Source organism: Solanum lycopersicum, chromosome 7 (genome assembly GCF_036512215.1).
Source record: "Solanum lycopersicum chromosome 7, SLM_r2.1".
Taxonomy (NCBI): Eukaryota; Viridiplantae; Streptophyta; class Magnoliopsida; order Solanales; family Solanaceae; genus Solanum; species Solanum lycopersicum.
In genome coordinates this window covers 67,001,473-67,073,561 of record NC_090806.1, presented here as the reverse complement: position 1 = coordinate 67,073,561, position 72,089 = coordinate 67,001,473, and the positions used below count along the sequence as shown (strand labels likewise).

Below are 72,089 nucleotides of genomic sequence, written 5' to 3'. Positions count from 1 at the left end.
TTATTATACTTCTAAGTCGCAAAAGACATTTTATTTGATAATATCACTTTTGTATTTGAGAAAACATTCATTTGTCACATTATTCTCGGGAATTGAGAACATTCCCTTTAATTCCTTCTTTCAACGTAAACTTTTGTTGTAGTTGAAGATTGAGCAGGTTAGTCTGTTTCGATTTGTTTGTTTTACTTTTTCTTTTAATTTGATTTGAGAAAAATATTTTTTTCCATTTTTTCAAACTATTTGATTCTATTTTTTCACATAACATGTTTAAACCACAAGATTTGAGAGCACTTTAATATATTATATATATATATTTATTTTAATATCACAAGATTCAAAACAAAATTACCTTTTAAAACTTCATGTCAAATCCAATCAAACAAATGAACTAAAATGGATTAAGCACAATTTTTGCATATGATCTTGCAAATTGGAGTCAAGGGAATAACAATGGCTTAGGACACATCTATCGAAATATTTTTCATTAACATATAACGGCATGGATGAACATTTTCTCAACGAAAGTAGCATAAATGAATAAATACGAATGAATGACCTAGATTAGTCTTTTCTCAAAAAAAAAAAGAAGCAAAGTAGTAGTATTACCATTTACTAAGAATTGCTCTCGTGAGTATGTTTTGTGTTTAAATGGTACATCTTGTTCTAACTTAGGCTACTTGTTTTATTAATTTTAATTGTTTACAGACTAAATATGGAGATACATACGACTGCGTAGATTTCTACAAACAACGTGCATTTGATAACCCATTATTGAAGGATCATAATTTTCATCCTAAGGCATATCTCTACTCTCTTTTCATTTCGTTGTCATTTTGTTCCTATTGGATATGATATTATTGACATACAGTTGAACATTTGATTGAGCAGATGAAACCTACTTTATCTACAATCAAGAAAGATTCAACCTTCTCATCAACAACTAATAGGTCATGGACAATATGGTCAAAAGATGGAGGATGCCCTTTTGGAACTATTCCTGTTAAGAGAATGACAAAAGATGATCTTGTAAGATTAACTCATATGCCTCCTCCAGAGGATGTCACATTCACCGATGAATATGATGTTGTAAGATGATTTATGTCAATTTACTTCTATATATATTGCATATTTATTTCAAACGTAAAAATAAGTTCATTTTCTAATGCAGAGCAACAATAATAGTAGGCCAAATGGAAGATATGTATCTTCACAAGGATATAAGGTGGTATATGGCTATAAAAATTATTTTTTAATGTCCATGTTTTATTTAATGGGATTTGAAGTAATAAAGGAACAAGTTATTCTTAGTTTAATTTGGGCACTCTGTAAGATTTACTAAAAACAATTTTTTAAAAAAATTAGGTTGCAATAGCTCAAATTTCATATAATCCACATAACAAGTTTGCGGGAGCCGGAATGAGTTCTGCTTTGTACAATCCTCAAGTTAATGGACAGCAACACAGTGGATCTCGACTAAAAATACATAAAGGATCAGATATCTTACAAGCTGGTTGGAGAGTAAGTTTATATCAATTTTTTATTTCATTATTCTATTGTTTTGTGGAAGAAGGATGTATGTTAACTATTGAATTTGGTTTTTTTAAGATGTACATAAGAAACTTTCTTAGCAAATGCTGAATATCTAATAACTATAATATAATATACCTGTTTCGTGTTTTAGGTGGACCCAACGTTATACGGGGATACTAAAACTAGATTTTTTATACATTTCCAGGTAACTATCTTTTGTACTGTGGTGATTTCTCTTTTGAGTTTATTAAAGTAGTATATCTTTTAGGGTGTGTTTAATGTGAATTTATAATTTTCTCTGTTTATTGACTTAAATGTTTTGAAAATATTTTTCAAATCAACTGAAATTCCTTAAATTTAAGATAATTTTTTTTCTTTATAAATAAAGAAAAATATTTTTCAAAAGCCTACTTCATTCTAATAGTACCATATTTTTTTACCCTACCCAATACTCCATACCCGACCCTCCACATCAAAAAATAAAAACTTATTTTTTTAATTTCAATTAATTTTTTACCCTTTTCCAAATACCTAAACTAGCCCCCCCCCCCCTTCCACTAAACAAAAATAGTTAAAAAATTCAAAAAAATATATTTTTCAAAAATATTTCAAGCTTACAAATTTTTTACCTCACCCAATCATTATCACGCCTAACCCCATTCCCCAACCCCCAACTCCCAAAAATTAAATTTTTAAAATTTCAATTTTACATCATCCCATACCCTAACTACGCAACCTCCTCCTCCCCCCTCCACCCACACAAAACCCTCGTCAAATTTTCTTTTTATAAAAATTATACTTGAAAAATATTTTAAATGTTAAAAGATTCATTTTTTTCGCCATTACCCGCCCCTGATCCCTAAACTCCCACTCCAATCATTTTTCAAAAAATCTTTTTTATGTCACCCCTACCCATCTGATCAACCCCAGCCACAACCCTGATCAATTTTAAAAAAGAATTATTTTTTGAAAATTATCTCTGATTAATAATTTTGATTTTTTACGCCATTCAACCCCTAACAACCCCCCCCCCCCCTTTAATTTCTTTTTCAAAAATAATTTTGTTAAAAAATATTTCAAATATATAAAATTTCATTTTTTATGTCAAACCTACACCTACCCCTCCCCCCATCTCCCCACATCAATTTTTTTCAAAAAATTAAAATACATTTCAAAATTATAAAATATCTTTTTTAAACACCATCCCTGCACTCAATCCCCCCCGCCCTCCGCCACCTTATTTTAAACACACCTTTAGTTTAACTATCTACCTTTATTTTTAAGCATGTATGAGATATATCTATTTTTGTAGGCTGGTAAAATTCATTGTTTCAATACACTATGTCCCGGCTTTGTACAAGTAAAACATGACTTCCCTCTTGGTTATTCATTCATTAATATTTCACAACGTGGAGGAGAAATTTGGAGTGTGGAAGTACACATTGATCGGGTACATTTTATATTGTCTTTATTTTTCTTATTTAGAGTCTTTGAATATTTTATACAGATATAGAAATTATACTTAAGAGATAACATAAATATTGTTATTGACAAGTTATTATTTATTTTTTTTGAAAAAAGGACTTATCCGGTAATTGGTGGCTATTAATGGGACAAGATACGCGAATAGGTTTCTGGCCACAAAGTCTCTTCACTGACTTGAAAAGTTTTGCTACGAATGTTGATTGGGGAGGAGTTGTATATAGTCCACCAGGTGTACCAAAACCTCCAATGGGCTCAAGCTATTTTCCTATTGAAAACAGTTCCTATGATGCTTATTGCGTTGAGCTTACAGTTATCAACGAGAAAGGAAAAACAATTGAAGTAGATACAACAGTCACACATACCGATAATCCGTACAAGGTTGAATTTATACAACTTTCACGTGGTGCAAAACACATATATTTTGTTCTTTACGGGGGACCGGGTGAAAGTACACATGTTTAATAGTAAAGAAAATCGTCCAAATCCTGAAAAAAGTTGAAGAAAATTGTTCCTATTTGTTCTTTATACACCTTTAATTTGAATGATATATTGTCTTCCAAAGAAATGCAAAGGAAAATGGTGCAAAATAGCTCTCAATTTTCATTTATTTGTTGATCTTGTCATTACCATTAAAAATGAATTATTTATACTCTTGTTATCTATAAACTTGTCACTTGTATTCTCAATTGGATGAAAAATTTCAAATCAACCAAAAAAAAAATAATTCTAATAAAATTTTATCACGACACATTTGAATTATTAGGTGTGAAATATAACATTTTTGATAAATCAAAAATAGCGAAATGAAATCAGCAAATTTAGGACTTCGCCAAGCCAACTAGCATATCATTGGTTATTTTGAGTATATAACAATGTTCCATTGAACACTATGTGATTATACGTTAAAATAAAGTCTGTGTTTGGAAGCATTTTTATATTCATTTATCTAAGCATATGAGTGTTTTTATACTAAATTCAGAGCATTTTAACTACTTCACACAATAAATAAAGAGGAATACTATTTGATAAACACATAAATAGAGTAATGCCTTGAAGTACTTAGGATAAATACAAATTCCAAAAGGCAATAACCATCAAATATTATGACCGAAATAATATATACTTAGCATTATTGAATACGAATTTTTCAGTCCAACTTATCAATATTAGTGCCATTTACATGTTACTTGCACCTGAAAATTAGCAATTCTGGATTTATCCATACTTTGAGCACCAAGTCAAATTAGAGTGACGAGAAATATTAGGCCAATATACTTTTTGTTAATATTTGTGTTTTTCCTATATATAACGGAGATCGTTGCTTACAAAATTTTTCATTACTACACAGCTGAGTTCATACAGTTGTAATGCCAAACAACAAATTCTACCAAAGATATGATCTTGTAACATACTTTAAGCAGCCAACTAAAATAATAAAAATAAACAATCAAAGACAACAATACTTTATTCATTTTATTCCATTACAACATTTTTCATAATAAAATAGTACTATATATGAAATTCATTTCATTTCCATTACCAACATTTTTCATAATAAAGTAATTATATTTCGGGCCTTTTAACTGTGATCTTCCTCCAAACCTTGACTAATATAAACATCATAATCAAGAAGCATATCATCACAGCGATTGCAATGGCAACTTGCGCTATGGGGCTAATGTTGTACCCTGAGAATGCTGATTTTTCCTCTTCAAAGTCCATTTCCTGCAAAAAAAAAAAAGGATTAAAAAAAAGTTTGCGGGAGCCGGAATGAGTTCTGCTTTGTACAATCCTCAAGTTAATGGACAGCAACACAGTGGATCTCGACTAAAAATTCATAAAGGATCAGATATCTTACAAGCTGGTTGGAGAGTAAGTTTATATCAATTTTTTACTTTATTAATCTATCGTTTACTTGAAGAAGGATGTATGTTAACTATTCAATTTTGTGTTTTTAAGATGTGCATAAGAAAATTTCTTAGCAAATGCTGAATATCTAATAACTATAATATAATATACCTGTTTCGTGTTTTAGGTGGACCCAACGTTATACGGGGATACTAAAACTAGATTTTTTATACATTTCCAGGTAACTATATTTTGTACAGTGGTGATTTCTCTTTTGAGTTTATTAAACTAGTACATCTTTTAGGGTGAGTTTAATGTGAATTTATAATTTTCTCTGTTAATTGGATTAAATGTTTTGAAAATATTTTTCAAATCAACTTAATTTCCTTAAATTTAAGATAATTTTTTTCTTTATAAATAAAGAAAAATATTTTTCAAAAGCATACTTCATTCTAATATTATCATATTTTTTTACCCTACCCAATACTCCATACCCGACCCTCCACATCAAAAAATAAAAACTTATTTTTTTAATTTCAAATAATTTTTTACCCTTTTCCCAATCCCTAAACCCCCCCCCCCCCTCTACTAAACAAAAATAGTTAAAAAATTCGGAAAAAAAAAATATTTTTTGATAATATTTCAAGCTTACAGATTTTTTACCTCACCCAACTAATTTTAAAGTTAAATTAGATTCCATTAATTCGATATTTTAAATAAAAAATTTAAATATTCAAAAACTATATGAATAGTACTATAATCTGTAACTTTTTGCATATCAATATAATAAAAAAATACATTTTTAAATATTAATTAAAATTCTTAACTTCTTATAATTTAACTCTAAAAATAGAAATCATGACAAATAATAGTAGATAGAGAAAATATTATTTTTACCTAAACAAATTAAAATAGTAATTAAATTGATTTCCGAATATAGCTTTTTTTTAAAAATCTAGAAAAACGCGGAAAGAGAGTGAGAAAAAAAAATAAGAAAAATAAAAAAAAAGTCAAAGAAGACAATAAAGCATGAATCCACAAATTAAAATATAATAAAATAACCCCTCATAAATAAAAATATAATAAAATAACCCCTCATACAACTAATACTAGTCGTACTTTATACTTTATACGTAATAACAGTTTTCATCTACTTTAGTGTAACTCCGAAATTCTTAAATTCTAGATCATCAGAAGCACCAAACTACACACATGGATTACAAAAACAAGCCCTCAACAAAACAATTGTAATAAGAATACGTCCTTTATTACAAATGTAAAAGTAGAATTGACTGCTTATACTATATGAACAAATTTACTTTTCAAATACAAAACTACAATTCTAGAAAGCACAATAAAGTATTGGTGTGCAAAAATCATACCGACTAATAAATTAAATAAAAAAATGATATTTAGTTATTGAATTATTGGATTTTTAATAGGTTTATAAATATATCAAATTATTAATATTCTATCCACTTCATAATAGGTTTGCAATTGTAGCTATGTGATTTTAGTTTTAATTTTAGTTTTGTTGGACTATTTCATATTAGTTTTAGTTTATAATTGTAGGTTGTAACTTTTGCAAGTTTATAAAAGTTTGTACTTTGATTAACATAAGAAATTTCGTTATATATTTTGGTGGTCATGACATATAATTATAGCTTTTGAACAATGTTTTCTCTTATTGATGTAATTTTTCATTATTTTTCTTGTTTCACTATATCAAAAACATTTAGAGAAATGAGAAGTCATATTAAAATTTATGGATATTTTCTTATTGGTTAAATTGAAACTGAACTGATAATGATCAAAATGATAAATCGAAAACCAATAAAGAATATGTTCTTGATTTGTTATTGGGTTAACATATTTAAAAATCAAAAACTGATAATACATAAAATTGAATCGCACCAACCGATGCACACCCCTACAATGAAGTATCTTTTTTTAAAATACATTATGCATATTGTTATTCATTTAAATAATGAAACTTATTTCAATTGAGCACCTTAATATATAGATAAAATATTTTCACCCACCCCATCTCCGAAAAGCCAAAGAACAGGTCAATATACCTGTTGTATACATTAATATACAGTTGAAATATACGCATTATAAGTCTTAGAAAATTCAGGGGTGCATATTTTTGATGAAAATACATTCAAAAATCGATGTACAGGGATGATGCAGAAAAAAACGTTCGAAATTCTGCTCGTATATAACGATATACATAAAATGTATACGTTGGTTTCTCAAAGGGAAATAGGCCCAAAGCCTTAATAATTTCCAGCAGCCATTTGTTGAATTTGGGCCCGAATCCATTTTGGGTCACTTTAGATTTAGGACAGGTCATAAAATTTGGACTTTAAGGCCCCAATTCAATATTTTCCTCCTTTTACTTTTATTCGTATTATTTCGCCTAACTATGTTTATCCTATAGTTTTAACTTAATTAAATCCCAAAGTTGTCATTTCTCTTATACTATATATATATATATATATATATATATATATTTGATCTCATTAATCCCTTTATGTCCCTTCCCCCTCTTAACTGATATCCTTCTTTTGCTTTTTCTAAAAGAAAACTATATAAATAAAATACATATATGATTAATTAGAAAATAATAGTAATTAAGTAAGTAAATAAAATTTGAATTCACTTAATTTAGACAATATTTAGAAAATATTTGAAAGTCATTTAGTCAAATCGCTAGTCAACCGCGAGTTAGCGGACATTCCGAGGCCTAACACCTTCTCGGAATGTACATTTGAACTTCGAATCTTTTTTAACTAATTTTTATCTGTTTTAAATCTTTTGAAAAAATAATTTTAGATTTTCTTGATTTTACTAAAAAATCAAGTGGCGACTCTGTAATTTGAAAAGTCAATTTTTCTTAAATCATAAAATTAATTGATTTTTTAAAACTTAGTCATTTTTTACTATTATATATTTTTAAGTAAAACAATATAATGAGAAAGATTCCTACAACTTCAATAAAATGATAGACATATGTTGCAATAAAATACATTGGTTACTTTTCTTAAAAGTTTTTTCGATGGATAATAACTTTTAAATAATTCAATAAAAAGTTTTAACAAAAAAAATGTACATGACATCACATCAAAAGGTTCATGGTTACCATAGTGCCACGCTACCAAAGTTTGAAATATGTTAATTCTTCATTTTAATTTACGTGATGTTTAGTTTGATTAAATTTTTTTTAAAAAATTAAAATTTGTGATTTAAGACAAATTATAGATATTGGTGTGATTATATATCATCTCCTTACGAGTAAAATGAATATTTTAAAATCAAGTTATTACTAAGTATAGAAATGTATCAATATTTTAGAGGCTAACTAAAAATAAACGTGTCAGATAAATTAAGACGAAGAAAGTAGTGCATTGCTATTGTATCTCATCAAATCGACTTGTAAATTATCGGGAGCAGCGCAGAGTCGTCATAGTCCATACAAAAAATCAAAATTAATAGTTTATTAACTTGACTCAAACTCACTATTCTATATTTGTAATTTAAAAGCAGCTGAACTAAAAATTTCACCTCTGAAAGTTGATGTATCTCGGTACCATTAACTATACATTACTCCACGTCTCAAATCTATGCAATAATATCTAGATTTCGAGAATCGATAGTTAGAGTGTTGAATGATAACCACTAACCTAGAATGTAGGCTTAGATTGTGAAAGGCATATTTTACCAAACATGTGATACTTCCTTATCCAAACACTATAATTTTTCGTGCAAATTGTTGAATCAAAGTACATACAATCTTTGATATCTCTTGTCATAGTGGGATCAATCGATATTAGATTAGATTGGATAGGCAACATTTCACCAACTAGATTTGCCATTAATTTTCTTCCCATCTTTAGGGAACAATTTGGACCTCTCTTTACTTGCTCAACAACAAATATATCTCTTTGCCATAAGCTACTGATTTTTGACGAGACGTTCTTCTTATCCTCGAGAAAAGGAAGAGGTGAAATTTACTTATCTTCGTTATTTACGTTAAATTTTTATTGTGTGGTATGTATTGCTATATTTGAATTGAAAACAACTCTGTTTCTATTAGAGGAGTAATTTTTGCATACATTCTATAAAATATGGTAAAATTTACATATATTTTATCATTTTCAAAATTAATTTGTGCAATTAAATTTATTATTATTATTATTGTTATTGAAAAACAATTGATGATAAATTAAAGTGAAAGAGTAAAATAAAACTAAATGAAGCATTTTCAACAGATTTCATCTAAAAAGAGACTAAAATATTTTCTTCAAATTGAATTCTTAAATAAGGATCTATTTATTCATAGAATATGAGTAAAATATGGGTAAACTAGTATTTTACCCAACCTATTTTTACCCATATCAAATATGGGCGAATTGAATGATTACCCATTTTATGTTTACCCATTTTTAATCCGTCTATATTTAACCCAATCCGTCTATTTGCCACCTCTAGTGATGATATAATAACAATTAATAATTGGATAATGAAACTTACCAAAGTTATTCCAATATATACGTAATACAACGACCTATTAATTAAAGTTATGTTGTTGTATATATATGTAGATAAACTATGTTTGGTCATGCCAGAAGCAGCGGCGGAACAATGGTGATGTCAGGATGTCCAATTAGATATGCATCCTTCATTGAAAAATTACAATATATATCAAATATTACTTTATAATTATATATTTATTGTATTTCTGAAAATCCTTAGAACCAATGGAGACTTGTGGCGCAGTAACAAGGATATGCAATGTGCTCTACATATATGGTGCCCAAGTTTGAACTCATGTAGGATAATTTATTTTCGAATTTACTATCTAAAGTTTGAACATTGTCGGTGAAAATTTTTATTATGTCACTAGTTAGAAGTTAATGTTTTATTGACAACAAACTATACATTGACCTAGACTACCACCTATTTTTGGACCCCCCAATACAACCCATGGCCCATTTCATATTCCTTCACGATTACATAATTTGATCCTAAAGTAATAAATGTATAGTCAATTTTTTGGATTTTTTAAAATTGTTATAGCAAAAGTTTCAATGGAGAAAACATAATATAAGTAGATAACCTAATACCAAAAAAAAAAAGGGTTCTAAAATTTTTTTACATTGTATATGTAAATTATATAATATACTGTCAATTTCTTTTTCAGGTATAAATATAAGAGACAACGAATTCTCTTAATTAACTTTTTTTCTTTATATATATATTTTATTTTTTTAAATCATCAACAAAAATACTAATAAGTCATAAATACAATATCTACAAATGGGACGGAGTACCACAACAATAATTACTATTACGACAACTCTTTGTCATGATGTTCTAAATTTAGTGATAGATTTTGAATACATTGGATGTGAACATTAAAGATTGACAAAATCTTTCTACTTTTTATTATTTTCTTAAAATCATTCTTCGAGTTAGTTGAACTGAAACATTATTTTTTTTTATCTGCACAAAACATAAAATATAAATAATACAATATTTGAGAATAGTCAGTTACAAACGTGACAATTCGAAGGAGGTGCAGTGGGGGGTGGGGTATGTGAAACTTTCCTTTTTGACCAAAATTAGAAGATCATGAAAGGGACTAAGGGGGGTCTCAAAGATTTATCAACCACATTTTCATTCAATGTCCCTTGTAACTTTCTTTAATATAATCTACGAGTTTATATATTATTAAAGAGAAAAATTAATTATTAATTAAAAAATTTATTAGTTATATAAGCGATTCAACAATGGTTAAGCGATAAAAATCTTTTGATATTCTCTGTTGAGTGTTGATCATGTCTCTGATAAAATAGTCATAATTTTTTACTACAAATTCTTATTAATGTAAACTTGATGACATTATAAAAAAGACTTATAGGGCTTTAATTAGATGGAACATATGATACCTAGCGATTGTTTATATTCAAAAAGATATGATTGTTTAAAATTGTCCAATTGCATAAATTAATGAGAAAATTTTAATCAAAAGAAATGCTTGAACATAGTTCACTGTATATCTATAAATGCTTGAATGTTGTCAATATTTTTTGTCAAAAATTATTTATATAAATATTAAAACATTCATCATATATCTATAAATATTTATATGTTAATTTGATTATTGTTGTATATTAATTTTAAGAATAATGTATATATCAACAAACATTAAATCTTGAATCATCTTCTGCTGGTACTACTTTTTCTTTAGTAAGTATTTTTTTAATTTTTTTTTGAACATTTTGTGGAAATTAATTTGTCACATCATTTCCTTAATATCTTTTTTGGCTTGCCGTTTATGAAGAAAATGTGCCAAATAAATCTCACTTATTTAAGTAAGGTTTCCTAATAATTGCAATTAGTGTACGTTGCGGTATCAATCAATCCTAATATAATTCAATATGCACGCATTATAAGTTACACGTCCTTTTCTACATATTATTTAATCACATCTTTATATAACAAGACTTTGAACTAACAAATCATCACTTTTAATTAACTAACTAAGAATTATTCATGGATAGCAATGGTCAATGGTTTCACATTTATTAATAATCTTGATTTCGACATATAACAAGAGTTTTAGAAGTCATTTATTCCTAAAACTCGCCTTGGACTCAATACAGGATATTGTTAGGTGTGCGAATAAAGTTTTTCATATTAAAAGCTAGAAAAAAAGAAGAAGCTACGTTTATACAAGACTAGTCATGATATATATATGATATTTGGCTAAAAGTATATATTTATAGCACATTATCATAGCGTATATCTAATTCATAATTATGTTGATACATCGTTATTTTGGATGTCTTTACATTTGTTACAAGTTCTATGTGTAAAAGAGTACTCGCTCATGAGTTGTGAGCATTCAAGCCTGTCAAGGACGCAGCCAAGTCTTTTGGGTCAGCTGGAATTAAATTGGGCTGAGACTTTTGGTGACTTAAAAGTGGGCTGAAAGAAAATTATGTTGGGCTTGGGAATATGACGGGGTTGGGCTGGGAATTATAAAGTGGGAATTGGGCTGAGAATAAATAAATATTATAGGGATAGAATGTAATTTATCATTTACAGTATGTCATTTGCCTAATTTTTACAATAATAAAGTATGCTGGAAATTGGCCCAACTTTGGTCAAGTAGAGCAAAATACTGATTAAATTTTTTAAAAATAACCAAATAAATTGCAAATTCGGTCAAATTGGATAAGACGAATTAATATCAAATTGAAGGCTTGTGTAACTGATGTTGTAATTTTTGTAAAAGTTTATAATTTTGTTTGCTTAAAAAATATTGAATCTGTCCTAAATTAAATGGTTTTAAATAAATGAATTGATATTAGTTTTTTCTTCTCCATATTATCCAAGTTGAAGACATTTGAACAGGTATTTGTTATGCTTACATGTGCGTTATCAATGAATTCCCGAGCAATTCTCAACCAACATATGCGATTCATTCCCGTAAAGATTATAACACACAAGAAGACCCCTTACCGCTCCGTGGGGAGCGGGATGAGTGATACATCTGGCGAGCGCCGGTGAAGAACGCAAGCAAGGCTGGAGCTCGGGTATTGATATATTCCATCAAGAGAAAGGAGGCAGACTGGTAAGAAGGCCAACCACATAGGGGGGGCGAACCGAAAAACTCAGCTTTTCGGAGAAGCAAGCTCGCCTTCCTTTTTGATCATTTTGATAGAGGGGGATGAAGATGTGATAATAAGTTTTTTTTTATTTTCTTTTGCAGATGAAAGACTCCCAACCCAATTCAACACAGTATACTGAATGGATACTTATTGCTAAATATATAAGGTTGAAAATAATTATATATTATACATATGCATTTATATTAATAGCAAGAGAATGGGAGAGGAAGGAGAGATGTGAGCGGAAGAGAGGTGAACTATATATGTATATAGGTTAAATAATTGTATAATATACATATGTATCTGTATATTCTGGCGAATTATACATATACAAACGTGACTAATTATACAAACTCAAAGTCAGCCCACGTAATTAATTTATAATATTAGTCGCGAGTGATAGTTATAGCAAACTATAGCTATGATAAGTAATTAAATAACATAAATTTGCTTAGCTGCATAATTTCTCCAACTCAATAGATCAAGGCCCATGTATCCGTTAGCTCAGGCCCAGAAAATCGTAATTACTAAGGCCCAAATTAGTCATTGTTTTGTCTGAATCTTTAATTCAGTTCATAAGCTACTTGGTTATAAAATTGTTTTTAGTACAAAGTATTATATTTCAGAAGGTAAAAAGATTCGGTGCGAATTTAAATTAGTTGATATTGAATATTGGGTAAAAAAAAATTTATGATATATGTTAGTATTACGAAAGGTATTACCACAATATTCATGATAGTTCGGAGAATAATTATCTATTTTAATTTTTATTTAAATTTATCGAAAATAAAGATTTAAAGACATTCCTCAACTCTAAGTATTGCTTATAATTATCCTCAAATAATAGCTTTGGTCAAAATATTTGCACATTACTTTAGTTCTTTTTCAATTTTTTAAAAATAATAATCTAATTTTGGTTTCGGACTGGACAACATATTTGGTCTATAGTCAAAAATATTTTAAATATTTTATTATGTAGATATGAACAACAAAAAAGCATTCAAAGTCTTCTTAGATTTGGTCAGATGAAGTTAATTATTATTTTGGTTATTAATTACAAAAGGTCAATCAACATTTATTAAACTTTCAAAAAGTCAATATCTTTTACATAATAGTCAACTTAATCTTTTCAACATTTCTATATAACAATGTCTTCCTTATAGTAGCAGAGATATCAATACTTACACCTAGCAAATCAAATTCAGTGTTGAGCTTTCTTGTTGAATTAATTAATCTAATTTCTTCAAAACACCTAAGATTCATGCCTATAAAAAGAAATGAATTCAGGATGGATCAAAGAACGATTCAACAAACGTTATTGATGTTATATTTTATGTTAAGTTATAATAGGGTGGAAGGGCAAAAAAATCTATCCAAATTTGAGAATGCGGAGTTAGAGAAACAACTAAAAATTTTGAACAAACCAGCCGTCAAAACAGTAAAGGTATTTTTTTCTTCAAAAAATTTATTTTATTATACTTCTAAGTCGCAAAAGACATTTTATTTGATAATATCACTTTTGTATTGGAGAAAACATTCATTTGTCACATTATTCTCGGGAAATGGAGAAAATTCCCTTTAATTCCTTCTTTCAACGTAAACTTTTGTTGTAGTTGAAGATTGAGCAGGTTAGTCTGTTTCGATTTGTTTGTTTTACTTTTTCTTTTAATTTGATTTGAGAAAAATATTTTTTTCCATTTTTTCAAATTATTTGATTCTATTTTTTCACATAACATGTTTAAACCACAAGATTTAAGAGCACTTTAATATATTCTATATATATTTATTTTAATATCACAAGATTCAAAACAAAATTACCTTTTAAAATTTCATGTCAAATCCAATCAAACAAATGAACTAAAATGGATTAAGCACAATTTTTGCATATGATCTTGCAAATTGGAGTCAAGGGCATAACAATGGCTTAGGACACATCTATCGAAATATTTTTCATTAACATATAATGGCATAGATGAACATTTTCTCAACGAAAGTAGCATAAATGAATAAATACGAATGAATGACCTAGATTAGTCTTTTCTAAAAAAAAATCTTTTTTTTTTAAAAAAAAGCAAAGTAGTAGTATTACCATTTACTAAGAATTGTTCTCGTGAGTATGTTTTGTGTTTAAATGGTACATCTTGTTCTAACTTAGGCTACTTGTTTTATTAATTTTAATTGTTTACAGACTAAATATGGAGATACATACGACTGCGTAGATTTCTACAAACAACGTGCATTTGATAACCCATTATTGAAGGATCATAATTTTCATCCTAAGGCATATCTCTACTCTCTTTTCATTTCGTTGTCATTTTGTTCCTATTGGATATGATATTATTGACATACAGTTGAACATTTGATTGAGCAGATGAAATCTACTTTATCTACAATCAAGAAAGATTCAACCTTCTCATCAACAACTAATAGGTCATGGACAATATGGTCAAAAGATGGAGGATGCCCTTTTGGAACTATTCCTGTTAAGAGAATGACAAAAGATGATCTTGTAAGATTAACTCATATGCCTCCTCCAGAGGATATCACATTCACCGATGAATATGATGTTGTAAGATGATTTATGTCAATTTACTTCTATATATATTGCATATTTATTTCAAACGTAAAAATAAGTTCATTTTCTAATGCAGAGCAACAATAATAGTAGGCCAAATGGAAGATATGTATCTTCACAAGGATATAAGGTGGTATATGGCTATAAAAATTATTTTTTAATGTCCATGTTTTATTTAATGGGATTTGAAGTAATAAAGGAACAAGTTATTCTTAGTTTAATTTGGGCACTCTGTAAGATTTACTAAAAACAATTTTTTTAAAAAATTAGGTTGCAATAGCTCAAATTTCATATAATCCACATAACAAGTTTGCGGGAGCCGGAATGAGTTCTGCTTTGTACAATCCTCAAGTTAATGGACAGCAACACAGTGGATCTCGACTAAAAATTCATAAAGGATCAGATATCTTACAAGCTGGTTGGAGAGTAAGTTTATATCAATTTTTTACTTTATTAATCTATCGTTTACTTGAAGAAGGATGTATGTTAACTATTGAATTTTGTGTTTTTAAGATGTGCATAAGAAAATTTCTTAGCAAATGCTGAATATCTAATAACTATAATATAATATACCTGTTTCGTGTTTTAGGTGGACCCAACGTTATACGGGGATACTAAAACTAGATTTTTTATACATTTCCAGGTAATTATATTTTGTACAGTGGTGATTTCTCTTTTGAGTTTATTAAACTAGTACATCTTTTAGGGTGAGTTTAATGTGAATTTATAATTTTCTCTGTTAATTGGATTAAATGTTTTGAAAATATTTTTCAAATCAACTTAATTTCCTTAAATTTAAGATAATTTTTTTCTTTATAAATAAAGAAAAATATTTTTCAAAAGCATACTTCATTCTAATATTATCATATTTTTTTACCCTACCCAATACTCCATACCCGACCCTCCACATCAAAAAATAAAAACTTATTTTTTTAATTTCAAATAATTTTTTACCCTTTTCCCAATCCCTAAACCCCCCCCCCCCTCTACTAAACAAAAATAGTTAAAAAATTCGGAAAAAAAAAATATTTTTTGATAATATTTCAAGCTTACAGATTTTTTACCTCACCCAACTAATTTTAAAGTTAAATTAGATTCCATTAATTCGATATTTTAAATAAAAAATTTAAATATTCAAAAACTATATGAATAGTACTATAATCTGTAACTTTTTGCATATCAATATAATAAAAAAATACATTTTTAAATATTAATTAAAATTCTTAACTTCTTATAATTTAACTCTAAAAATAGAAATCATGACAAATAATAGTAGATAGAGAAAATATTATTTTTACCTAAACAAATTAAAATAGTAATTAAATTGATTTCCGAATATAGCTTTTTTTTAAAAATCTAGAAAAACGCGGAAAGAGAGTGAGAAAAAAAAATAAGAAAAATAAAAAAAAAGTCAAAGAAGACAATAAAGCATGAATCCACAAATTAAAATATAATAAAATAACCCCTCATAAATAAAAATATAATAAAATAACCCCTCATACAACTAATACTAGTCGTACTTTATACTTTATACGTAATAACAGTTTTCATCTACTTTAGTGTAACTCCGAAATTCTTAAATTCTAGATCATCAGAAGCACCAAACTACACACATGGATTACAAAAACAAGCCCTCAACAAAACAATTGTAATAAGAATACGTCCTTTATTACAAATGTAAAAGTAGAATTGACTGCTTATACTATATGAACAAATTTACTTTTCAAATACAAAACTACAATTCTAGAAAGCACAATAAAGTATTGGTGTGCAAAAATCATACCGACTAATAAATTAAATAAAAAAATGATATTTAGTTATTGAATTATTGGATTTTTAATAGGTTTATAAATATATCAAATTATTAATATTCTATCCACTTCATAATAGGTTTGCAATTGTAGCTATGTGATTTTAGTTTTAATTTTAGTTTTGTTGGACTATTTCATATTAGTTTTAGTTTATAATTGTAGGTTGTAACTTTTGCAAGTTTATAAAAGTTTGTACTTTGATTAACATAAGAAATTTCGTTATATATTTTGGTGGTCATGACATATAATTATAGCTTTTGAACAATGTTTTCTCTTATTGATGTAATTTTTCATTATTTTTCTTGTTTCACTATATCAAAAACATTTAGAGAAATGAGAAGTCATATTAAAATTTATGGATATTTTCTTATTGGTTAAATTGAAACTGAACTGATAATGATCAAAATGATAAATCGAAAACCAATAAAGAATATGTTCTTGATTTGTTATTGGGTTAACATATTTAAAAATCAAAAACTGATAATACATAAAATTGAATCGCACCAACCGATGCACACCCCTACAATGAAGTATCTTTTTTTAAAATACATTATGCATATTGTTATTCATTTAAATAATGAAACTTATTTCAATTGAGCACCTTAATATATAGATAAAATATTTTCACCCACCCCATCTCCGAAAAGCCAAAGAACAGGTCAATATACCTGTTGTATACATTAATATACAGTTGAAATATACGCATTATAAGTCTTAGAAAATTCAGGGGTGCATATTTTTGATGAAAATACATTCAAAAATCGATGTACAGGGATGATGCAGAAAAAAACGTTCGAAATTCTGCTCGTATATAACGATATACATAAAATGTATACGTTGGTTTCTCAAAGGGAAATAGGCCCAAAGCCTTAATAATTTCCAGCAGCCATTTGTTGAATTTGGGCCCGAATCCATTTTGGGTCACTTTAGATTTAGGACAGGTCATAAAATTTGGACTTTAAGGCCCCAATTCAATATTTTCCTCCTTTTACTTTTATTCGTATTATTTCGCCTAACTATGTTTATCCTATAGTTTTAACTTAATTAAATCCCAAAGTTGTCATTTCTCTTATACTATATATATATATATATATATATATATTTGATCTCATTAATCCCTTTATGTCCCTTCCCCCTCTTAACTGATATCCTTCTTTTGCTTTTTCTAAAAGAAAACTATATAAATAAAATACATATATGATTAATTAGAAAATAATAGTAATTAAGTAAGTAAATAAAATTTGAATTCACTTAATTTAGACAATATTTAGAAAATATTTGAAAGTCATTTAGTCAAATCGCTAGTCAACCGCGAGTTAGCGGACATTCCGAGGCCTAACACCTTCTCGGAATGTACATTTGAACTTCGAATCTTTTTTAACTAATTTTTATCTGTTTTAAATCTTTTGAAAAAATAATTTTAGATTTTCTTGATTTTACTAAAAAATCAAGTGGCGACTCTGTAATTTGAAAAGTCAATTTTTCTTAAATCATAAAATTAATTGATTTTTTAAAACTTAGTCATTTTTTACTATTATATATTTTTAAGTAAAACAATATAATGAGAAAGATTCCTACAACTTCAATAAAATGATAGACATATGTTGCAATAAAATACATTGGTTACTTTTCTTAAAAGTTTTTTCGATGGATAATAACTTTTAAATAATTCAATAAAAAGTTTTAACAAAAAAAATGTACATGACATCACATCAAAAGGTTCATGGTTACCATAGTGCCACGCTACCAAAGTTTGAAATATGTTAATTCTTCATTTTAATTTACGTGATGTTTAGTTTGATTAAATTTTTTTTAAAAAATTAAAATTTGTGATTTAAGACAAATTATAGATATTGGTGTGATTATATATCATCTCCTTACGAGTAAAATGAATATTTTAAAATCAAGTTATTACTAAGTATAGAAATGTATCAATATTTTAGAGGCTAACTAAAAATAAACGTGTCAGATAAATTAAGACGAAGAAAGTAGTGCATTGCTATTGTATCTCATCAAATCGACTTGTAAATTATCGGGAGCAGCGCAGAGTCGTCATAGTCCATACAAAAAATCAAAATTAATAGTTTATTAACTTGACTCAAACTCACTATTCTATATTTGTAATTTAAAAGCAGCTGAACTAAAAATTTCACCTCTGAAAGTTGATGTATCTCGGTACCATTAACTATACATTACTCCACGTCTCAAATCTATGCAATAATATCTAGATTTCGAGAATCGATAGTTAGAGTGTTGAATGATAACCACTAACCTAGAATGTAGGCTTAGATTGTGAAAGGCATATTTTACCAAACATGTGATACTTCCTTATCCAAACACTATAATTTTTCGTGCAAATTGTTGAATCAAAGTACATACAATCTTTGATATCTCTTGTCATAGTGGGATCAATCGATATTAGATTAGATTGGATAGGCAACATTTCACCAACTAGATTTGCCATTAATTTTCTTCCCATCTTTAGGGAACAATTTGGACCTCTCTTTACTTGCTCAACAACAAATATATCTCTTTGCCATAAGCTACTGATTTTTGACGAGACGTTCTTCTTATCCTCGAGAAAAGGAAGAGGTGAAATTTACTTATCTTCGTTATTTACGTTAAATTTTTATTGTGTGGTATGTATTGCTATATTTGAATTGAAAACAACTCTGTTTCTATTAGAGGAGTAATTTTTGCATACATTCTATAAAATATGGTAAAATTTACATATATTTTATCATTTTCAAAATTAATTTGTGCAATTAAATTTATTATTATTATTATTGTTATTGAAAAACAATTGATGATAAATTAAAGTGAAAGAGTAAAATAAAACTAAATGAAGCATTTTCAACAGATTTCATCTAAAAAGAGACTAAAATATTTTCTTCAAATTGAATTCTTAAATAAGGATCTATTTATTCATAGAATATGAGTAAAATATGGGTAAACTAGTATTTTACCCAACCTATTTTTACCCATATCAAATATGGGCGAATTGAATGATTACCCATTTTATGTTTACCCATTTTTAATCCGTCTATATTTAACCCAATCCGTCTATTTGCCACCTCTAGTGATGATATAATAACAATTAATAATTGGATAATGAAACTTACCAAAGTTATTCCAATATATACGTAATACAACGACCTATTAATTAAAGTTATGTTGTTGTATATATATGTAGATAAACTATGTTTGGTCATGCCAGAAGCAGCGGCGGAACAATGGTGATGTCAGGATGTCCAATTAGATATGCATCCTTCATTGAAAAATTACAATATATATCAAATATTACTTTATAATTATATATTTATTGTATTTCTGAAAATCCTTAGAACCAATGGAGACTTGTGGCGCAGTAACAAGGATATGCAATGTGCTCTACATATATGGTGCCCAAGTTTGAACTCATGTAGGATAATTTATTTTCGAATTTACTATCTAAAGTTTGAACATTGTCGGTGAAAATTTTTATTATGTCACTAGTTAGAAGTTAATGTTTTATTGACAACAAACTATACATTGACCTAGACTACCACCTATTTTTGGACCCCCCAATACAACCCATGGCCCATTTCATATTCCTTCACGATTACATAATTTGATCCTAAAGTAATAAATGTATAGTCAATTTTTTGGATTTTTTAAAATTGTTATAGCAAAAGTTTCAATGGAGAAAACATAATATAAGTAGATAACCTAATACCAAAAAAAAAAAGGGTTCTAAAATTTTTTTACATTGTATATGTAAATTATATAATATACTGTCAATTTCTTTTTCAGGTATAAATATAAGAGACAACGAATTCTCTTAATTAACTTTTTTTCTTTATATATATATTTTATTTTTTTAAATCATCAACAAAAATACTAATAAGTCATAAATACAATATCTACAAATGGGACGGAGTACCACAACAATAATTACTATTACGACAACTCTTTGTCATGATGTTCTAAATTTAGTGATAGATTTTGAATACATTGGATGTGAACATTAAAGATTGACAAAATCTTTCTACTTTTTATTATTTTCTTAAAATCATTCTTCGAGTTAGTTGAACTGAAACATTATTTTTTTTTATCTGCACAAAACATAAAATATAAATAATACAATATTTGAGAATAGTCAGTTACAAACGTGACAATTCGAAGGAGGTGCAGTGGGGGGTGGGGTATGTGAAACTTTCCTTTTTGACCAAAATTAGAAGATCATGAAAGGGACTAAGGGGGGTCTCAAAGATTTATCAACCACATTTTCATTCAATGTCCCTTGTAATTTTCTTTAATATAATCTACGAGTTTATATATTATTAAAGAGAAAAATTAATTATTAATTAAAAAATTTATTAGTTATATAAGCGATTCAACAATGGTTAAGCGATAAAAATCTTTTGATATTCTCTGTTGAGTGTTGATCATGTCTCTGATAAAATAGTCATAATTTTTTACTACAAATTCTTATTAATGTAAACTTGATGACATTATAAAAAAGACTTATAGGGCTTTAATTAGATGGAACATATGATACCTAGCGATTGTTTATATTCAAAAAGATATGATTGTTTAAAATTGTCCAATTGCATAAATTAATGAGAAAATTTTAATCAAAAGAAATGCTTGAACATAGTTCACTGTATATCTATAAATGCTTGAATGTTGTCAATATTTTTTGTCAAAAATTATTTATATAAATATTAAAACATTCATCATATATCTATAAATATTTATATGTTAATTTGATTATTGTTGTATATTAATTTTAAGAATAATGTATATATCAACAAACATTAAATCTTGAATCATCTTCTGCTGGTACTACTTTTTCTTTAGTAAGTATTTTTTTAATTTTTTTTTGAACATTTTGTGGAAATTAATTTGTCACATCATTTCCTTAATATCTTTTTTGGCTTGCCGTTTATGAAGAAAATGTGCCAAATAAATCTCACTTATTTAAGTAAGGTTTCCTAATAATTGCAATTAGTGTACGTTGCGGTATCAATCAATCCTAATATAATTCAATATGCACGCATTATAAGTTACACGTCCTTTTCTACATATTATTTAATCACATCTTTATATAACAAGACTTTGAACTAACAAATCATCACTTTTAATTAACTAACTAAGAATTATTCATGGATAGCAATGGTCAATGGTTTCACATTTATTAATAATCTTGATTTCGACATATAACAAGAGTTTTAGAAGTCATTTATTCCTAAAACTCGCCTTGGACTCAATACAGGATATTGTTAGGTGTGCGAATAAAGTTTTTCATATTAAAAGCTAGAAAAAAAGAAGAAGCTACGTTTATACAAGACTAGTCATGATATATATATGATATTTGGCTAAAAGTATATATTTATAGCACATTATCATAGCGTATATCTAATTCATAATTATGTTGATACATCGTTATTTTGGATGTCTTTACATTTGTTACAAGTTCTATGTGTAAAAGAGTACTCGCTCATGAGTTGTGAGCATTCAAGCCTGTCAAGGACGCAGCCAAGTCTTTTGGGTCAGCTGGAATTAAATTGGGCTGAGACTTTTGGTGACTTAAAAGTGGGCTGAAAGAAAATTATGTTGGGCTTGGGAATATGACGGGGTTGGGCTGGGAATTATAAAGTGGGAATTGGGCTGAGAATAAATAAATATTATAGGGATAGAATGTAATTTATCATTTACAGTATGTCATTTGCCTAATTTTTACAATAATAAAGTATGCTGGAAATTGGCCCAACTTTGGTCAAGTAGAGCAAAATACTGATTAAATTTTTTAAAAATAACCAAATAAATTGCAAATTCGGTCAAATTGGATAAGACGAATTAATATCAAATTGAAGGCTTGTGTAACTGATGTTGTAATTTTTGTAAAAGTTTATAATTTTGTTTGCTTAAAAAATATTGAATCTGTCCTAAATTAAATGGTTTTAAATAAATGAATTGATATTAGTTTTTTCTTCTCCATATTATCCAAGTTGAAGACATTTGAACAGGTATTTGTTATGCTTACATGTGCGTTATCAATGAATTCCCGAGCAATTCTCAACCAACATATGCGATTCATTCCCGTAAAGATTATAACACACAAGAAGACCCCTTACCGCTCCGTGGGGAGCGGGATGAGTGATACATCTGGCGAGCGCCGGTGAAGAACGCAAGCAAGGCTGGAGCTCGGGTATTGATATATTCCATCAAGAGAAAGGAGGCAGACTGGTAAGAAGGCCAACCACATAGGGGGGGCGAACCGAAAAACTCAGCTTTTCGGAGAAGCAAGCTCGCCTTCCTTTTTGATCATTTTGATAGAGGGGGATGAAGATGTGATAATAAGTTTTTTTTTATTTTCTTTTGCAGATGAAAGACTCCCAACCCAATTCAACACAGTATACTGAATGGATACTTATTGCTAAATATATAAGGTTGAAAATAATTATATATTATACATATGCATTTATATTAATAGCAAGAGAATGGGAGAGGAAGGAGAGATGTGAGCGGAAGAGAGGTGAACTATATATGTATATAGGTTAAATAATTGTATAATATACATATGTATCTGTATATTCTGGCGAATTATACATATACAAACGTGACTAATTATACAAACTCAAAGTCAGCCCACGTAATTAATTTATAATATTAGTCGCGAGTGATAGTTATAGCAAACTATAGCTATGATAAGTAATTAAATAACATAAATTTGCTTAGCTGCATAATTTCTCCAACTCAATAGATCAAGGCCCATGTATCCGTTAGCTCAGGCCCAGAAAATCGTAATTACTAAGGCCCAAATTAGTCATTGTTTTGTCTGAATCTTTAATTCAGTTCATAAGCTACTTGGTTATAAAATTGTTTTTAGTACAAAGTATTATATTTCAGAAGGTAAAAAGATTCGGTGCGAATTTAAATTAGTTGATATTGAATATTGGGTAAAAAAAAATTTATGATATATGTTAGTATTACGAAAGGTATTACCACAATATTCATGATAGTTCGGAGAATAATTATCTATTTTAATTTTTATTTAAATTTATCGAAAATAAAGATTTAAAGACATTCCTCAACTCTAAGTATTGCTTATAATTATCCTCAAATAATAGCTTTGGTCAAAATATTTGCACATTACTTTAGTTCTTTTTCAATTTTTTAAAAATAATAATCTAATTTTGGTTTCGGACTGGACAACATATTTGGTCTATAGTCAAAAATATTTTAAATATTTTATTATGTAGATATGAACAACAAAAAAGCATTCAAAGTCTTCTTAGATTTGGTCAGATGAAGTTAATTATTATTTTGGTTATTAATTACAAAAGGTCAATCAACATTTATTAAACTTTCAAAAAGTCAATATCTTTTACATAATAGTCAACTTAATCTTTTCAACATTTCTATATAACAATGTCTTCCTTATAGTAGCAGAGATATCAATACTTACACCTAGCAAATCAAATTCAGTGTTGAGCTTTCTTGTTGAATTAATTAATCTAATTTCTTCAAAACACCTAAGATTCATGCCTATAAAAAGAAATGAATTCAGGATGGATCAAAGAACGATTCAACAAACGTTATTGATGTTATATTTTATGTTAAGTTATAATAGGGTGGAAGGGCAAAAAAATCTATCCAAATTTGAGAATGCGGAGTTAGAGAAACAACTAAAAATTTTGAACAAACCAGCCGTCAAAACAGTAAAGGTATTTTTTTCTTCAAAAAATTTATTTTATTATACTTCTAAGTCGCAAAAGACATTTTATTTGATAATATCACTTTTGTATTGGAGAAAACATTCATTTGTCACATTATTCTCGGGAAATGGAGAAAATTCCCTTTAATTCCTTCTTTCAACGTAAACTTTTGTTGTAGTTGAAGATTGAGCAGGTTAGTCTGTTTCGATTTGTTTGTTTTACTTTTTCTTTTAATTTGATTTGAGAAAAATATTTTTTTCCATTTTTTCAAATTATTTGATTCTATTTTTTCACATAACATGTTTAAACCACAAGATTTAAGAGCACTTTAATATATTCTATATATATTTATTTTAATATCACAAGATTCAAAACAAAATTACCTTTTAAAATTTCATGTCAAATCCAATCAAACAAATGAACTAAAATGGATTAAGCACAATTTTTGCATATGATCTTGCAAATTGGAGTCAAGGGCATAACAATGGCTTAGGACACATCTATCGAAATATTTTTCATTAACATATAATGGCATAGATGAACATTTTCTCAACGAAAGTAGCATAAATGAATAAATACGAATGAATGACCTAGATTAGTCTTTTCTAAAAAAAAATCTTTTTTTTTTAAAAAAAAGCAAAGTAGTAGTATTACCATTTACTAAGAATTGTTCTCGTGAGTATGTTTTGTGTTTAAATGGTACATCTTGTTCTAACTTAGGCTACTTGTTTTATTAATTTTAATTGTTTACAGACTAAATATGGAGATACATACGACTGCGTAGATTTCTACAAACAACGTGCATTTGATAACCCATTATTGAAGGATCATAATTTTCATCCTAAGGCATATCTCTACTCTCTTTTCATTTCGTTGTCATTTTGTTCCTATTGGATATGATATTATTGACATACAGTTGAACATTTGATTGAGCAGATGAAATCTACTTTATCTACAATCAAGAAAGATTCAACCTTCTCATCAACAACTAATAGGTCATGGACAATATGGTCAAAAGATGGAGGATGCCCTTTTGGAACTATTCCTGTTAAGAGAATGACAAAAGATGATCTTGTAAGATTAACTCATATGCCTCCTCCAGAGGATATCACATTCACCGATGAATATGATGTTGTAAGATGATTTATGTCAATTTACTTCTATATATATTGCATATTTATTTCAAACGTAAAAATAAGTTCATTTTCTAATGCAGAGCAACAATAATAGTAGGCCAAATGGAAGATATGTATCTTCACAAGGATATAAGGTGGTATATGGCTATAAAAATTATTTTTTAATGTCCATGTTTTATTTAATGGGATTTGAAGTAATAAAGGAACAAGTTATTCTTAGTTTAATTTGGGCACTCTGTAAGATTTACTAAAAACAATTTTTTTAAAAAATTAGGTTGCAATAGCTCAAATTTCATATAATCCACATAACAAGTTTGCGGGAGCCGGAATGAGTTCTGCTTTGTACAATCCTCAAGTTAATGGACAGCAACACAGTGGATCTCGACTAAAAATTCATAAAGGATCAGATATCTTACAAGCTGGTTGGAGAGTAAGTTTATATCAATTTTTTACTTTATTAATCTATCGTTTACTTGAAGAAGGATGTATGTTAACTATTGAATTTTGTGTTTTTAAGATGTGCATAAGAAAATTTCTTAGCAAATGCTGAATATCTAATAACTATAATATAATATACCTGTTTCGTGTTTTAGGTGGACCCAACGTTATACGGGGATACTAAAACTAGATTTTTTATACATTTCCAGGTAACTATATTTTGTACAGTGGTGATTTCTCTTTTGAGTTTATTAAACTAGTACATCTTTTAGGGTGAGTTTAATGTGAATTTATAATTTTCTCTGTTAATTGGATTAAATGTTTTGAAAATATTTTTCAAATCAACTTAATTTCCTTAAATTTAAGATAATTTTTTTCTTTATAAATAAAGAAAAATATTTTTCAAAAGCATACTTCATTCTAATATTATCATATTTTTTTACCCTACCCAATACTCCATACCCGACCCTCCACATCAAAAAATAAAAACTTATTTTTTTAATTTCAAATAATTTTTTACCCTTTTCCCAATCCCTAAACCCCCCCCCCCCCCTCTACTAAACAAAAATAGTTAAAAAATTCGGAAAAAAAAAATATTTTTTGATAATATTTCAAGCTTACAGATTTTTTACCTCACCCAACTAATTTTAAAGTTAAATTAGATTCCATTAATTCGATATTTTAAATAAAAAATTTAAATATTCAAAAACTATATGAATAGTACTATAATCTGTAACTTTTTGCATATCAATATAATAAAAAAATACATTTTTAAATATTAATTAAAATTCTTAACTTCTTATAATTTAACTCTAAAAATAGAAATCATGACAAATAATAGTAGATAGAGAAAATATTATTTTTACCTAAACAAATTAAAATAGTAATTAAATTGATTTCCGAATATAGCTTTTTTTTAAAAATCTAGAAAAACGCGGAAAGAGAGTGAGAAAAAAAAATAAGAAAAATAAAAAAAAAGTCAAAGAAGACAATAAAGCATGAATCCACAAATTAAAATATAATAAAATAACCCCTCATAAATAAAAATATAATAAAATAACCCCTCATACAACTAATACTAGTCGTACTTTATACTTTATACGTAATAACAGTTTTCATCTACTTTAGTGTAACTCCGAAATTCTTAAATTCTAGATCATCAGAAGCACCAAACTACACACATGGATTACAAAAACAAGCCCTCAACAAAACAATTGTAATAAGAATACGTCCTTTATTACAAATGTAAAAGTAGAATTGACTGCTTATACTATATGAACAAATTTACTTTTCAAATACAAAACTACAATTCTAGAAAGCACAATAAAGTATTGGTGTGCAAAAATCATACCGACTAATAAATTAAATAAAAAAATGATATTTAGTTATTGAATTATTGGATTTTTAATAGGTTTATAAATATATCAAATTATTAATATTCTATCCACTTCATAATAGGTTTGCAATTGTAGCTATGTGATTTTAGTTTTAATTTTAGTTTTGTTGGACTATTTCATATTAGTTTTAGTTTATAATTGTAGGTTGTAACTTTTGCAAGTTTATAAAAGTTTGTACTTTGATTAACATAAGAAATTTCGTTATATATTTTGGTGGTCATGACATATAATTATAGCTTTTGAACAATGTTTTCTCTTATTGATGTAATTTTTCATTATTTTTCTTGTTTCACTATATCAAAAACATTTAGAGAAATGAGAAGTCATATTAAAATTTATGGATATTTTCTTATTGGTTAAATTGAAACTGAACTGATAATGATCAAAATGATAAATCGAAAACCAATAAAGAATATGTTCTTGATTTGTTATTGGGTTAACATATTTAAAAATCAAAAACTGATAATACATAAAATTGAATCGCACCAACCGATGCACACCCCTACAATGAAGTATCTTTTTTTAAAATACATTATGCATATTGTTATTCATTTAAATAATGAAACTTATTTCAATTGAGCACCTTAATATATAGATAAAATATTTTCACCCACCCCATCTCCGAAAAGCCAAAGAACAGGTCAATATACCTGTTGTATACATTAATATACAGTTGAAATATACGCATTATAAGTCTTAGAAAATTCAGGGGTGCATATTTTTGATGAAAATACATTCAAAAATCGATGTACAGGGATGATGCAGAAAAAAACGTTCGAAATTCTGCTCGTATATAACGATATACATAAAATGTATACGTTGGTTTCTCAAAGGGAAATAGGCCCAAAGCCTTAATAATTTCCAGCAGCCATTTGTTGAATTTGGGCCCGAATCCATTTTGGGTCACTTTAGATTTAGGACAGGTCATAAAATTTGGACTTTAAGGCCCCAATTCAATATTTTCCTCCTTTTACTTTTATTCGTATTATTTCGCCTAACTATGTTTATCCTATAGTTTTAACTTAATTAAATCCCAAAGTTGTCATTTCTCTTATACTATATATATATATATATATATATATATTTGATCTCATTAATCCCTTTATGTCCCTTCCCCCTCTTAACTGATATCCTTCTTTTGCTTTTTCTAAAAGAAAACTATATAAATAAAATACATATATGATTAATTAGAAAATAATAGTAATTAAGTAAGTAAATAAAATTTGAATTCACTTAATTTAGACAATATTTAGAAAATATTTGAAAGTCATTTAGTCAAATCGCTAGTCAACCGCGAGTTAGCGGACATTCCGAGGCCTAACACCTTCTCGGAATGTACATTTGAACTTCGAATCTTTTTTAACTAATTTTTATCTGTTTTAAATCTTTTGAAAAAATAATTTTAGATTTTCTTGATTTTACTAAAAAATCAAGTGGCGACTCTGTAATTTGAAAAGTCAATTTTTCTTAAATCATAAAATTAATTGATTTTTTAAAACTTAGTCATTTTTTACTATTATATATTTTTAAGTAAAACAATATAATGAGAAAGATTCCTACAACTTCAATAAAATGATAGACATATGTTGCAATAAAATACATTGGTTACTTTTCTTAAAAGTTTTTTCGATGGATAATAACTTTTAAATAATTCAATAAAAAGTTTTAACAAAAAAAATGTACATGACATCACATCAAAAGGTTCATGGTTACCATAGTGCCACGCTACCAAAGTTTGAAATATGTTAATTCTTCATTTTAATTTACGTGATGTTTAGTTTGATTAAATTTTTTTTAAAAAATTAAAATTTGTGATTTAAGACAAATTATAGATATTGGTGTGATTATATATCATCTCCTTACGAGTAAAATGAATATTTTAAAATCAAGTTATTACTAAGTATAGAAATGTATCAATATTTTAGAGGCTAACTAAAAATAAACGTGTCAGATAAATTAAGACGAAGAAAGTAGTGCATTGCTATTGTATCTCATCAAATCGACTTGTAAATTATCGGGAGCAGCGCAGAGTCGTCATAGTCCATACAAAAAATCAAAATTAATAGTTTATTAACTTGACTCAAACTCACTATTCTATATTTGTAATTTAAAAGCAGCTGAACTAAAAATTTCACCTCTGAAAGTTGATGTATCTCGGTACCATTAACTATACATTACTCCACGTCTCAAATCTATGCAATAATATCTAGATTTCGAGAATCGATAGTTAGAGTGTTGAATGATAACCACTAACCTAGAATGTAGGCTTAGATTGTGAAAGGCATATTTTACCAAACATGTGATACTTCCTTATCCAAACACTATAATTTTTCGTGCAAATTGTTGAATCAAAGTACATACAATCTTTGATATCTCTTGTCATAGTGGGATCAATCGATATTAGATTAGATTGGATAGGCAACATTTCACCAACTAGATTTGCCATTAATTTTCTTCCCATCTTTAGGGAACAATTTGGACCTCTCTTTACTTGCTCAACAACAAATATATCTCTTTGCCATAAGCTACTGATTTTTGACGAGACGTTCTTCTTATCCTCGAGAAAAGGAAGAGGTGAAATTTACTTATCTTCGTTATTTACGTTAAATTTTTATTGTGTGGTATGTATTGCTATATTTGAATTGAAAACAACTCTGTTTCTATTAGAGGAGTAATTTTTGCATACATTCTATAAAATATGGTAAAATTTACATATATTTTATCATTTTCAAAATTAATTTGTGCAATTAAATTTATTATTATTATTATTGTTATTGAAAAACAATTGATGATAAATTAAAGTGAAAGAGTAAAATAAAACTAAATGAAGCATTTTCAACAGATTTCATCTAAAAAGAGACTAAAATATTTTCTTCAAATTGAATTCTTAAATAAGGATCTATTTATTCATAGAATATGAGTAAAATATGGGTAAACTAGTATTTTACCCAACCTATTTTTACCCATATCAAATATGGGCGAATTGAATGATTACCCATTTTATGTTTACCCATTTTTAATCCGTCTATATTTAACCCAATCCGTCTATTTGCCACCTCTAGTGATGATATAATAACAATTAATAATTGGATAATGAAACTTACCAAAGTTATTCCAATATATACGTAATACAACGACCTATTAATTAAAGTTATGTTGTTGTATATATATGTAGATAAACTATGTTTGGTCATGCCAGAAGCAGCGGCGGAACAATGGTGATGTCAGGATGTCCAATTAGATATGCATCCTTCATTGAAAAATTACAATATATATCAAATATTACTTTATAATTATATATTTATTGTATTTCTGAAAATCCTTAGAACCAATGGAGACTTGTGGCGCAGTAACAAGGATATGCAATGTGCTCTACATATATGGTGCCCAAGTTTGAACTCATGTAGGATAATTTATTTTCGAATTTACTATCTAAAGTTTGAACATTGTCGGTGAAAATTTTTATTATGTCACTAGTTAGAAGTTAATGTTTTATTGACAACAAACTATACATTGACCTAGACTACCACCTATTTTTGGACCCCCCAATACAACCCATGGCCCATTTCATATTCCTTCACGATTACATAATTTGATCCTAAAGTAATAAATGTATAGTCAATTTTTTGGATTTTTTAAAATTGTTATAGCAAAAGTTTCAATGGAGAAAACATAATATAAGTAGATAACCTAATACCAAAAAAAAAAAGGGTTCTAAAATTTTTTTACATTGTATATGTAAATTATATAATATACTGTCAATTTCTTTTTCAGGTATAAATATAAGAGACAACGAATTCTCTTAATTAACTTTTTTTCTTTATATATATATTTTATTTTTTTAAATCATCAACAAAAATACTAATAAGTCATAAATACAATATCTACAAATGGGACGGAGTACCACAACAATAATTACTATTACGACAACTCTTTGTCATGATGTTCTAAATTTAGTGATAGATTTTGAATACATTGGATGTGAACATTAAAGATTGACAAAATCTTTCTACTTTTTATTATTTTCTTAAAATCATTCTTCGAGTTAGTTGAGCTGAAACATTATTTTTTTTTATCTGCACAAAACATAAAATATAAATAATACAATATTTGAGAATAGTCAGTTACAAACGTGACAATTCGAAGGAGGTGCAGTGGGGGGTGGGGTATGTGAAACTTTCCTTTTTGACCAAAATTAGAAGATCATGAAAGGGACTAAGGGGGGTCTCAAAGATTTATCAACCACATTTTCATTCAATGTCCCTTGTAACTTTCTTTAATATAATCTACGAGTTTATATATTATTAAAGAGAAAAATTAATTATTAATTAAAAAATTTATTAGTTATATAAGCGATTCAACAATGGTTAAGCGATAAAAATCTTTTGATATTCTCTGTTGAGTGTTGATCATGTCTCTGATAAAATAGTCATAATTTTTTACTACAAATTCTTATTAATGTAAACTTGATGACATTATAAAAAAGACTTATAGGGCTTTAATTAGATGGAACATATGATACCTAGCGATTGTTTATATTCAAAAAGATATGATTGTTTAAAATTGTCCAATTGCATAAATTAATGAGAAAATTTTAATCAAAAGAAATGCTTGAACATAGTTCACTGTATATCTATAAATGCTTGAATGTTGTCAATATTTTTTGTCAAAAATTATTTATATAAATATTAAAACATTCATCATATATCTATAAATATTTATATGTTAATTTGATTATTGTTGTATATTAATTTTAAGAATAATGTATATATCAACAAACATTAAATCTTGAATCATCTTCTGCTGGTACTACTTTTTCTTTAGTAAGTATTTTTTTAATTTTTTTTTGAACATTTTGTGGAAATTAATTTGTCACATCATTTCCTTAATATCTTTTTTGGCTTGCCGTTTATGAAGAAAATGTGCCAAATAAATCTCACTTATTTAAGTAAGGTTTCCTAATAATTGCAATTAGTGTACGTTGCGGTATCAATCAATCCTAATATAATTCAATATGCACGCATTATAAGTTACACGTCCTTTTCTACATATTATTTAATCACATCTTTATATAACAAGACTTTGAACTAACAAATCATCACTTTTAATTAACTAACTAAGAATTATTCATGGATAGCAATGGTCAATGGTTTCACATTTATTAATAATCTTGATTTCGACATATAACAAGAGTTTTAGAAGTCATTTATTCCTAAAACTCGCCTTGGACTCAATACAGGATATTGTTAGGTGTGCGAATAAAGTATTTCATATTAAAAGCTAGAAAAAAAGAAGAAGCTACGTTTATACAAGACTAGTCATGATATATATATGATATTTGGCTAAAAGTATATATTTATAGCACATTATCATAGCGTATATCTAATTCATAATTATGTTGATACATCGTTATTTTGGATGTCTTTACATTTGTTACAAGTTCTATGTGTAAAAGAGTACTCGCTCATGAGTTGTGAGCATTCAAGCCTGTCAAGGACGCAGCCAAGTCTTTTGGGTCAGCTGGAATTAAATTGGGCTGAGACTTTTGGTGACTTAAAAGTGGGCTGAAAGAAAATTATGTTGGGCTTGGGAATATGACGGGGTTGGGCTGGGAATTATAAAGTGGGAATTGGGCTGAGAATAAATAAATATTATAGGGATAGAATGTAATTTATCATTTACAGTATGTCATTTGCCTAATTTTTACAATAATAAAGTATGCTGGAAATTGGCCCAACTTTGGTCAAGTAGAGCAAAATACTGATTAAATTTTTTAAAAATAACCAAATAAATTGCAAATTCGGTCAAATTGGATAAGACGAATTAATATCAAATTGAAGGCTTGTGTAACTGATGTTGTAATTTTTGTAAAAGTTTATAATTTTGTTTGCTTAAAAAATATTGAATCTGTCCTAAATTAAATGGTTTTAAATAAATGAATTGATATTAGTTTTTTCTTCTCCATATTATCCAAGTTGAAGACATTTGAACAGGTATTTGTTATGCTTACATGTGCGTTATCAATGAATTCCCGAGCAATTCTCAACCAACATATGCGATTCATTCCCGTAAAGATTATAACACACAAGAAGACCCCTTACCGCTCCGTGGGGAGCGGGATGAGTGATACATCTGGCGAGCGCCGGTGAAGAACGCAAGCAAGGCTGGAGCTCGGGTATTGATATATTCCATCAAGAGAAAGGAGGCAGACTGGTAAGAAGGCCAACCACATAGGGGGGGCGAACCGAAAAACTCAGCTTTTCGGAGAAGCAAGCTCGCCTTCCTTTTTGATCATTTTGATAGAGGGGGATGAAGATGTGATAATAAGTTTTTTTTTATTTTCTTTTGCAGATGAAAGACTCCCAACCCAATTCAACACAGTATACTGAATGGATACTTATTGCTAAATATATAAGGTTGAAAATAATTATATATTATACATATGCATTTATATTAATAGCAAGAGAATGGGAGAGGAAGGAGAGATGTGAGCGGAAGAGAGGTGAACTATATATGTATATAGGTTAAATAATTGTATAATATACATATGTATCTGTATATTCTGGCGAATTATACATATACAAACGTGACTAATTATACAAACTCAAAGTCAGCCCACGTAATTAATTTATAATATTAGTCGCGAGTGATAGTTATAGCAAACTATAGCTATGATAAGTAATTAAATAACATAAATTTGCTTAGCTGCATAATTTCTCCAACTCAATAGATCAAGGCCCATGTATCCGTTAGCTCAGGCCCAGAAAATCGTAATTACTAAGGCCCAAATTAGTCATTGTTTTGTCTGAATCTTTAATTCAGTTCATAAGCTACTTGGTTATAAAATTGTTTTTAGTACAAAGTATTATATTTCAGAAGGTAAAAAGATTCGGTGCGAATTTAAATTAGTTGATATTGAATATTGGGTAAAAAAAAATTTATGATATATGTTAGTATTACGAAAGGTATTACCACAATATTCATGATAGTTCGGAGAATAATTATCTATTTTAATTTTTATTTAAATTTATCGAAAATAAAGATTTAAAGACATTCCTCAACTCTAAGTATTGCTTATAATTATCCTCAAATAATAGCTTTGGTCAAAATATTTGCACATTACTTTAGTTCTTTTTCAATTTTTTAAAAATAATAATCTAATTTTGGTTTCGGACTGGACAACATATTTGGTCTATAGTCAAAAATATTTTAAATATTTTATTATGTAGATATGAACAACAAAAAAGCATTCAAAGTCTTCTTAGATTTGGTCAGATGAAGTTAATTATTATTTTGGTTATTAATTACAAAAGGTCAATCAACATTTATTAAACTTTCAAAAAGTCAATATCTTTTACATAATAGTCAACTTAATCTTTTCAACATTTCTATATAACAATGTCTTCCTTATAGTAGCAGAGATATCAATACTTACACCTAGCAAATCAAATTCAGTGTTGAGCTTTCTTGTTGAATTAATTAATCTAATTTCTTCAAAACACCTAAGATTCATGCCTATAAAAAGAAATGAATTCAGGATGGATCAAAGAACGATTCAACAAACGTTATTGATGTTATATTTTATGTTAAGTTATAATAGGGTGGAAGGGCAAAAAAATCTATCCAAATTTGAGAATGCAGAGTTAGAGAAACAACTAAAAATTTTGAACAAACCAGCCGTCAAAACAGTAAAGGTATTTTTTTCTTCAAAAAATTTATTTTATTATACTTCTAAGTCGCAAAAGACATTTTATTTGATAATATCACTTTTGTATTGGAGAAAACATTCATTTGTCACATTATTCTCGGGAAATGGAGAAAATTCCCTTTAATTCCTTCTTTCAACGTAAACTTTTGTTGTAGTTGAAGATTGAGCAGGTTAGTCTGTTTCGATTTGTTTGTTTTACTTTTTCTTTTAATTTGATTTGAGAAAAATATTTTTTTCCATTTTTTCAAATTATTTGATTCTATTTTTTCACATAACATGTTTAAACCACAAGATTTAAGAGCACTTTAATATATTCTATATATATTTATTTTAATATCACAAGATTCAAAACAAAATTACCTTTTAAAATTTCATGTCAAATCCAATCAAACAAATGAACTAAAATGGATTAAGCACAATTTTTGCATATGATCTTGCAAATTGGAGTCAAGGGCATAACAATGGCTTAGGACACATCTATCGAAATATTTTTCATTAACATATAATGGCATAGATGAACATTTTCTCAACGAAAGTAGCATAAATGAATAAATACGAATGAATGACCTAGATTAGTCTTTTCTAAAAAAAAATCTTTTTTTTTTAAAAAAAAGCAAAGTAGTAGTATTACCATTTACTAAGAATTGTTCTCGTGAGTATGTTTTGTGTTTAAATGGTACATCTTGTTCTAACTTAGGCTACTTGTTTTATTAATTTTAATTGTTTACAGACTAAATATGGAGATACATACGACTGCGTAGATTTCTACAAACAACGTGCATTTGATAACCCATTATTGAAGGATCATAATTTTCATCCTAAGGCATATCTCTACTCTCTTTTCATTTCGTTGTCATTTTGTTCCTATTGGATATGATATTATTGACATACAGTTGAACATTTGATTGAGCAGATGAAATCTACTTTATCTACAATCAAGAAAGATTCAACCTTCTCATCAACAACTAATAGGTCATGGACAATATGGTCAAAAGATGGAGGATGCCCTTTTGGAACTATTCCTGTTAAGAGAATGACAAAAGATGATCTTGTAAGATTAACTCATATGCCTCCTCCAGAGGATATCACATTCACCGATGAATATGATGTTGTAAGATGATTTATGTCAATTTACTTCTATATATATTGCATATTTATTTCAAACGTAAAAATAAGTTCATTTTCTAATGCAGAGCAACAATAATAGTAGGCCAAATGGAAGATATGTATCTTCACAAGGATATAAGGTGGTATATGGCTATAAAAATTATTTTTTAATGTCCATGTTTTATTTAATGGGATTTGAAGTAATAAAGGAACAAGTTATTCTTAGTTTAATTTGGGCACTCTGTAAGATTTACTAAAAACAATTTTTTTAAAAAATTAGGTTGCAATAGCTCAAATTTCATATAATCCACATAACAAGTTTGCGGGAGCCGGAATGAGTTCTGCTTTGTACAATCCTCAAGTTAATGGACAGCAACACAGTGGATCTCGACTAAAAATTCATAAAGGATCAGATATCTTACAAGCTGGTTGGAGAGTAAGTTTATATCAATTTTTTACTTTATTAATCTATCGTTTACTTGAAGAAGGATGTATGTTAACTATTGAATTTTGTGTTTTTAAGATGTGCATAAGAAAATTTCTTAGCAAATGCTGAATATCTAATAACTATAATATAATATACCTGTTTCGTGTTTTAGGTGGACCCAACGTTATACGGGGATACTAAAACTAGATTTTTTATACATTTCCAGGTAACTATATTTTGTACAGTGGTGATTTCTCTTTTGAGTTTATTAAACTAGTACATCTTTTAGGGTGAGTTTAATGTGAATTTATAATTTTCTCTGTTAATTGGATTAAATGTTTTGAAAATATTTTTCAAATCAACTTAATTTCCTTAAATTTAAGATAATTTTTTTCTTTATAAATAAAGAAAAATATTTTTCAAAAGCATACTTCATTCTAATATTATCATATTTTTTTACCCTACCCAATACTCCATACCCGACCCTCCACATCAAAAAATAAAAACTTATTTTTTTAATTTCAAATAATTTTTTACCCTTTTCCCAATCCCTAAACCCCCCCCCCCCTCTACTAAACAAAAATAGTTAAAAAATTCGGAAAAAAAAAATATTTTTTGATAATATTTCAAGCTTACAGATTTTTTACCTCACCCAACCATTATCACGCCTAACCCCATTCCCCAAACCCCAACTCCCAAAAAAAAAATTTAAATTTTTAAAATTTCAATTTTACCCCATTCCATACCCTAACTACGCAACCTCCTCCTCCCAACTCCACCCACACAAAACCCTCGTCAAATTTTCTTTGTATAAAAATTATACTTGAAAAATATTTTAAATTTTAAAAGATTCATTTTTTTTCGCCATTACCCACCCCTAATCCCTAAACTCCCTATCCAATCATTTTTTAAAAAATCTTTTTTATGTCACCCCTACCCATCTGGTCAACCCCAGCCCCAACCCTAATCAATTTTAAAAAAGAATTATTTTTTGAAAATTATCTTAGATTAATAATTTTTATTTTTTACGCCATTCAACCCCTACCACCCCCCCCCCTTTTAATTTCTTTTTTAAAAATAATTTTTTTTAAAAATATTTCAAATATAAAAAATTTCATTTTTTATGTCAAACCTACACCTACCCCTCCCTCCACCTCCCCACATCAATTTTTTTTCAAAAAATTAAAATATATTTCAAAATTATAAAATATCTTTTTTAAACACCATCCCTACACTCAATCCCCCCCCCCCCCTCCGCCACCTTATTTTAAATTTTTTTGTTTTTTTGAAAACTATTTATGGTTCACGACATAAGTCAGATCTTAAGGTAGAATTTTGGAACGGTCGTCGAAATTCTATCCTAGTTCGGGTGTTAGCTTCGGGTCCTAAATCGATTATTCGCGTTGATTTTCAAGAACTTTTTTACTAAAGAGTATTTTCTAGTCTCAAGTGAAGATATTTTCTGGAAGATGTTTCATTTACCAACCAAATATTAAAAAAGAATTCTACTCACCAAATAACATGAGAAAATAACTTAAAAATTCATTTATTTTTTTCAAGAAAACATTATGTAGGAAAGCACTTTTCAAGAAACACATTTTCCTTCGTAGAAAACACACCTTTAGTTTAACTATCTACCTTTATTTTTAAGCATGTATGAGATATATCTATTTTTGTAGGCTGGTAAAATTCATTGTTTCAATACACTATGTCCCGGCTTTGTACAAGTAAACCATGACTTCCCTCTTGATTATTCATTCATGCATATTATTTCACAACGTGGAGGAAAAATTTGGAGTGTGGAAGTGCACATTGATCGGGTACATTTTATATTGTCTTTATTTTTCTTATTTAGAGTCTTTGAATATTTTATACAGATATAGAAATTATAGTTAAGAGATAACATAATATTGTTATTGACAAGTTATTATTATTATTATTTTTTTGAAAAAAGGACTTATCCGGTAATTGGTGGCTTTTAATGAGACAAGACTTTACGCGAATAGGTTTCTGGCCACAAAGTCTCTTCACTGACTTGAAAAGTTTTGCTACGAATGTTGATTGGGGAGGAGTTGTATATAGTCCACCAGGTGTACCAAAACCTCCAATGGGCTCAAGCTATTTTCCTATTGAAAACAGTTCCTATGATGCTTATTGCGATGATCTTACAATTATCAACGAGAAAGGAGAAACAATTGAAGTAGATACAACAATCACACATACCGATAATCCGTACAAGGTTGAATTTATACAACTTTCACGTGGTGCAAAACACATATATTTTGTTCTTTATGGGGGACCGAGTGAAAGTACACATGTTTAATAGTAAAGAAGTCCAAATCCTGAAAGAAGTTGAAGAAAATTGTTCCTATTTGTTCTATATACACCTTTAGTTTGAATGTTATATGGTCTTCCAAAGAAATGCAAAGGAAAATTGTCCAAAATATCTCTCAATTTTCATTTATTTGTTGATCTTGCCATTACCATTAAAATTGAGTTATTTATACTCTTGATGTCTATAAACTTGTCACCCGTATCCCTCAATTGGATGAAAAACTCCAAATCAACAACAAAAAATTATTTTTGATAAAATTACTGGATTAAAAAAATCAATCGTAGCCCAACTAACCAGATAATTATTTGCCAAATTAAATCCGCAAATACATCTCTCTATTTTCACCTCTTTACAAAAATTCTCATCCATTTCTCCTCCTCATCTTTTCTCTTCTAAATTTGCTATATATTCTACTTACTGTGCGATCTGTTTTTCTTCTAAAATTATCATTTGTATTTCTCATTTTTTTCATATAAACACAATAATTTACTCATTAAGAAAACAAACAATTAAATGTGGCGTCTGGACACCGAGAAGGACTCATAGCATTCGAAATAACATAACATAGGGTAAAATGTGGAAAATTAATTTTTTTTACATATTGAGGTACACATAGACCTCTCACATACTACGTAAAAAGTTTACTTAGACTCCTCACATATGAAGCTTACATAAGTTTCTCATTCAGTCAACATAACCAATATAATAAGATTTAGTCTAGGAACATCGTCCCACATTAAACCATCTAAAACAAAGTAGAACATGTGCATAGCCCTTATACATATTCATATTTGCCACATTTTAATACACTTATAATACAATGTGACAATTTTTTACCAAACAAACATAATATATTTCAAAAACAATAATAATTCAAATATATCGCATACAATTCACTTTTAATATATATTACAGATTTATTACAATATTGCTATAAATGGTAATAAACAAAAAATCACTAAAATCAAAAATTATTACTTTAAAAATATATTTATTCATGTAATTTTTTCTATTATTTTCATCTAAACAAATTAAGATAGTAATTAAATTAATTTCTGGATATAACTTTTTTTTAAAAAAATCTAGAAAAAACAAGGAAAGAGAGTGAGAAAAAAGTAAAAAAAAAGAAATAAAAGTCAAAGAAGACAATAGAGCATGAATCCACAAATTAAAATATAATAAAATTACCCCTCGTAAATAAAAATATAATAAAATAACCCCTCGTACAACTAATACTAGTCGTACTTTATACGCAATAACATTTTTCATCTACTTTAGTGTAGCTCCGAAATTCTTAAATTCTAGATCATCAGAAGAACCAAACTATACACATGGATTACAAAAACAAGCCCTCAACAAAACAATTGTAATAAGAGTACGTCCTTTATTACAAATATAAAAATAGAATTGACTACTTACACTATATGAACAAATTTACTTTTCAAATACAAAACTACAATTTAAGAGAGCACAATAAAGTATGGGTGTGCAGAAATCGTACCGATCAATAAATCAAACAAAAAAAAAGTATTTAGTTATTGGGTTTTTAATGGGTTTATAAAAAAAATTATTGGGCTATTGGTTTAATATTAATTTTGGAATTTTTTTCAAAATGTCAATATTTTAACATTTAAGAGGATTTTCAAATAAAACTCAACTTTGATTTTTTTCCCTCCATAATCTTAATCTTTTTTTATTAGTTTGTATTCATTCCAATAGGTATGCCAAATGAATCTATAGTTATTTAAGAAACATATTTGTATTCATATATTTTTTCATATGTATTTGTTTATTTCTTTGAAAATTTTGTATTTCGTATTCATTTCAATATGTATTTTATTCGTATTTCTATTTATTCTCTTGTTTTTACTTAGAATATTGCATAATAATATATAAAAAAACAAAATAGTAGTATGAAGAAAAAGTGAGATAATAGTTTTTAGAGAAGGAAAATATCACTTAAAATTCTCATCATTAACAATTTAAAAAAAAAAAACTCCTTTTTCATTAACTTTCCTTTGTTATGTTTTCATTTTATTTGTATACCAAATATTTTTTACATTTTATGTGCTCACTTTACCATACAAACTAAAATTGATTTTTTTTTCTTTCAAACTACAAATTGTATTTCGGTGATCAAAATTGTATTACTTGATTACCATATAAATATATATACATGTATTTATATGATTTATGAAAGGGTAGAAGATTTTTGGAGGAAATAGCATACTTGGTGAAAATAATAAATTTTGTTGAGGAATAATATAATATTCTAAAAAAATAAATACAAATTGACTATGAAAGAAATAAGAATACAAGATTTTGAAAAACATATAGCATACATAGTAAAATAATATAATCAACATACAATATTCTAAAAAAATACAAATTAACTGTTGAAAAACATGATACATATATGTTTAAGAAATATAAATTCATATGAGATAGCGTACATAGTGAAAATGATATAATCAGAATACAATATTCTAAAAAAATATAAATTGTCTGTTGAAAAATAGGATATATTTATGCTTAAGAAATACAAATTCATAGGAGATACGTATTTGAATGACTACAAATAAAAAAGAAATACAATGTTCTTAATAAAAATACAAATGATGAGTAGACAAGAATAATTGACAAACAAAAATTAATATGAATATTATTCTGATATGAATACAATTTTGCAACCTTCTTCTTTGACTCTCTCTTTCTTCTTCGTCTACTATGTTCCTTTTTTAAAATTCTTTTCACCAAATTCAAATTTGAATCTGTGTTTATTTGTGAATTAATAACCATATAAGCAAAATTCGAAATTATTAAATATGAATATATAAAAAAGATCAAACAATATAATCTTATGTATGAATGCTTATATGGCTTAATACAAATTACAATCTACTAAATCTCAAATATGAAAATAAAACCATAAAAATAGTATTTCAAATACTAAAATTCCGAAATGCATAAATATTTGATCAGTATGTTAACAAACTCATATAAAAATTGAAAAAATAACAAAAAATTGTAATACATACAATCCAAAATTCAACATAATTTTTTATTTCGAAAACAAAATCTTATGAAATCTCGCAAAATAAAAGATGATTACGAAAATATCTTTATGTATTGAGAGATTTCTTGAATTAATCGATAGATCTGAACAAATTGATATGAACTTGAATAATTGGTTCTTCTTCAATAATGAGAGACAATAATGGTGAAAATGGTAAAAGAGAAATTTTTTTTGAAAATCTTAAAGATGAAAATAAATTTAATAGTATTAAAGTTTAGAAGAAGTCTAAATGGATAGTGAATATATTTAATGTTGGACTGTTTTGAGAAATAAAAGAAAAGACAAATAATAGTATTTACAAATTTATTTACAATATTGACATTTTGACTAAATATTTTAAAGTGTAGATGTTTTTACTAATTTAAGTTAGGAATTGTGACTACTTTACTAATTTTTTCATACTATTTGGTTATTGGTTAAACCAATAACCCAATAAGACGATAATAATTTATAACTTTACCCTTCCTAAATATTAGATATTAGTAATTTCATATATAACTAGACATTATAACTATATCAAATTATTAATACTCTACCCACTTCACACTAGGTTTGCAATTGTAGCTATTTGATTTTAGTTTTAGTTTTAGTTTTAGTCTTGTTGGACTATTTCATATTATTTTTAGTTTATAATTGTAGGTTGTAACTTTTGCAAGTTTATGAAGGTCTATAATTTGATTTAACATAAGAAATTTCATTTTATATTTTGGCGGTCATGACATATAGTTATAGCTCTTGAACAATGTTTTCTCTTATTGATGTAATTTCTCATTATTTTTCTTGTTTCACTATATCAAAAATATTTAGAGAAATGAGAAGTCAAATAATATTTTACGGATTGGTTAAACCAAAACTGAACTGATAACGATTAAAATGATAAACCGAAAATTGATAAAGAATATCTTCTTGGTTTGTTATTGGGTTAACATATTTAAAAATTAAAAATCGATAATACATAAAACCGAATCACACCAACCGATGCACACCCCTACAATGAAATACCTTTTTTTAAAAATACATTATGCATACTTTTATTTATTTAAATAATAAAATTTATTTCAATTGAGCACCTTAATGTATAGATAAAATATTTTTATTAAATACTTTTAACTCTATATAGTAAAATTAATTATTTAAAATATGTGATATTCTTTAATTATATGCATTAGCCATTATAAGTCATCAAATCTCACATCTTTACAGATGAGGCTTATATGTTAATATATTTTATGTAATTAAATTAATTGTCTAATAGACATTTAAGAATATTCACAAAAAAAAATCCAGAATTTGAGTTGAAAATGCTTGATAGAAACTTTTTATCATGTGTTTCAAAAGCTCAATTTGAACCGATAGTAATTCTAATATTTAAATAAAATTGGGATAATGCACAAGTACCCTCTTAACCTATGTCCGAAATCTCAGAGACACACTTATGTTATACTAAGGTCCTATTACCCTCCTGAACTTATTTTATAAGTAATTTTCTACCCTTTTTAGCATACGTGGCACTAGTTTGAAAAAAAAGAGTCAACCTTCGTTAGACACACAAGATAGTGCCACGTAGGTCGAAAAGACGTAAAAAATTATTAATAAAATAAGTTCAGGGGGATAATAGGACCTTATTATAGTATAAGTGTGTCTCTGAAATTTCGGGCATAGGCTGAGGGTGTACTTGGGCATTATCCCAATAAAATTTACTAACTAGTTTAAGAAGTTATAAATATTGTTATTAAACCTTTTTTACTACTCTCCTTGTCCATATTAATATAGCATTATTTCCTTCTCAGACAATCTCATCTTATATTTGATGAAATTATTTTTAGTCACAGATTTACAAGATTAGTTTTGGAGGCATATGATCTTTGAACTTTTGACCTAGCTTGTCTAGGAACAAAGTTTCAAGTTTAACAAGTTCGGCATTTGATTTTAAATTCATATGACAAGTGAAGTCAAAGTTAAGTTCAAGATTATTAGATATCATTTCTTACAAATATTTACAACGAATCCCAAATAACAAATTTTGAGATTTTTAAACGTTATGTTCAATTGAACATTTTTACATAAATCGAGAGGGAGTGTCTTTAGGTCATCAGTTTATTATATGTTCCTCGTGATATAGAGTAGAATCTTATAGTCAATCTCAACTTGTTTAGAACTGAAGCTTAATTAATTCGAAAGTAATGATGCTCATCATGGACTACAAAAGCCAACACTCAACAAAACAGTAAAGTAAAGAAGAAGAAAACAAACATTTCAAATCTTGAAACAACAACTCAAGAAAGGCTACTTTTGATGCATAAGCATATTTTTATTCTATTCCAAGCCTCTCCCCAACAGGTTTCGCGTACTCGAGAAGCTTATGTTGGTCACTGTCCCTCTGCATACACCTCTTAAAGGGAAAAAGATGTAGTGATAAGTTATAATTACTCTACTTTGATTTGTGTAAAAATGAGCATATGGGCAATAGGTGAATTTGAGTTTTTTTTTAGTTTTCAAAAAGGTTACTCATGATATGAATAATATTTTTGATGTTTTAATAGTCTGAATATCTTGATAAACTGATCAAAATATTTAAGATAAACTAATATAACATCATTCCAAGTTAAATTTAGAACCATAAAACTAGATTCTATTGTGCTAAATGAAAATATTTTTGAAATAATCCCCTAATTGAAATGCGCTGGAAATATTTTTGAAATAAATGATGTACAAAATACCCATAAAACTAATAGGTCATCGACAATATGGTCAAGAGATAGAGGATGCCCTTTTGGAACTATTCCTGTTAAGAGAATGACAAAAGATGATCTGATAAGATTAACTCGTATGCCTCCTCCAGAGGATGTCACATTCAACGATGAATATGATGTTGTAAGATGATTATGTCAATTTACTTCTATATATCTTGTGTATTTCAAACGTAAAAATAAGTTCATTTTCTAATGCAGAGCAACAACAATAATAGGCCAAATGGAATATACATATCTTCACAAGGATATAAGGTGGTATATGACTATAGTTATTATTTTTTAATGTCCATGTTTTATTTGATTGGATTTGAAGTAATAAAGGAACAATTTATTCTTAGTTTAATTTGGATACTCTGTAAGATTTACTAAAAACAATTTAAAAAATTCAGGTTGCAATAGCTCAAATTTCATATAATCCACATAACAAGTTTGCGGGAGCCGGAATGATTACTGCTTTATACAATCCTCAAGTTAATGGACAACAACACAGTGGATCTCGACTAAAAATTCATAAAGGATCAGATATCTTACAAGTTGGTTGGAGAGTAAGTTTATATCAATTTTTTATTTCATTATTCGATCATTTTGTGGAAAAAGGATGTGTGTTAACTATTGAATTTTGTGCTTTTAAGAGTATATTAGAAAATTTGTTATCACATGTTGAATATTTAATAACTATAATATAATATCTCTGTTTCGTGCTTTAGGTGGACCCAACGTTATACGGGGATATTAAAACTAGATTGTTTATACATTTTCAGGTAACTATCTTTTGTACCATGGTGATTTTCCTTTTGAGTTCATTAAACTAGTATATCTTTTAGGGTGTGTTTAGTGTGTATTTATAATTTTCTCATGTCCATTGGATTAAATCTTTTAGAAAATGATTTCCAAATCAACTTAATTTTCTTAAATTTAAGAAATATGATTTTTCTTAAAAAATAAAGAAAAATATTTTTCAAAAGCCTACTTCATTCTAATATTACAATATTTTTTACTCTATCCCAACCGACCCTCCACATTAAATAATAAAATCTTACTTTTTTAATTTCAAATATTCTTTTACTTTTATCTCCAATCCCTAAACCAATCCCCCTCCACCGAAAAAAAATAGTTAAAAAATTCAAAAATTATTGTTTTGAAAAATATTTCAAACTTACAGACTTTTTACCTTATTTCAAGCTTACAGACTTTTTACCTCACCCAATCACTATCATGCCTATCCCCTCCCCCCACTCTCAAAAAAAGAGTCAAATTTTTAAAATTTCATTTTTACCCATCCCATACCCTAACTACGCAACCTCTTCCCCCCACACAAGAACCTCGTCAAATTTTCATTTTTAAAAATATTTTTTTCTTCATTCCCCACTCCTAATTCCTAAACCCCTACTCCAATCAGTTTTAGAAAATCTATTTTATGTCACCACTACCCCTCCGGCCAACTCCAACTCCTATCATTTTCTTTTTTTAAAAAAACTATTTTTTGTATCTCAGATTTATTAATTTTGATTTTTTACGTCTCCCAACCCTACCAACCCCCCCCCCCCCGTTAATTTCTTTTTAAAAAATTATTTTTATTAAAATAAATTCAAATATATAAAATTTCATTTTTTTATGTCAGACCTACACCCCCACCCCCAACATCAATTTTTTTTTTCAAAAAAATCGAAATGTATTTCAAAATTTCTTTTTTTTTACACCATCCCTACACTCAACTCCCCCCCCCCCCCAATCCGCCCCCTTATTTTAAAAAATTGTTTTTAAAAAATATTTATGGTTCAAGACACGAGTCAGATCTTAAGGTCGAATTTTTGAGCGACCGTCGAGATTTTGTCCTAGTTTGGGTGTAAGGTTGGGGTCCTAGATCGATTATTCGGGTTCATTTTCAAGAACGTTTTTTTTTACTAAAGAATATTCTCTATCTCAAGCAAAAAATTAAAGATATTTTCTGAAAAATGTGTTTCATTTACCAACCAAACATTAAAAAAGAATTCTACTCACCAACCAACATGAGAAAATAACTTAGAAATCCACTTATTCTTTTCAAGAAAACATTATGTAGGAAAACATTATTCAGGAAACACATTTTCCTTCATAGAAAACATACTGTTAGTTTAACTATCTACCTTTATTTTTAAGCATGCATGAGATATATCTATTTTTGTAGGCTGGTAAAATTCATTGTTTCAATACATTATGTCCCGGCTTTGTACAAGTAAACCATGACATACCTCTTGATACTCCATTCATGAATATTTCACATCGTGGAGGAGAACAGTGGGGTATAACAGTACACATTGATCGGGTACATTTTATATTATCTTTATTTTTTTTATTTAGAGTCTTTGAATATTTCATACAGATATAGGAATTATAGTTAAGAGATAACATAAATATTATTATGATAACTTATTAATATTATTTATTTTTTTTTAAAAAAGGACTTATCAGGAAATTGGTGGCTTTTAATGACACCAAACTTTACGCGAGTAGGTTTCTGGCCACAAAGTCTCTTCACTGACTTGAAAAGCTTTGCTACGAATGTTGATTGGGGAGGAGTTGTATATAGTCCACCAGGTGTACCAGAACCTCCGATGGGCTCAAGCCAATTTCCTATTGAAAACACTTTATATGATGCTTATTGTACTGATGTTACAATTGTAAACGAGAAAGGAAAAACAATTGAAGTAGATTCAACAATCACACATACCGATTATCCATACAAGGTTGAATTTAAAGAACTTTCACATGGTGCAAAAGACAAGTATTTTGTTATTTATGGGGGACCAGGTGAAAGTACACATGTTTAATAGGGGTGGTTATGTATTATATTCATATTGATTGATTGAGATTCATCATCATTCCCTCTATTGAAACAATATTGTGCACATGCATAGAGATGAGACTGAGTATAAGTTGGGCACGTGGAGATCGTCCGTGCTGGGGATGGCGAGATGTTAAGATTGTAATTTGGGCACGTGGAGACCGTCCGTGCGAAAATTGTTTGATATTATGATAGTGCGTTGAGATCGTCCGCACAGACACGTGGAGATCGTCCGTGTCGGTATATGGACCTCGCGAGTCCCCCATGGGTCATGAACTCTCGATGTATTTCTGAGGAGTATCATGTATATACGGTTGAGTGAGTACTGGGTATTCTGAGACATATCATTACATGGCATCATATTGCATTGCATTTCATCCCATCATTCATTCTTGATGACTATATGTTTCGTTTGGTGTTTGGAAAATATTAAATGTTGATTTCCTTTATTGATGAAACTTAAATAGTAAGTGTAATATATATATATATATATATATATATATATATATATATATATATATATATACTTGTACAATCTAAGAATTTATTTTCTTATATAACTCCCGTCACTACTTCTTCGTTGTCGGTCAATGAGACATACTAGGTACACGTGGTTTCGTACTCATACTACGCTTGTTGCACTCTTTGTGGTGCAGATTCGATTCCGAGTAGAAGCACATCTCGTGGAGCAATTTGAGTCCGAGCTTGGAGTTGTGGTGAGCTGCTTGGCTATTCCGTGGCCCACACCTCCCTCTATCTTTTATTTATTCTGTTATTAGTATTCAAACAGGATATCCCTTAGGTTAGATTTGTCATTTAGTTTCAGACTTGCATCGAATTTTAGAAGCTCTTGTACTTAAGACACCAATTCTTGGGGTGATATATTTTATCTTCCGCATTTCTTACTTATAAGGAACTCAATGTTGGAGATTCTTGCTGAGCGTTGGTCTTTTTTACTCATTTGTTGGTTTAGTTGGGTTAATATGTTGGGTTGGCTTACCTATTGGTTGGGAACATAGGTGCCATCACGACTTGCAAAATTTGGGTCGTGACATTTATGGGGGACCAGGTGAAAGTACACATGTTTAATAGGAAAGAAAATCTTTCAAATCATGAAAGAAGTTGAAGAAAATTGTTCCAATTTGTTCTATATACACCTTTAATTTGAATGTTATATTATCTTCCAAATAAATGCGAAGGAAAATGGTGCAAAATACCTCTCAATTTTTACTGTTGATCTTGTCATTACCATTAAAATAGAGTTATTTATACTCTTGTTGACTATAAACTTATCATTCGTATCCCTAAATTGGATGAAAATTTTCAAATCAACCAAAACAAAATTAATTCTAATAAAATTCAAATAATTCTAATAAAATTACTGGATTTAAAAAAAATTCAAACATAGCCAACTAACCAAATAAATATTTGCCAAATTAAATCCCCAAATACATCTCTCTATTTTTCACCTCTTTACAAAAAATTTCATCCATTTCTCCTCCTCATCTTTTCTCTTCTAAATTTGCTATATATTTCACTTATTGTGCGATCTGTTTTTCTTCTAAAATTTCTGTTTGTCTTTCTGATTTTTAGGCATTTTTTTCATATAAACACAATAATTTACTCACTAAGAAAACAAACAATTAAATAATTTACTAACTAAGTACATGATTAAATAAGTCCACATACTTTTTCACCTTAAAATTTTTTTGCTGCACTAATTTAATCATATACGTTTACTTGTAACACAGAGATAAAATATCATTAAATAATTGAATTTTATCCTAACTGTATAACAAATCCCGTTGGTGTCACGTTAATCCCTTTGAATTTGTTTATTTTTATTTTCTTTTTATTTTTAAAAATATTTATATAATATTAGGTAATTTATATAGATTATTATTATATATAAGTCAAGTATTTATAGATGATTAAAATTTCTAAAATAAAAAAAGAAAATAAATAACAGAATTGCATAGCTTTTTTTAATTGTTATTACAAGAAGAGATACTATATCATAATATTATGCATCAATACAAATATTATGTATAGCTTAAAGCTTAAGAAATAATGTGTTAAAAAATTCAAGACTAAAAAAAGTTTCAATAGTCTTGACATTCGAGAATTAAGGGAATATTAACAAAATTTAATAAGATTTTTATAATGAGGCAAAGTGTGAACTAATTCACTAGTAGTACTTCTAACATAGAAAAATAGCATTATTTTTGTAAAATTGTGGTAATCTAAAGAGTCACATAAAATAAGATGAAAAAACAATATTTTATGCTTAAATTAGAAAAAAAAAGAAAAAAAAAGTGAAACAAAATAAAATTGATGCTTCACTAACATGTTAACTATGTTATCTACTTGTACTACTTATACGTAAGAGGTTAAAATGTTTTTTTCAGCTGTGTGATTATTTAAGTGATATGTTGTTTGACCTACTTGTTTAGGTATGACATATCAACCCCAAGGTGTAGGGTTCAAACTTTGTTAACATCAATTTTTATTTCTGTTTTAATTTGAGCTTCTTCTTTTATCCCGTAAAGCAATTGTACTTTTTTTTTTTAAATTTTTATCTGTCATGTTATATTTTTCAAAAGTCTATTTGACTAGTTAATAAATTCAATTTAAATTATATTTATTCGATATTTTAAATAAAAATTTTAAATATTAATAAACTATACGAAAAGTACTATACATTACAATTTTTTGCATATCAATATAATAAAGAAATATATTGTAAAATGTTAGTCAATTTTTTTATAATTTGACTTTAAAAATTGAAAGTATGACAGTTAATAGTGGATGGAGGGAGTGATAATTTTGATGATTAAAGACCTCTACATCAACTAATTGATTTTACGAGATCTTCAGCTTGAAATTTTGTGGTTTAATTAGTAGAGGTCTTTAATTAATTTCAATTTCTTAATTGATTTGAGTCTTTTGACATTTCGTATTACATAAATATAATTCTTATTCATATTTGAGTTATTTCATCTTAACCACACGTGAGACAACCAACATGTGTGGTTTCACACTATAATTAACAACATATTTACTTTTGAAAGTCTATTTGTGCCACATATATTGGGATAGGAAAAGTAACATATATTATTTAAAAATTACGTAACGATACTATAAATTACAATAATTAATTTAAAGTACTTAAAACTCATCTTAAAATTTAATTGAATTTTTAAATTTTATATTTATCACATAAAGTAAGATAAATAAAATAACAGATATTGAGACCGTACTAACGCGGCGCATACGTCTAGTATAATATAAATCACAAAATCAAAATTCTTGATCAACCAATTTTTGTTTAAAATAGTATAATAGTGTGGTCCAATTTCATAATAATACTACAAATGTTGACTCCCAAAAGCAACAGTTTTATGGCTCCCATAAACACAACAAATATGGATTTTTAAAGGGTTTTTTGAGACGTGTTGTTTTACTGGGCCATATTATTTTTTCAGCTACTACGACAAGATTCGTTGATAATTCCAATTTTTTTGACCTCCAAATTCAGGGGCTTTATCAATACATAATGGACAAAAGATAAAAATCACATACTTTTAAGGTAAAATTATATTTGTCCCTATAAGTTTATAATACATAAATCATTCAAACTAATACAATACTATAAGCGTTGATACATTAATCTGATGCGCGAGATATATTTGTCGTTAAGTAAGATACATTACATTTTATACATGATACATTAATCTGATGGTGAGATACATTAATTTAATGCGTGAGATACCTATATCGTTAAGTAAGATACATTGCATTTTATACATGATACATTAATATGAGGGTGAGATACATTAATTTAATGCGTGAGATACATATATCGTTAAGTAAGATACATTGCATTTTATACATGATACACTAATTTGATGTGTGAGATACATTAATCTGATGCGCGAGATACATTAATCATATGCGCAAAAATAAGATATTTTGAAAATTTATAAAAGTAGCAAGGAATATTGGTAATAAGAGAACTTAAATGTGGAATTTCTGTCATTTTTTACGCAAAATGTTAACCCCCCAAAGCAACAATTTTATGGCCCCGATAAACACAACAATTCTGGATTTTTCAAAGATTTTTTTGAAGACGTATCGTTATTTTATTGGGCCATATTTTTTTTCCAGCTAATACAACAAGATTTGTTAATAATTCCAAATTTCATGACCTCCAAATTAAGAGGCTTTACTAATACATATGATACACAATTAAATTCGTTATAACACAGATTCATTATAATAACATTTCACGAGTATAATGACCTAATTTCCTTCAAAATCTAATTTACTTTTCTATAGTATTATTTTGTTCATAATAATAATAATAATGATATTTATACTGAGATTATAGAGCAATTTTAATATTTGTCTTAATTAATTTCATGAATATACACATAATAGATTCAAAACAAAATATTATCACTTAATGTTGCTATTTTATAAATTAAAACCAATAAAATTCATATTATTATCACTTTCACCCCTAAATGACTTTTAATTGTTTTGCCACTTGACTTTATAACGTAATTATAACTATCATTTCGTACTAATAAGTATATAGTTTTTCTTTGTGAAAAAAAAAAGAAAATGCACTTCTTTTTTTTAAGTTTTCATGTAGTCCTTCTCAATTGTCGTCTTCATCTTTCTATAAAAAATCAGAAGGAAGTTTTGTTTTAAGAATTTTCAATTTTTTTTATCAATAACAAGTATTGAATAATTACACGAGATATATGGCATCTTCTATCAATAACAAGTATCGAGTAATTATATCTATAAAAGTTAGGGCAAATAAGAAGAATCGTCTAGTGTGTTTTTTTTTGCTGAATTTTAAAACTAAATCTTATCGTTCTTAATCATTTTATTGATCACTAGGTCATACTTCACCAGCACCACTAACATTTTCAGTGGAAAATAAATTGATCTTTTAGTAGTGATGATTATTTCACTGATCATCAAATAGTGATTTTAAAGTTTGTTACAATAAACACAGAGTAATTACTAAACTTATTAATGTGTTTCTTAATATGGATAAGAACTATCTGTATAGTGTGATAAATATGAGTAATTGTTGCTATTAATAATAGGACAGTGGAGAATTATAGGTACAATTTGAGTCGGAAAGTAAATTAATAATAGAGTTTACTGTCACGGACCTAACGATTCTGACAAGACTCCGTGCGGCACTTGACGGTTTGCTCACGATTCTTTCACGATCTCGCAAAACTCAAGTCAGCCTTTCACAATTTGGATCGCTAAGATAAATGAGAAGGAAAGTTACAAAGCCAGAATTTTGGAAGAATTGGACTAGTATTTTATTAATCAATTGGTGGATGATTTACAATTACATTGACTCTACTATTTATACTACTCTAATAACTAAGAGTAAATAAATGCTATATACAAATCCTAAGTACATGCTTCATATCCCTAGAAGATGTCTTGATTCTTCCAAAAGGACTCCTAGATTTCTCTAGTCTGCTCCAAAATTCTAGAAAGGCTTCTAGAATCCCGTCCAAGCCTCTTCAATGCCCAAGGTTGCTGCCCCTCCGCCTGCTGCACACCTGGCCTGCGCCTGCCCCTTTGTATGCCAGGCCTTTGGGCCACCTGTGCTGCAATCCGCCTGGCTAGGTGGGCTGCCTGCTTTGGGCCGCCTGGGCTGCTGCCTGTCTTCCCAGAATGCTGCAAACTTGGGCCTGCCCCAACAGGCTGGTGCGAACTTGGCTGGAAAAGTGGCAGGATATCACATTACGTATCCTAATTTATATGAAATGGACCTACACCAAACTCAATGAGTTATATGATCTAAGTCCCCATATTTTCGAATTATAAGGGGACCATTTTTTTAAAAATAAAATAAAATTATGTTCTATCATTGTCACAATTGTTTTATTTCATTTCCATAAGGTCCACTTAACTCCCGTTAACATAGAAAACTCCATTTCAATGGAATTTTCTCCACTTTCTTTTTATTAATTTCTTGGAGTCACTGAAATGAATTTAAAATTAGAATTTTTAAGTATTTAGATTTAAAATTTTATCACGACACATTTGAATTATTAGGTGTGAAATATAATATTTTTAATAAATCAAAAATAGCGAAATGGAATCAGCAAAATTAAATAAAAATATTTTTGAAATAAATGATGTACAAAATACCCATAAAACTAGATTCTATTGTGTTAAATGAAGATGAAGATTTATTTTTAGCAAGCATAAAGCTACAGATTTTACAAATTCTAAAGACACAAGATTGACATAACTTGTATGGAATGTTACATGTTGAAGCTGGTTGGAATGTGAAGGAATATTGATTGTATTGAAGTGTTAACCTAATAAGGGAATTCATGGGAGATATATATAGGAGATATAGGAAGGAGTACTAATCCTAATAGGACTAGGATTAAGGAGTACTAAACCTAATAGGACTTGTATTAGTACACAGTAAATACTAATATTATGTAATACTATTTATTTAATACTATCTGTTATTATCCCCCCTCAAGCTGAGCTGAGCGGAAGCGAACGGAAGCTTGGAACTGAGGTAATCGTGCTGTCGGCTCGGGAGAGGCTTGGTGAGAATATCAGTCGGTTGTTCTTCAGTGGGTACATACTGCACAGTCATGGTGCCGGCCTGAACTTCATCGCGAACAAAGAGACAATCGGTATCAAAATGCTTCATTCTGGTGTGTAGGACGGAATTCTTGGCCACACAGATGGTTGATTTGTCGTCACAATAGAGAGCAGGAACAGTGTGAGTGGCGCGGAGTTCGCGAAGAATATATGTGACCTACATGGTCTCAGCAGCAAGAAGAGCAAGGGCGCGGTATTCAGCTTCAGTCGAGGACCGAGAGACCTTGGGTTGTTTTTTTGTACACCGGGAGATCAGGTTCGGCCCCAAAAAAATGAGAAACCCCGATGTAGATTTTCTGTCATTTTTATCATTCGCCCAATCTGAATCTGAGAAACCCCAAAGCTCTAAGTCCCCGGGTCGAATGAGTAAACCACGACCAAGAGTGCCAAAAATGTACCTGAGAATGCGTTTTAGACAATGGTAATCATGTTCACTTGGTTGATGCATGCGCTGAGCAACTCGGTTGACAGCAAACTGGATGTCAGGACGGGTAATGTCCAAATACTGTAGAGCCCCAATGAGGCTGCGGAAGTGGGTGATATCGGCAAAGGGGGTGTCGGCTCCATTCGTAGACAAAGAGACTGCCATCGGTGTTGGTTGACTGGTGCATTTTTCCAGTCCAGCTTTCTGTAACACATCTCGAGCATATTTTGACTGATGAAGAAACAAGCCGCTGCCAGTCCGAGAAACCTCCATTCCCAGGAAATAATGTAACGGGCCAAGGTCCTTCATTTTGAAGGTAGTATGCATAGCTCGAGTGACATCATGAATGAGAGCTGCAGTAGAGCCTGTAATAATGATATCATCTACATAGACAAGAAGAATGACTGTACCGTGTGCTGAATGTCGAGTAAATAGACTCGTGTCGTGTACGCAACACGTGATGTCGAGTCCCTAGAGGAACGTTTTCAGACGTGTGTACCAAGCACGGGGGGCTTGCTTGAGCCCATATAGAGACTTCTGGAGTTTGCAAACATGTAAAGGGAAGCGGGGATCAACATAGCTCGGTGGTTGCGTCATGTAGATAGTTTCATCAAGCATGCCATGAAGAAAAGCATTGGAAACATCCAACTGATTGATGAGCCAATTGTTGCGCACGGCGAGTGACAGTACCAGGCGAAAGGTTTCCTGCCGAATAACAGGACTGAATGTCTCGGAGTAATCAAGCCCATACTCCTGATTGTAGCCTTTAGCAACCAAACGAGCCTTGTACCTGGAAATACTGCCATCTGCATTGTGTTTAATTTTGTACACCCATTTACAGCCCACTGGGTGCCGCCCATGGGGCTTAGGTACAAGAACCCAAGTTTTCTGATCAGTCAAAGCCTTAAACTCGTCATCCATAGCATGACGCCAATAAGCATTTTTTGAGGCAACAGAGTAGGTTGTTGGTTCACTATCGGGAAGGAGTGTATTTGGTAGTATGGTAGCCTGAAAGGTTTTGGGTTTAAAGATACCGGCTTTGCCACGGGTTAACATAAGATGAGTAGTGGGGGGTGGCACGAGTGGTGGTGATTCGGGGGTGGCCGGGAAAGACCCAAAACGGATCGGGCTGGAGATGTTGTGGGTATGAGGTGGTTCGGGTTGGTTGTGAGTGTGGGTGGTGGTTGCGGATGTATTGTGGGTGACGGTCGAAGGGGTGATGAAGGGTGGTTGGGTAGTGGGTGGAGGTGTGGGGGAAGGTGGTGAGGGACCCTGTGAGTATGTTGGAAAAAGAGGAAGGATGCCAATGAATGATGTATTTGTGGAGGAGGAAATAGACTCGTAGGGAAACTCATTTTCGACAAATTTGACATGACGAGATATGTAGACTTTATGAGTTTGTGGGTCAAGACAGCGATAACCCTTGGAGGTAGGATGATAGCCCAAAAAAATACAAGGACGGGATCGGGGTTGTAATTTGTGAGTAATATGAGGGTGTAGCCAAGGGTAGGCAAGACACCCAAAGACGTGGAGGTTGGTATAATTGGAAAGTTCTTGGTAAAGGAGTTGATAGGGTGATTTGTTGGAGAGGGTGTGACTGGGCATTCTGTTAATGAGGTAGTTTGCGGTGGTTAGAGCTTCTACCCAAAAGGAGACAGAGAGATGAGATTGATGTAAAAGAGTAACCACCGTTTCAATGAGATGGCGATGCTTACGCTCAGCCACCCCATTCTGTTCGGGAGTGTATGGACAGGAGGTTTGATGTATAATTCCCAGGGATTGCAAAAACTGGCCAAAGATGTTATTTATATATTCCTTTCCATTGTCACTTCGAAAAAGTTTAACGTGAGAATTGAATTGTGTTTTGACCATTTTTTCAAAGGTGACAAAGGTGGTGTATGCCTGTGATTTGTGTTTTAGTGGGTACAACCAAGTTTATTTTGTAAAATCATCCACAAAACAAATATAATAGCGAAAACCAGCAAATGAAGGAACAGTAGGAGGACCCCATAGGTCAGAATGAATAAGTTGAAAAGGTGCAGTTGTACGCTTCTCAGATAAAGTAAAAGGTAATTTATGAGATTTAGCAATTGAACAGGAGTCACAATTGTTTACATGAATGGAAGAAAAACCTAATTGAGACATTAAAGAATTTATTATTTGAGTAGACGGGTGACCCAGACGACTGTGCCACATCAGATTGTGGCCATCAGCCGAAAGAGCCACCGGAGCCACAGGAATGCTTTCTGAAACTGGGTGGGCAGACGAACTTGTGTCAGGAAGATCGTACAGACCATGCTCACAGGGGCCCTGAAAAATCACCCTCTTGGTAGTATTGTCTAGGATGTGAAAATTATTAGAGGTGAACAAGAGTGAGCAATTATTGTCTTTTGTGAATTGGTGAACTGAAAGGAGATTGGTTTTAATAGAAGGGACGTGGGTAAGGTTACCTAGGTGAAAGATAGCGGTGGGGGTTTTAATGGTACCCGTGCCAATGTGAGAAATATTAAGGGAATCACCGTTGCCAACAGCAATACCATTGGAGCCATGATATGGATTTGGAGCGTTAAGCTTGGATAGATCAGAAGTAACGTGCATGTTGGCCCCAGTATCCAATAGCCATTCAGAGGAAGGGCCGGCTTGAGATGCATAATTGGCACGGTTATCACTATTTCGACTCTCCTCATACCGAAACCAGCAACGAGCAGCGGTGTGTCCTGTTTTTTGATAGATTTGACAAGTTGGACGATCCCGCTCGTAAGTGCCCTGCTCGCCGCTGCCGAAGGAGTGCAGGTTGTTGTTGCTGCCGTGCTGCTGACCGTCGTACGGCGGACGACTGCCCTGCCGACCGCCGTGCCCGCGGCCTCCGCTGTTTCTACCGTAGCCGCCGCGGCTCTCATGTCGGCCGCCACCATGCCCCCCGCGATAGTTCTGGCTTGCGGTGAGGGCGGTGGCCGGCTCCATAATAGCGGCTTCTCGAAGAAGAAGTTTGCTCTCCAGATCCACGTTGATTTCTTCACTTTTTAGCCACGAGGAGAGAGTAGCCAGGTCAACGAGCGTTGGACTGATGCGAACCGCCTGTTTAATGGAGGAGTAAGCTGATGGGAGCCCCCGAACGACGCACATGACAAGATCTTTTTCGGGAATGATTTCATTCACGGTGTCGAGGGCTGTGATGATGGTGGAGACCTCGTCTAAATACTCCGTCATAGTTTTCGTGCCTTTGGTAATTGTGTGGAGACGATCACGCAATTGAAAAATATGAGAGTGGGAAATTGATGCATAGCGTGTTGCGAGGGTCGTCCACAGGGCTGAAGCAGTTGTGTAGGATCGGACGTGTTTCTGAACCGTGGGAGAGATGACCGCAATCAAACATGATCGGATCTGGTCATCCACGGCTTTCCAGGCGGCATGGGCCGGATTTATTTTTTCTGATTTGTCTGTGGCGGTGATGACTGCCGGCGGCGGTTCTGTGCTTCCATCGACGTATTTGAGAAGGTAATTGGCCTCAAGGGCTGTAAGAACGGTGATTTTCCATGTAGGGTAATTTATGTCTGATAATTTTTCGGGAATCAGGGCATGAAGATGCCTGAGAAGGAGTTTAACGCCAGAAGGAAGTGAATCGAGAGGATCCACCTCGGTTGTCATGGCTGCCGCCGCCCAAGAGAAGAGAGGGAACGATCGGTGCCCTAGCGAGAGAAGAAAAAAAAGAAAAAAACCTAGAGAAAAGAAGATCTAGGTAATCTGGCTCTTGATACCATAAAGGAATATTGATTGTATTGAAGTGTTAACCTAATAAGGGAATACATGGGAGATATATATAGGAGATACAAGAAGGAGTACTAATCCTAATAGGACTAGGATTAAGGAGTACTAAACCTAATAGGACTTGTATTAGTACACAGTAAATACTAATATTATGTAATACTATTTATTTAATACTATCTGTTATTAGAATGTGGAGGAAGCAATATTTGAAGTAGAAGTGAAGAAAAATGTACTTTTAGTGAACAAGTCAACTTCTTCTTGATTCTATGGTTATGGTGGGTTGAGAAGAATAAAAGGGTGATTTTTTTTTAATGAAAATGAAGACTGGATTTTGGCACCACCCATTTTGGTTGTAGGTCGGGTGAATTTTTTATTTTTGAATAAAAAAATAAATAAAATCGAATAAATCATTTAGAGGATACCACATGTCGATCCGTTAGATTCAAGGATATATATACAATCCAAAAGAATGAAGGTAAAGGAATATACAACCTTAAAGTATAACAAAGGATATTGATACAATATTTATGATAGTTTGAAGAATAATTATCTTTTTTTATTTTAATTTAAATTTATCGAAAATAAAAATTTAAAGACACCCTTCAACTTTCAAGTATTGTTTATAATTATTCTCAAATAATAGCTTTGTCAAAATATTACATTGGCATTTATATATATATTTTTTTGCACATTACTTTAGTTCCTTTTCAATTATTTTTTAAAAATAATAATCTAATTTTTGTTCCTGGACAACATATTTTTATCATGTAGATATGAGCAACAAAAAAAGCATTCAAAGTCTTCTTAGATTTTGTCAAATGAAATTAATTATTATTTTGGTTATTAATTATAAACGGTCAATCAACATTTATTAAACTTTCAAAAAGTTAATATCTTTTACATAAATAGTCAACTTAATCTTTTCAACATCTTTATATAACAAAGTCTTCCTTATAATAGCAGAGGTATCAATACTTACACCTACCAAATCAAATTCAGTGTTGAGCTTTCCTGTTGTATTAATTAATCTAATTTCTTCAAAACACCTAAGATTCATGCCTATAAAAAGAAATGAATTCAGGATGGATCAAAGAACGATTCGACAAATTCTATTGATGTTATATTTTCTGTTAAGTTATAATAGGGTGGAAGGGCAAAAAAAACTATCCAAATTAGAGGATGCAGAGTTAGAGAAACAATTAAAAATTTTGAACAAGCCAGCCATCAAAATAGTGAAGGTATTTTTTTTTCAAAAAAATTATTTTATTATACTTCTAAGTCGCAAAAGACATTTTATTTGATAATATCACTTTTGTACTTGAGAAAACATTCATTTGTCACATTATTCTCGGGAAATAGAGAACATTCCCTTTAATTCCTTCTTTGAATGTAAACTTTTGTTGTAGTTGAAGATTGAGCAGGTTAGTCTGTTTCGATTTGTTTGTTTTACTTTTTCTTTTAATTTGATTAGAGAAAACAATTTTTTTCCATTTTTTCAAACTATTTGATTCTATTTTTTCACATAACATGTTTAAACCACAAGATTTGAGAGCACTTTAATATATTCTATATATATTTATTTTAATATCACAAGATTCAAAACAAAATTGCCTTTTAAAACTTCATGTCAAATCCAATCAAACAAATGAACTAAAATGGATTAAGCACAATTTTTGCATATGATCTTGCAAATTGGAGTCAAGGGCATAACAATGGCTTAGGACACATCTATCGAAATATTTTTCATTAACATATAATGGCATGGATGAACATTTTCTCAACGAAAGTAGCATAAATGAATAAATACGAATGAATGACCTAGATTAGTCTTTTCTCAAAAAAAAAATCTTTTTTTTAAAAAAAAAGCAAAGTAGTAGTATTACCGTTTACTAAGAATTGCTCTCGTGAGTATGTTTTGTGTTTAAATGGTACATCTTGTTCTAACTTTGGCTACTTGTTTTATTAATTTTAATTGTTTACAGACTAAATATGGAGATACATACGACTGCGTAGATTTCTACAAACAACGTGCATTTGATAACCCATTATTGAAGGATCATAATTTTCATCCTAAGGCATATCTCTACTCTCTTTTCATTTCGTTGTCATTTTGTTCCTATTGGATATGATATTATTGACATACAATTGAACATTTGATTGAGCAGATGAAACCTACTTTATCTACAATCAAGAAAGATTCAACCTTCTCATCAACAACTAATAGGTCATGGAAAATATGGTCAAAAGATGGAGGATGCCCTTTTGGAACTATTCCTGTTAAGAGAATGACAAAAGATGATCTTGTAAGATTAACTCATATGCCTCTTCCAGAGGATGTCACATTCACCGATGAATATTATGTTGTAAGATGATTTATGTCAATTTACTTCTATATATATTACATATTTATTTCAAACGTAAAAATAAGTTCATTTTCTAATGCAGAGCAACAATAATAGTAGGCCAAATGGAAGATACGTATCTTCACAAGGATATAAGGTGGTATATGGCTATAAAAATTATTTTTTAATGTCCATGTTTTATTTAATGGGATTTGAAGTAATAAAGGAACAAGTTATTCTTAGTTTAATTTGGGCACTCTGTAAGATTTACTAAAAACAATTTTTTTTAAAAAAAATTAGGTTGCAATAGCTCAAATTTCATATAATCCACATAACAAGTTTGCGGGAGCCGGAATGAGTTCTGCTTTGTACAATCCTCAAGTTAATGGACAGCAACACAGTGGATCTCGACTAAAAATTTCATAAAGGATCAGATATTTTACAAGCTGGTTGGAGAGTAAGTTTATATCAATTTTTTACTTCATTATTCTATCGTTTTGTGGAAGAAGGATGTATGTTAACTATTGAATTTTGTTTTTTTAAGATGTACATAAGAAAATTTCTTAGCAAATGCTGAATATCTAATAACTATAATATAATATACCTGTTTCGTGTTTCAGGTGGACCCAACGTTATACGAGGATACTAAAACTAGATTTTTTATACATTTTCAGGTAACTATCTTTTGTACTGTGGTGATTTCTCTTTTGAGTTCATTAAACTAGTACATCTTTTAGGGTGTGTTTAATGTGAATTATAATTTTCTTTGTTTATTGGCTTAAATGTTTTGAAAATATTTTTCAAATCAACTGAATTTCCTTAAATTTAAGATAAAAAATTTTTCTTTATAAATAAAGAAAAATATTTTTCAAAAGCCTACTTCATTCTAATAGTACCATATTTTTTTACCCTACCCAATACTCCATACCCGACCCTCCACATCAAAAAATAAAAACTTATTTTTTTAATTTCAAATAATTTTTTACCCTTTTCCAAATACCTAAACTAGTCCCCCCTCCACTAAACAAAAATAGTTAAAAAATTCAAAAAAATATATTTTTCAATAATATTTCAAGCTTACAAATTTTTTACCTCACCCAATCATTATCACGCCTAACCCCATTCCCCAACCCTTAACTCCCAAAAAAAAATTAAATTTTTAAAATTTCAATTTTACCCCATCCCATACCCTAACTATGCAACCTCCTCCTCCCCCCTCCACCCACACAAAACCCTCGTCAAATTTTCTTTTTATAAAAATTATACTTGAAAAATATTTTAAATGTTAAAAGATTCATTTTTTTCGCCATTACCCACCCCTAATCCCTAAACTCCCACTCCAATCATTTTTCAAAAAATCTTTTTTATGTCACCCCTACCCATCTGGTCAACCCCAGCCACAACCCTGATCAATTTTAAAAAAGAATTATTTTTTGAAAATTATCTCAGATTAATAATTTTGATTTTTACGCCATTCAACCCCTACCAACCCCCGCCCCCCTTTAATTTCTTTTTCAAAAATAATTTTGTTAAAAAATATTTCAAATATATAAAATTTCATTTTTTATGTCAAACCTACACCTACCCCTCCCCCCATCTCTCCACATCAATTTTTTTTCAAAAAATTAAAATATATTTCAAAATTAGAAAATATCTTTTTTAAACACCATCCCTGCACTCAATCCCTCCCCCCCTCCGCCACCTTATTTTAAACACACCTTTAGTTTAACTATCTATCTTTATTTTTAAGCATGTATGAGATATATCTATTTTTGTAGGCTGGTAAAACTCATTGTTTCAATACACTATGTCCCGGCTTTGTACAAGTAAAACATGACTTTCCTCTTGGTTATTCATTCATGGATATTTCACAACGTGGAGGAAAAATTTGGAGTGTGGAAGTACACATTGATCGGGTACATTTTATATTGTCTTTATTTTTCTTATTTAGAGTCTTTGAATATTTTTTACAGATATAGAAATTATACTTAAGAGATAACATAAATATTGTTATTGACAAGTTATTATTATTATTATTTTGAAAAAAGGACTTATCCGGTAATTGGTGGCTATTAATGGGACAAGATACGCGAATAGGTTTCTGGCCACAAAGTCTCTTCGCTGACTTGAAAAGTTTTGCTACGAATGTTGATTGGGGAGGAGTTGTATATAGTCCACCAGGTGTACCAAAACCTCCAATGGGCTCAAGCTATTTTCCTATTGAAAACAGTTCCTATGATGCTTATTGCGCTGAGCTTACAATTATCAACGAGAAAGGAAAAACAATAGAAGTAGATACAACAGTCACACATACCGATAATTCGTACAAGGTTGAATTTATACAACTTTCACATGGTGCAAAACACATATATTTTGTTCTTTACGGGGGATCGGGTGAAAGTACACATGTTTAATAGTAAAGAAAATCGTCCAAATCCTGAAAAAAGTTGAAGAAAATTGTTCCTATTTGTTCTATATACACCTTTAATTTGAATGATATATTGTCTTCCAAAGAAATGCAAAGGAAAATGGTGCAAAATACCTCTCAATTTTCATTTATTTGTTGATCTTGTCATTACCATTAAAATCGAATTATTTATACTCTTGTTATCTATAAACTTGTCACTTGTATCCTCAATTGGATGAAAAATTTCAAATCAACCAAAAAAAATGATTCTAATAAAATTACTGAATTAAAAAAAAAAATTCAAACATAGCCCAACTAACTAAATAAATATTTGCCAAATGAAATCCCCAAATACATCTCTCTATTTTTCACCTCTTTACAAAAAATTTCATCCATTTCTCCTCCTCATCTTTTCTCTTCTAAATTTACTATATATTTTACTTACTGTGCGACCTGTTTTTCTTCTAAAATTGCTATTTGTCTTTCTCATTTTTAGCCATTTTTTTCATATAAACACAATAATTTACTCACTAAGAAAACAAACAATTAAATAATTTACCGACTAAGTAAATGATTAAATAAGTCCACATATATTTTCACCTTAATATTTTTTTGCTGCACTAATTTAATCATATACGTTTACTTGTAACACAGAGATAAAATATCATTAAATAATTGAATTTTATCCTAACTGTATAACAAATCCCGTTGGTGTCACGTTAATCCCTTTGAATTTGTTTATTTTTATTTTTAAAAATATTTATATAATATTAGGTAATTTATATAGATTATTATTATTATTATTATTATATATAAGTCAAGTATTTATAGATGATTAAAATTTCTAAAAATTAAAAAGAAAATAAATAACATAATTGCATAGCTTTTTTAATTGTTATTAAAGGAGGAGATACTATATCATAATATTATGCATCAATACAAATATTATGTATAGCTTAAAGCTTAAGAAATAATGTTTTAAGAAATTCAAGACTAAAAAAAGTTCCAATAATCTGGACATTCGATGATTAAGGGAATACTAACAAAATTTAATAAGACTTTTGTAATAAGGCGAAGTGTGAATTAATTCACTAGTAGTACTTTTAACATAGAAAAGTAGCATTGATTTTGTAAAATTATGGTAATCTAATAAAGGGTCACATAAAATGAGATGAAAAATTATTATTTTATGCTTAAATTAGAAAAAAAAGAAAAAAAAGTCAAACGAAATAAAAATTGATGCTTCACAACATGTTAACTATGTTATCTACTTCTACTAATTATATGTAAGAGATCAACACGTAACAATGGGCCCTATCGTTCGTCTATCCGTGGCCCCTACCATGTTGTGATGTAGTGGCTCCAGTTTGCTCATCATCTCGGCCGTTTTGGTGACCACCATTACCTCGACCACCACGTCCTCCAGAATAACGGCCTCTACCATGACCACCTCTACCTCTAGCTATTGAGGGTCTATAACTTTGTCTGGGACAATTTTTCCTAATATGTCCAATCTCCCCACATCCATAACACTCTCTGGAGTCAAGCATAGGCCCCTCGGAGAAGTGTTGACCGGTCTGAGGTGGTCCCCCCAACTACAGTCTGTAGTGAAGACTGAATTGGTCGGACTGAGTAACTTCCCGAACCCTATCCTCTAGTGTAAGAACCATTAAACTCACCTCCCTTTCGAAACCTTTTTGATGTCGATGTTGTGGTGAAGTCGTCTGGCTTCACTCCTTCCACTTCTATCACAAAGTCTACCACTTCTTGGAAGGATTTTGCCGTTGCCGCTATCTGTAAAGCCGAAATCCGCAATTCTGACCTCAACCCCTTCACAAACCGGCGAATCCGCTCTTGAGGACTGAAACAGAGTTGAGTGGCATATCTGGATAGTGCACGAAACTTGGCCTCATAAGCATTAACCGACATCCTACCTTGCTCTAGGCTCAAGCACTCATCCCTTTTCCTATCCCTCAAAGTCCGGGGGATATACTTCTCCATAAACAAGCTAGAGAATGAGGTCCAAGTCATAGGTGGTGCCTCTGTCGGTTGACACTCAACATGGGATCGCCACCACATTTTGGCATTCCCTTGAAACTGATAACTCACGAACTCAACACCAAACCGTTCTACTATACCCATCTTGTGTAGTAGCTCGTGACAGTCAACCAGAAAATCATAAGCATCCTCCGATTCAGCACCCTTGAAGACTGGAGATTTCAATTTCAAGAACTTACTGAAAAGTTCATGCTGATCACTTGTCATTACAGGCCCTGTAGTCAGACAAGGAAATGTGCTTATTTCTAATGGAACATCCATGCGGGGAGCCATAGTAGCCGCATGTTGTACCTCCGGAGCCTGAGGTGCTGGTGCAGAGAACACTGGGGGTGTCTGGCCCTGATCAGATAACCCGCTAAGATAAGCCAGAACCTGATTGATCATCTCTGGGTAGGTTGGGGTGGCATTTCCTCATTCTGTACTTGCTCATTCACCCCATCCTCCCCCTCTCCTACTACTTCCTCAGTCGGTGGAGGAGTCACCGCCCTAGTACCAGATGGGCTCGGTGCTCGTCCTCTTCCTCTAAAGGACGTCCTCCCACGACCTCTACCACGGCCCCTTGCCGCTGTTCTCCCTCGAGCCACAGCCCCAGTGGTTGGCTCAGTTGTTTCTTGTCTGGCCGGTGTTGGTGTTGGCGTAGTCGTTTCTCTAGTTCTAACCATCTGCGAAAGAGAGTGAAGATGGTCAGATACCAATTCGTATCGCCTAGATACCAATTGGACTCAAGTAGTAGCACGAAAGAAAAAATGAAAGAGTGAAATTTTCCTAAAGTCTTATAGCCTCTCAAGGAAAAGTAAAGGCGTCCCCCTACCGTTCCTTAAGACTCTACTAGACCTGTTCTTGTGTGATGAGACCAACGAACCTAATGCTCTGATACCAAGTTTGTCACGACCCAAATCCGGGCCGCGACTGGCACCCACACTTACCCTCCTATGTGAGCGAACCAACCAATCTAAACCTTAACATTTCAATATAATATAAACAGAAAGTAATGCGGAAGACTTAAACTCATTAAATAAAGACCAATTCATTAACTTCTAAAATTCAACATCTATTATTCCCCAAAATCTGGAAGTCATCATCACAAGAACATCTACGATCAAATGACTAAACTAAGAGTATTCTAAAAGCTAAAAATACATAAGAAGCTAGTCCATGCCGGAAGTTCAAGGCATCAAGACTTGAAGAAGAAGACTCAGTCCAAGCTAGAAGCATTAGCTCACCCTGAATATCCTGTATGACGAAGACTGGCTAGAATCACTGCTGAGTTGAAGATGACGGAACGTTTGCTGCACTCCACAAATAACAAGAAGAAAACATAAAAGTAGGGGTCAGTACAAACCACGGGTACTGAGTAGATATCATCGGTCAACTCAAAATAGAGAACAGTATATATCAAGTAATATCATAAATCAACTATAAAACTCAACATGTAGCAACAACAAGTACTATAATCATCAATAAGTACCATCAAGTTCATCCATGAGGGCTCAAGCCTCAATACCATACTCATTTGGGAATTAAGTTTATTAAGTTGAGTATATTATCATCTTTCAAGATTCATTATCTTTCTTCCTCTTGTGTCGGTACGTGACACTCCGATCCCCTACTACTATGTGTCGGTACGTGACACTCCGATCCCCTAATTCTACGTGTCGGTTCGTGACACCCGATCCCCTATATGTGTCGGTACGTGACACTCCGATCCACTAATATCATTCTGTAAATCATCAAGCCTTCTCTATACCAAGGCATCATCAATTCCATAACTTTAATTCATCAAGCCTTCTTCTATACCAAGGCATCATCATTAATAATGTATATTAAAGTTTCTTTCAAGATTTGGGATTCAATAGTTTTCATCATGCTTGTTTTATCACAATCACATAATCATATTCATGCAAGCATACAATTAAGCATATAGACAGGTTTACAATACTACCAATACATATCATTCGCTATTGAGAGTCTACTACGAATAGCATGAAACCCATAACCTACCTCCACCGAAGAATTGAAATCAAGCAAGTTAATCCTCAAAGCTTGGTGCTTTCCTCTTCTCTCGATCGTTTCTCTCTCTCCCTTCTTGTTCTTTCTATTTTCTTATTCAAACCCTCTTTCTTTTACCCTAATTAGTATATAATTAAGAATAAAAGATGGCAATAATACCCCACTAATTAACTTAGGTTTACCTCTTTTAACCCACAAGAATTTGAGTTATTAATATAAACCCACGAACTTTATAATTAAGGCAAGAATAGTCAAAAACGTCCCTTAAAACTTAACCAGAAATCCGACTCCAACTGGGATTGCGCAAGCTGTGACGGGCCGTCGCGCCTGCGACGATCCGTCCTGCTGTCCGTCGCATAGTTCAGAAACTTGATTTTGGGTGAATGGCCTGTGACGGTCCGTCACACCTGTGACGGTCCGTCCTGCCACTCAGTTACGAAGTTCAGAGAGTCGATTTTCAGTACCAATTTCAGATTTTTTAAGTATTTTGAAACGAGACCCTGCGACGGTCCGTCGTGCCCATGACGGTCCGTCGTTGGGTCCGTCGCTTCTGCCAGTTTTTCCAGAATTGAAGTCTGTTGCTCCAAACGACTAAACAGGTCGTTACAGACGCATTTGTAAGTTACACGTCCTTTTCTACATATTATTTTATCACATCGAATTTTTTATATAACAACACTTGAACTAACAAAACATCACTTTTAATTAATTAACTAAGAATTATTCCTGGTTTCACATTTATATAATAATCTTGATTTCTAACAATGTAAAAGTTTTACAAGTCATTAATTCTTATAACTTGCCTTGGACTCAATACAAAATATTGTTATAGGCGTGTGAATAAATTTTTTTATATTAAAATCCGGAAAAAAAAAAAAGTTACGTGTATTCAAGATTAATCGTGACAATTAGTTTTTAATCAAAACTAAAAAGCAAAGTGTATTATAAGGTTGTTGATTATGGTTAGGCTCCATTAGACAAAAGACAAACAAATTGACAAGAAGACAAACAAAGATTAGATATTATTGAATTACTTTAAGGATTTAAACTAATCGAAGAAATAAATTATTTTAAGATTTCTTAAAATTAATGCAGAATGGGAAAAAAAATATGTAGGAAAATCAAATCCCTAGCTAATATAAATCACAAAATCAAGATTCTTGGTCAAACAATTAGTGTTCTTAATAGTATATACGTGTGGTCCTATTTCATAATAATACTACAAAATGTTGACCCCCAAAAGCAACAATTGTATGGCCCCATAAACAAACAATTCTGAATTTTATAAAGGATTTTTAATACGTGTCGCTATTTTATTGGTCCACATTATTTTTCCAATTAATACGAGAAGAATTGTTAATAATTCCAAATTACATGGCTTTACTAATACATATTATATTATATACAATAAAATCTCGTTATATATAATAACATTTCGTGATATATGGTCTAGATTTTTTTAAGAATCTAATTACATGTTATATTTATTTTCAATAATATTATTTTATTTATTATAATAATAATATTTATTAGGGTGATATATCCTCTATAACGGTTATAATCAAATATTGAGTAATAATAATACTTTTATAATAATTATTGATCCATAATATTATGTACATACTAAATTTCGAATAATAACATTTTTTAAAAAATAGTATACGTATATAATAATACCTTCCTAAAAAATTATAAAATTTTCAGATAAACATTATCATTAATATAATGGAGTTTGAAAATATATTGTTTGATACGAAAAATATAGAATGTGCGTGTCTTTATTTTTTCGTTTGCTTGCACGTTATAAATCTATATTTGACAAGGACAATTAACAATTTTTGAACATTAATTGTTTAATGGAAGATGACACAGGTTATATTTGAATTAACGTGCATGCAAAGTTAAATCTGAAAGCAGTATGATTCCTTTTATTTTTTATTGTCTTTGAGTTGTTTATGGTTATTTATTTTTTACAATATAGATAGTTAATTTTTGGGGCAGGAGAAAATTCATATTAAGCACTGTCCCACCATTAACTGGTACAAGGAGGAGGTATGATAGCAAAGATCAATCCATCTCAATCTACAAAAAGCATTGCCTTAGTCGTACAACCCAAAAAGATAGAAAAACCATTAAAGATGATGAGATAATACTTTAATTACAATGTGCATTTTGAAGCTTCCACAAATTAAATGAGTTATATAAAAAAAAAACTTGTAAGTTAATTGCGATTTCATTGCACTAATTTATTAGGTGTGAAAGAGATTTTTTTTCTTACAAAGGAGAAGGGGAAAGAAGACAATTTGCACCACTAATAGATTTTGTTATTTCTACTTTTTTTTAAGCAATGTTAACTTCTTGCTTTACGTAAATAATTTCATTTTGAAAAAGAAATTGTTTCCTCCTTGAAAAGTCTAAGAAAAAACTTATTTATGTGCAATTGATTCTCGAACGAAGTAAAAAATAATAACAATGCTCTATTTTCAGTCGCAAGCAAGACAAAAAAGACCAATAAGGCTCATTTATGTTTCCTCCTTGAAAAGCCTAAGAAAAAACTTATTTATGTGCAATTGATTCTTGAACGAAGTAAAAAATGATAACGATGCTCTATTTTCAGTCGCAAGCAAGACAAAAAAGACCAATAAGGCTCATTTCCCGTAAATCATAAATTTTAATATTGAATTAAGTAATTGAAAAAACTTAACAAGACGAATACTTTCCTCTTTATAAGTGTGATATTTTTCAAAAAGACCAATATAATAAAAACGAGTCAAGTAAGATTGACCAAATTTAGCGCACATGATATTTTAATCTAATTTTATATCGACATACCTCATATTCACATAACAATTACATTTTTAATACTTAACATGACATTAATTGAAAGAATCACACGAGCTCCTTTATGACAATAAGCTTTACTCGATATGAATTTATATTTATCTTATCAAATATAACAAATTTATAATAATTTGACTTAGTAAAAAGAGAAATTTGTACAAAAATTTTGACAAAATTATCATCACCTTACCCTACCCCCTCTAACCCTATGGGTCGGGGGGTGGGTGGGTGGGTGGGGTGGATTCTTTCCGGCTGTAACAGAGGCGAAACTTCTGATCTTGTTCCCTCCTCCTCTCTCTTTTCTCCTGTTGCCTTCTTCCTCAGGTGGGTTTTTCTTTGAAACAAAAGTTCTGGTTTTTTGGTGAAAGATTAAATTTTTACGTAATTATTGTTTCTATTTTGTGAAAATTTGAATTGGGTATTTTTTATTTTGCAGGATGGGTGAATTTGTGTTGTTCAAATTTCATGTATTTTATGTTGTGGGAGTTTTGTATTTTGAGATGTGAAAATTAGGGCTAGGAGATTCTTGTTTCTTTGCTGTTTTTTTTGGGTTTGTTTTTTGGGGCAATTGTTTTTGGATGGGTAATAAGTTTGCTTCTTGGTTTGTTTTCTCTCCTTTTTTTTTGCATTATTGAAGTTGGAAATGTTTTTGGCATATGTTTTTCTGAGTCATTGAAATGAAACCGGTCCGAATAGAGGATAGCATGATTAATATAGCTGCCCTCAACTAGTTTGGGTTTGAGAATGTAGTATTGGGTGTGGTCTAATGGTCATTTGGAGAATCGTGAGTTCTCATGTTCAAGTTCCGGAGGCAAAAAAACACTAGGTGATTGGTAGAGTTACCCATTACTTTTGCTGGTGGAGGTAGTAGGTATCCGGTGCAATAGTTTAGGTGCGCCCGAGCTGGCCTAGATACCACCGCGATAAAAGAATGTAGTAATTGTTGTAGTTGTTTGTCCTGACTCCTGTGTTATTGCTGGACTAGGATAGAATTTGAAAGAATTGGGACGATGTGCTTACAAACATATTTGATCATTGAGGTGGGAGGAGACCCTGAGTTCTCATGTACAAATCCCATAGGCAAAACACACTAGGTGATTGGTAGAGTTACCCAATACTTGTGATGGTGAGAGATAGTAGGTTCAAAGTCTCAATTGAAAATTCATTCTCTAAAGCAGATTGTCAACAAATTTTGGATCTGTTTGTTTTCAAAGTTTTTTCCCAAATATTTTTTTTAAAAAAAAATGAATTCACTTCATCAGAGTTTAAGTATTATAAGATGAAAACTTGAAAATTGATATAAGAAATTTCATCAACAAGGGGACGTATCTTTGTGTATATTATAGAATTAGTAACTGAAGAGAATTTTAAGTGATATGTTTTTTTAAAAAGATATTCTCTCCCATATATAAATTTCTCCTTTCTGTTAATAAATATTTATTTTCTTTCAATTAAAACATATAATAAAAATATAAATCTGTTACATAATCAACTAAAATATTGACATTTTCAATAAATATTAAAAATGTGGCTAAGAATTCCTATTAAATACTAAAATATTGACATTTTTAAAAATTTCCCTTATTTAGGAAAAATTAGTAAACTAGTCAAAATAAATAACATATTTAGTAAAAATATTCATACTATATAAATATTAGCAATAATGTCAAAAATGTCATTATTTAAAAAAAATTATGTGTCCCAATTTTCTTCCTATTTTATCTCTCTTTTTCAA

General features: G+C 29.8%; 5 protein-coding genes and 3 long non-coding RNA genes across 10 annotated transcripts in view; all 8 read left to right on the top strand.

Moving 5' to 3' along the window:
* Window positions 1-3,622, top strand: part of LOC138337261 (protein neprosin-like) — a 3,899-nt gene extending 277 nt beyond the window's left edge. Inside the window, exons 2-8 of the mRNA XM_069287135.1 lie at window positions 706-798; window positions 889-1,086; window positions 1,169-1,222; window positions 1,363-1,518; window positions 1,682-1,735; window positions 2,843-2,980; window positions 3,112-3,622. Coding sequence (XP_069143236.1) covers window positions 706-798; window positions 889-1,086; window positions 1,169-1,222; window positions 1,363-1,518; window positions 1,682-1,735; window positions 2,843-2,980; window positions 3,112-3,477 — 1,059 coding nt within the window. The 3' untranslated portion in view covers window positions 3,478-3,622. The remainder of the gene's footprint in view (window positions 1-705; window positions 799-888; window positions 1,087-1,168; window positions 1,223-1,362; window positions 1,519-1,681; window positions 1,736-2,842; window positions 2,981-3,111) is intronic.
* Window positions 3,623-4,769: 1,147 nt separating this feature from the next.
* LOC138337260 (uncharacterized) lies at window positions 4,770-5,204 on the top strand. Its single transcript, XR_011210831.1, has 2 exons — window positions 4,770-4,887; window positions 5,051-5,204. It is a non-coding gene; the product is annotated as an uncharacterized lncRNA (long non-coding RNA).
* Window positions 5,205-13,721: 8,517 nt separating this feature from the next.
* Window positions 13,722-20,308, top strand: LOC138337259 (protein neprosin-like). 2 transcript variants are annotated; one of them, XM_069287134.1, is made up of 7 exons: window positions 13,722-13,989; window positions 14,734-14,826; window positions 14,917-15,114; window positions 15,197-15,250; window positions 15,391-15,546; window positions 15,710-15,763; window positions 20,125-20,308. In XM_069287134.1, the coding sequence occupies exons 1-7, from the start codon at window positions 13,807-13,809 to the stop codon at window positions 20,188-20,190; spliced, it is 804 nt and encodes a 267-aa protein (XP_069143235.1). In that variant the 5' UTR covers window positions 13,722-13,806; the 3' UTR covers window positions 20,191-20,308. The 2 variants fall into 2 exon arrangements, with proteins under 2 accessions (XP_069143235.1, XP_069143234.1); XM_069287133.1 differs by lacking the exon at window positions 20,125-20,308 and adding an exon at window positions 16,708-16,960.
* A 4,073-nt stretch (window positions 20,309-24,381) lies between these two features.
* LOC138337258 (protein neprosin-like) lies at window positions 24,382-30,964 on the top strand. Of its 2 annotated transcripts, none has more exons than XM_069287132.1 (7): window positions 24,382-24,643; window positions 25,388-25,480; window positions 25,571-25,768; window positions 25,851-25,904; window positions 26,045-26,200; window positions 26,364-26,417; window positions 30,781-30,964. In XM_069287132.1, exons 1-7 carry the CDS (start codon window positions 24,461-24,463, stop codon window positions 30,844-30,846), a joined length of 804 nt encoding a protein of 267 aa, XP_069143233.1. In that variant the 5' UTR covers window positions 24,382-24,460; the 3' UTR covers window positions 30,847-30,964. The 2 variants fall into 2 exon arrangements, with proteins under 2 accessions (XP_069143233.1, XP_069143232.1); XM_069287131.1 differs by lacking the exon at window positions 30,781-30,964 and adding an exon at window positions 27,364-27,616 and having other exon boundaries at window positions 24,386-24,643.
* Window positions 30,965-35,031: 4,067 nt separating this feature from the next.
* Window positions 35,032-39,291, top strand: LOC112941798 (protein neprosin-like). Its single transcript, XM_069287130.1, has 8 exons — window positions 35,032-35,299; window positions 36,044-36,136; window positions 36,227-36,424; window positions 36,507-36,560; window positions 36,701-36,856; window positions 37,020-37,073; window positions 38,527-38,667; window positions 38,802-39,291. The coding sequence occupies exons 1-8, from the start codon at window positions 35,117-35,119 to the stop codon at window positions 39,168-39,170; spliced, it is 1,248 nt and encodes a 415-aa protein (XP_069143231.1). The 5' UTR covers window positions 35,032-35,116; the 3' UTR covers window positions 39,171-39,291.
* An 8,188-nt stretch (window positions 39,292-47,479) lies between these two features.
* LOC112941797 (protein neprosin-like) lies at window positions 47,480-47,821 on the top strand. The gene has a single exon (XM_069287487.1). The coding sequence runs from the start codon at window positions 47,480-47,482 to the stop codon at window positions 47,819-47,821; it is 342 nt and encodes a 113-aa protein (XP_069143588.1).
* Window positions 47,822-62,849: 15,028 nt separating this feature from the next.
* On the top strand, window positions 62,850-63,597 carry LOC138337257 (uncharacterized). Its single transcript, XR_011210830.1, has 2 exons — window positions 62,850-62,954; window positions 63,087-63,597. It is a non-coding gene; the product is annotated as an uncharacterized lncRNA (long non-coding RNA).
* Window positions 63,598-70,435: 6,838 nt separating this feature from the next.
* LOC138337256 (uncharacterized) lies at window positions 70,436-71,011 on the top strand. The gene is made up of 2 exons (XR_011210829.1): window positions 70,436-70,678; window positions 70,791-71,011. It is a non-coding gene; the product is annotated as an uncharacterized lncRNA (long non-coding RNA).
* The last annotated feature ends 1,078 nt before the right edge of the window (window positions 71,012-72,089 follow it).

What these genes read in the sequence shown, in the direction of transcription:
- LOC138337259 (XM_069287133.1), top strand. Translation starts at nt 13,807, where the DNA reads ATGCCTATAAAAAGAAATGAATTCAGGATGGATCAAAGAACGATTCAA. An exon ending in CAGCCGTCAAAACAGTAAAG is followed by an intron (nt 13,990 to 14,733) that starts GTATTTTTTTCT and finishes AATTGTTTACAG; the next exon opens with ACTAAATATGGAGATACATA. An exon ending in ATCATAATTTTCATCCTAAG is followed by an intron (nt 14,827 to 14,916) that starts GCATATCTCTAC and finishes TTGATTGAGCAG; the next exon opens with ATGAAATCTACTTTATCTAC.
- LOC138337258 (XM_069287131.1), top strand. Translation starts at nt 24,461, where the DNA reads ATGCCTATAAAAAGAAATGAATTCAGGATGGATCAAAGAACGATTCAA. An exon ending in CAGCCGTCAAAACAGTAAAG is followed by an intron (nt 24,644 to 25,387) that starts GTATTTTTTTCT and finishes AATTGTTTACAG; the next exon opens with ACTAAATATGGAGATACATA. An exon ending in TATCTTCACAAGGATATAAG is followed by an intron (nt 25,905 to 26,044) that starts GTGGTATATGGC and finishes TTAAAAAATTAG; the next exon opens with GTTGCAATAGCTCAAATTTC.
- LOC112941798 (XM_069287130.1), top strand. Translation starts at nt 35,117, where the DNA reads ATGCCTATAAAAAGAAATGAATTCAGGATGGATCAAAGAACGATTCAA. An exon ending in TCACCGATGAATATGATGTT is followed by an intron (nt 36,425 to 36,506) that starts GTAAGATGATTT and finishes TTTCTAATGCAG; the next exon opens with AGCAACAATAATAGTAGGCC. An exon ending in TCTTACAAGCTGGTTGGAGA is followed by an intron (nt 36,857 to 37,019) that starts GTAAGTTTATAT and finishes TTCGTGTTTTAG; the next exon opens with GTGGACCCAACGTTATACGG.
- LOC112941797 (XM_069287487.1), top strand. Translation starts at nt 47,480, where the DNA reads ATGACACCAAACTTTACGCGAGTAGGTTTCTGGCCACAAAGTCTCTTC.